The sequence below is a fragment of the Adiantum capillus-veneris genome, chromosome 5 (assembly GCF_014529385.1).
Source record: "Adiantum capillus-veneris isolate H3 chromosome 5, ASM1452938v2, whole genome shotgun sequence".
In the NCBI taxonomy this organism is placed as follows: Eukaryota; Viridiplantae; Streptophyta; class Polypodiopsida; order Polypodiales; family Pteridaceae; genus Adiantum; species Adiantum capillus-veneris.
Window position 1 is genome coordinate 3761016 of NC_140935.1, and position 72089 is coordinate 3833104.

General features: G+C 42.5%; 2 protein-coding genes and 1 pseudogene across 2 annotated transcripts; 2 read left to right on the forward strand and 1 right to left on the reverse strand.

Moving 5' to 3' along the window:
* Positions 1–17825: 17825 nt before the first annotated feature.
* On the reverse strand, positions 17826–18649 carry LOC147456796 (uncharacterized; annotated as a pseudogene).
* A 15229-nt stretch (positions 18650–33878) lies between these two features.
* LOC147456797 (uncharacterized) lies at positions 33879–34322 on the forward strand. Its single transcript, XM_086513456.1, has one exon. The coding sequence runs from the start codon at positions 33879–33881 to the stop codon at positions 34320–34322; it is 444 nt and encodes a 147-aa protein (XP_086369582.1).
* Positions 34323–48749: 14427 nt separating this feature from the next.
* On the forward strand, positions 48750–48998 carry LOC147456798 (uncharacterized). The gene has a single exon (XM_086513457.1). The coding sequence runs from the start codon at positions 48750–48752 to the stop codon at positions 48996–48998; it is 249 nt and encodes an 82-aa protein (XP_086369583.1).
* Positions 48999–72089: the final 23091 nt, after the last annotated feature.

The following is a 72089-nucleotide window of genomic DNA, read 5'->3' on the forward strand; positions in this document are numbered from 1 at the left end:
ACCAACCCTATCACAAATGGAGACTCCCTCAGTGAGCCCCATTGATTCTCCATATGTTGTTTCGCCAGGAGCCTCAGTACAATCTGAGCCCACAAGTGGCAGCTTTACCTTCCCAGATCTAGCTCATCTTTCTCTTAATGACACTACGGCTACCATGCATATCCCAGTGGTGAGCATGACAAGAAGTACACCATGGAGTTCATTTGTTAACACTACGCCGATGCCTAGTAGCACAGTGCCCCCAACTATACCTACATGTATGTAACAATCATGTGCACCTGTCGTACCTCATCCTCATGTAGCTCCTACACCTCCGATTATTCCAAGATCTTACAATCCACAATGGCATTATTCAAGCTCTTATACAAGTGGAGCCATGCCATTTAATAATAACATGCCATATCAGGCACCCCCTATGCCTAGGGCCACGCCTGTAAACTTTGGACCACCGTCTGGTACACCACCATACGAAATATGGGACCCAAGAGCCGCGCGTATGCCAAGGCCAAGGCCAACTCCCATCTCACATGTGGTTCCAGGAGCACATACACCCATTATACCTGCTCAAATAGGAGATTTGGCAGCATTTTCTCAAGCTATCGGTCGCTCTATTGCGAAAAACATGCGTAGTGCACCTGATAGAGAGCCTAGGAGCAAGGCAGTTCAAGTAGCTAAGCTCACACAGAAATTCAGTGGAGACGGAGATGCTAGAAAGAATATGGAAGTCTTTGAACATGTGTGCGATTCCTTGGAAGAGCACAATGAGCTACATAAGTGTAAGGCTTTGAGTTTGACCCTAAGCGGAAAGGCTGGAGATTGGTATAGAACCTTAAGAGTAGAAGAGAAAACGATCTACTCTACTCTTAGGAGATTGTTCTTGAAAGAGCACATATGAGAGGGAGTACTTTGGGGTGTAGCCTCTCAACTCCAGAAAGCCCAACGAGAAGAAGGTGAATCCGTGAGAGACTTCATTATTCGCCTAAAGAATTTGAATTCTCGATGCAATCCAAACGAGCGATTCAACAACAACCAATTGCTTGATAGATTCATTAGGGGACTACGACATGAAAGTATCTATAATGGCCTAGTCATTAGAGGTATCACTACTTGGGAAGCAGTCACCATGAATGCAATCCAATTGGAGGATAATTTAATGATTGCAGGAGAAAGAGTGTCTGCCGAGCCGAAGTCTAGTAGCTCGCAAGCGTCAGGGCATGAGCCAATGAAGATAAAGCCAATCGTGAAAGAGCAAACGATATCTGAGATGACTTTGGCAGATCTCACCAAGGCCATCCAAGAAAGCCTTAGGGGTAATCGTGATCCACAAAACACTCATATGTATCCAAGAAGGGAGCAACAATGGTGCTCAATTTTCTTGGGCCCACATACTACGAGTGAATGCCCTACTTTCAAAGTAAAGTTTAACGGTACTTGTAACGCATGTGGTAGGTATGGCCATCAAGCGAAGGATTGCCTAATGCTTAAACACATCATGGAAAATAAACCGCCTATAGCTTGGGCAGACTCACCTCGAGTTCCTGCATTGATGCCTACCCCACCCATGGAGCAACAGTTGCCATTATAGCACATGGTCCCTAGAACCCAAAATGTGGTCCAAACCACACCGTTGCCACCTCCTGTGCTAGGACCGCAACCCCCTCATCCAAGAGTTACACCTATGAACCAAATAGGTTGCGAGTCATCTAGTACTTATGTAGATTGCGAAGAGGACATAGACTCTGGTATCACCTATGGAGTCGACATGCTTGAGGAGTGTCCCATGTACTATATGGAAGACCATTAGGGACAAATCAAACCGGTATATCAAGCTACTGTGCTAGCAGCAAGAGGCCAAAACATTAATAGTTTTGCCAGGAGACCACCTCTTCAGTGCTACGAATGTGGTGGACCATATCGAGTAGCTGAGTGCCCCATTAGAATGCAAAAGAATGTTGCACTATTGCAAACAAGTCAAGGGAGTGCATTGGCAATGCCAATACTCACTTGTAATCGTTGTGGCATAGATCATTTGATCGCACAGTGTCCTAACAATCCAAACGCACCGAAAATCACACCATTGAACTTAATAGAGATTGTTGATGGGACACCACCAACTATAAACATAGTACCAGTAAACGCACTCACACGATCGATGCTCCAAAAACAAAATTATATTCTTGAGGAAACAGACACGGCATCAATTGCCCAATCTCAGAAAAAGAAGAAAACACGAAGAAAGAGATCGCAAAAAGCAGCGAAGTCAGACCCCAGCTCAAAGACCAACATAGGGACTGGTGATGACCCCGTATATATGAACGACGCTGAAGAAGATTCTGATTCAGGTGAAACCATGGAGACCAAAATGACCACTAACATAGAAACCAACAAGGAAGATCTTCATGAGCCACAATGGCCAGGATCCAAAAAGAAGATAGGAACTTACCCAAACCCTACAGAGGAGATTGAGCGAGTCAAGCATTTAAGGAGTTTGGTAGAAGATACCCAAAGGGATCTAGAACCAGCACCTAGGAAGATCCAGATTACAGACACCATGTTCCCTACACAACAACAACCTCACCAAGTCCATAGACCCTTGGACATACCTAGTGTCATCCAAGAAGAAAGTGACTTAAAGTCATGGGAAAGTGGGAGTACTCACTTCTTGATGGAAAGAATGTTTACAGAGGGACTACCTGATCCTATCGAAGAAACGGAGATCCCATCTTCCCCACGTCAAGGGACTCAAGGCCAAAAGGTGCCGTTAAACATTGCCAAATTGATGGATTTCATGTCTTCAGAAGTTAGAACCACCATCATGTCCAAACTATATAAAGACCCCGAGCTAGTCTCAGCTCTTCGAGCCTTCCTCAATGGAGAATTACAGGCCGGATTGCCACAGTTTGCACATATGAACAAACCTAACTCGGAAATGAATGATGAGGAACATTTAGCACCACCATCTGACCTAGCAGGACATGAATCTGTAATTGAAATACCCGTTAACAAGTTGCGGCAATACTTTGAAGGTGATGAATCTAATGCTACTCTACCAATCACTACTAAAGGATTAACTGTAAAGGGGGTCCTTGACGGTGGTGCGGGAGTCAGCATGGTGACAAAGAGTTGTTGGGAGTCTATGGGGAGACCTCACCTTGAAGCCACAAGCGTAGTGGTAAAAATGGCTAATGGATCTATTGTTACGCCTATTGGAATGCTAAAGGATCTCAGGATCAAGGTCTTGGGACATAAGGTAAGGCAGACTTTCATTGTTATGGATTTTTCCAAGCATCCTATGTCATTTGAGATGATCTTAGGGCGTCCATTCATGAGGGAAGCAAAAATGGTGCATGACTGGTCCAAAAACCACGTCTACTTACAGTTCCAAGACTCTATCATTCGAGTTGATCTTTTAAGTGGTCGAACGCATCCTCTAGGAAATAAATTCATCATTGATAATCGATCAGACACAACAATTCACTCAGCTCCATTACAGTATTGTTACATGTGTAACGAAGACACGGATATTGGGGAGAACTATCCTTATATGGATATCCTACCCGGAATGACTGAGTCGGACAATGTGGATTGGGTCCACCTAGCGGCAACTATAGATACATGGGGAGCTAGAGGAACAACCTGGGTAACACCAGATGGGGAAGAGATACCACACATTGCACTAGTAAACATGTTAGGTGTAGCGCATGTAACATCCGATGATAAGAAAGAGGCACACCTACCTGAGAGTGAAACCGATGATTCCTCAAAGGCTTCAGGCCAATACACATCAGAAACGGAATCTCAGGGAGAAATGGATTCAAAACCTGAGGAAACATCGAGTGAACCAAGTATAGAAACTAAACACTCAAGGCCTAGTACGACCATCTATGGTAATTTATATGAGAGTGAAGAAGATACAAGCGAAGACCTATCAGGCGAGTCGAGTTCAAACATTTACCAAAATCAAAACCTTAACAAGAAACAAAGGTCATATAAGAGACAACGATATCGAGAAAATGTGAGAGCTAGGATAAACAAGGAAAGATCTACTGAAGAATGGCTTAGCTATCTAGGGGCATGTGATGCTCATCGAAAGCTAGTAGACAATTGGGGTGAACATCTCCAGAGTGTCATGTGGTGCAGCCCGCGACCCATTGACCTCGCTCAATTGGAGGTTACAGAGCCGAAATTGAGTCGAACTATAAGAAAACGTCAAAACCGAGAGTTAGCACAACAACAAAAGGAGGCAGAACTAAAAGAAAGGTCTCTGTCAGGACAAGAGCCTGCTGACTTACATACGGCTCCTGAACATTTTAAATCTTATACCACGGGGGAGCGAAAGGTTGTGTATGCCAAAGCCCAACGAATACCTACCAATGGAAGCAGTGGAGTCTATGATGGTCCAGCGGTAGTTAAAGAGATAGAATTAGCAGAACCAGGTGAGGAGTCTAAACCAGTCTTTATTGCTCAAGACCTTACCGAAACTGAAGAGGTTGTACTTAAGGAGCTCCTCAAGGAATACAAGGATATCTTTGCTTGGACATATCATGACATGAAGGGTGTTCCACCTTCTGTGGTGCAACATACAATTCCCATGATCAACATTGCTAAACCCGTCCAGCAACGACCCTATCCAATGAATCCTAAGTACGCCAAAATTGTACAAGAGGAGATTGAAAAACTTATCCAATGTGGATTCATATACCCTATTGAGCACTCAGAATGGGTTTCTCCAATAGTCATTGTGCCAAAAAAGAATGGGAAACTAAGAGTGTGTGTGGACCTCAAGAAAGTTAATGCAGCTACTAGGAGAGATCATTATCCCTTGCCATATTCAGAACATGTGCTTGAAAGAGTTGCGGGCAAGGAAGCTTATAGATTTTTAGATGGGTACTCTGGTTACAATCAAATCACAATTGCATTAGAGGACCAAGCTAAAACTGCTTTTATCACAGAGTTTGGAGTGTTTGCATTTCGTGTTATGGCTTTTGGCTTAACAAATGCCCCTGCTACATTCCAATGATTAATAAACACTGCGTTTAAAGAATTTCTAAGGGAGTTTTGTGAAGCTTTCCTATACGACCTTTGTGTTTATTCTTCTTGGGAGAAGCATTTGTTATATCTACGAAAAATATTTGAAAGGTGCAGATTTTATCGCATCTCATTGAACCCTTTCAAATGCCAATTTTGGGTTAAGCATGGAGTCATTCTAGGGCATATAGTGTCCAAGAACGGGATATCCACAGATGAGAGTAAGATTAAAGCCATTGCCGATTTGCCACCACCTACGAACTATAAAGGAGTTCAAAGATTTATGGGCCATGTTGGTTATTATTGAAGGTTTATTTTAAACTTTGCCGAGATAGCGCGTCCATTGTACAAGCTTCTTATCGAGTTTCACTGGACGGAAGAATGTCATCAATCTTATGAGTTATTAAAGAAGGCCCTAACAAGTGCTCCAATCCTGCGAACACCTGATTGGAATGTACCTTTTCATATGCATATTGATGCATCAAACTTTGCTATTGGGTGTGTTCTAACTCAACCAGGAGAACATAAATTGGACTACCCTATTAGCTTTGCAAGTCGCCAATTAAATGATGCCGAGATGAACTACACTACTACAGAGCGTGAAGGTCTAGCTATGATTTACGTAGTAAAGAAATTTCGCTATTACCTTCTTGCTACCAAGTTTGTGTTTTATGTTGATCATCAAGCATTGCTATATTTGGTAAACAAGCCGTGTTCCACAGGTCGAATTACACAATGGTTGTTAATTCTTCTTGAGTTTGACTTCACCGTTGTTGTGAGGCCTGGGAGGAAACATGTCATGGCGGATCATTTATCTCGTATCCCTAATGGCGAAGCTCCTACGGGGGTTGATGATGAATTGCTTGATACTCCTTTGTTCATTGTTGAGACAATGCCTGAATGGAGTGAAAAGATTGTTAACTTCTTAGTTAATGGTTTTCCACCCAAAGAGCTGCGAAAAGATATAGCTCGAAAATTAATCAAGGAATGCGAACCCTATTGCTTACTGGCTGGAACTCTCTATAAGAGAGTAAAAGATGATGTTCTTAGACGTTGTGCCCGCGAGGATGAGTATTTATATATTATACAAGAGGCACACATGGGCGTAGCTGGTGGTCACTTTTCAGGAAAGTTGACTGCCCGAAAGATCTTACAGTCAGGCTATTGGTGGCCCACTCTGTTTAAGGATGCATCACTTTTTGCAAAGGGATGTGATGAATGCCAATGCTTCAAGAAGCCACAAAGAAGGGATAGGATGCCTCTACATCCCATCAAGGTAACCCAACCATTTGAAAAGTGGGGCTTAGACTTTGTAGGACCGATTAGTCCGGCTGCACATAACACGCAATCACGATATATCATTGTGGCTACCGACTATGTAACCAAATGGGCTGAAGCAAAAGAAACATGAAAGGCGGATGCAAAAACAACAGCTAAGTTCCTCTTTGAGAACATTATCACACGTTTTGGATGCCCCTTTGAACTTGTGAGTGACAATGGAACTCATTTGATAAATGAAGTAATAAAAGAACTCACATCAAACTTCATGATATCTCACCACAAGTCTACACCCTATTATCCCCAAGCAAATGGCCAAGCTGAGAGTACCAACAAAACTCTCATCTCCATTTTGACAAAGACAGTTGAGGCTCATCGCACTGATTGGGACCTAAAGCTTAAATCAGCTTTATGGGCTTATCGTACTGCGTATAAAGTTGTTATTAATTGCACACCGTTTAAGATGGTGTATGGCCAAGAAGCAGTTATGCCATGGGAGTTTGTCATTCCTAGTCTTCGAGTAGCTTCTCAAGAAGGTTGGGATGGTAACCCCTTAGTTGAGCGATTATATATCCTGGAAAGGCTAGATGAAGAGAGGCAATTAGCTGTGCGAAATGCTCTAGTGGAGAAGGATAGGAGAAAGAAGTGGTTTGATAGCCATTTAAAGGATAAAGACATCAAGGTTGGTGATAAAGTTCTTATGTACGGGGTATGTAATGAAAAGAAGAAATTGAAATACGCTGGTAAGGGACCATATCGAGTGTGTGAAATTACCCCGCAAGGTACCATTCGTGTGGAGACTCTAGATGGAGTTGAAACCATTGGATTCCTTAATGGGAGTAAATTCAAAAGATATTATGATCCTCTAAGCTAGGAAGAGTTGCAAGCCATCCATCAAAAGAAGGCTGCCAAGGAACAAGCAGAGCTTAGAAAAATCCAAGCAAGAGTTGAGGCTCGAGAACGACAACAACGTCTTAGACGCCAACGAGAGGCTAATCTGGGAATCACGCAAGCATTTTTCGAGGACACAGATGACGACTCATTAGAATCTGAGCCACCCCTACGATACCCAATTGAGCTAAATAGCCCCTATGGGAAAGTACTATACAATGCCTTATTAGATACGGGAGCTAAACACAATTTGTTATCCTATGGAGTTTGGTGTCAATTAGGGAAACCAACCCTATCCCCGAGTACGATGCAAGTCAAGGGCATTAATAAAAAGAAAACTGCTATTCTTGGAGTCCTTCAGACCCCTGCTGTCTATGACAATGGAAGCATAGCGCAGAGGTTTCTAGTCATGCCCGCAGGAGCTATGGAAGGCAACGTAAACCTGGGACGCACGTGGATGTTGGCAACCAAATGCACTATTGATCGGGATACTGGTAGTGTCATGATGCGACCACCGACTCTTACCCCTATCATTCAAGCAAAGTCACCTACGTTGCAAACTCTAGCAAAGTTGAAGGATAGCCAACATTCACAAGCCAAGGTGGTTAACTCGTCTTTGCCGGCTACCCATGAACCTAGGACTTCAACACTTGTAGTTGCAGCAAGCAGTAATATTGCAAGTACTCAACCTGCACGACCTAAGAGTACATATCAATGGGTTCCCAAGGCCTTACTTCCAACTACCTCAACCCTCCCATCCATTTCAAGAAAAAATTTCCCTGGAAAACCAAGAGCGTGCTCTAGGAGAGTCAAGACCAAATCACGATGGATTCCAAAACGACTATTAGAAGCCCAAGGCTACTATGATGGAAATGAGCAAATTTGGGTACCTAAACGTAAAATGTGTCCTTCCCTATCGACAACAAACCCATATGAGTCAAACAGTGTAACGCTAAAGCCAATGGCAGACCGTGGGAAGGGAAAGATCACAGAATGCTACACACCTAGTCCAGAGCTAGTTTGGGCTCCAAGGCAAAACCAATTTATTCCACCTAGCTCAGGAAGGGGGGAGTTCCATGAAGCTTCTAGCTCCTCATGTAATACATCCATAGAGGTAAAAGCTTCTACACAGCCTCCACCTATAATAGTGGACCTCCATGAAGCTACAAAGGACCTCCATGAAGGGGGGACCTCCATGAAGCTTCTACACAGCCTCCACCTATAATAGTGGACCTCCATGAAGCTAATGGCAAAAATCCTCACCTATTACCAACTGGAACAATTGGTTTCAAAGGGTGACGACATCATTTCAAACGATATGATCTACCCAAGGAAGGGGGGAGTGTTTGTGGACATCCATCATTCACTTGCTTCCCTCTCAACCTTTCTCCCTGACCTCTTAATCTCCAATCTTAGGGAATGTATATATAAAGCCTTATACTCACAAAAACAAGATAAAAAAGTAAAAGATCAAGAGCCATAACACAAAATCATAAAAACAAATTTTTCACAAGAACACGACCCTTGTAATATTTGCACTCTAACCATCATCTATTTGCGTGTACACATATGGCTAGTACGCTAGAGTCATCCACTCCTGCCTTGGGTGAGAGGTACCCTCATTACTTTTCACAAATATTTCACATGGTCTTTCCAGTGCTTGCATGTGAATGGGATTTGATAGGTACGCTAGCATGTGAGAGGAATTTTGAGGAGTTAGAATGGCTGATACGTCTCTTGACCACGTCTGATCCATACTTAGTAGAGAGCGTTTCTCCCATTGCACAAGCCTACCCTTTTGACCAAGATGACTATAGGCGTCTAGTGACCTTCTTAGTAAACATGGGCACCTATGATGAAGAAGAAAATTTACAGGACTACACGGATGGCACATATGGTCTCATGGATGATGACTTTGTTTATCTCAACGACGAGGATAGGGGATTAGCATTAGGGTTTCCCCCCAACCTCTACAATATCCTATTCCCTTTACTCTCTGGGGGGAGTGCAAATAATTAGGTTAGGGTTCCTTATGTTTTTTGTTGTGTTCAATAAGTGTTGGTACCTTTTCCCACTAATGTGCCTCCTAGAGGTATTCCTTTTGTTTCCTAGTGTGTACAGGAGCGTGTTGCTATTGATAGGATTTGGACCTTCATGGAACCTTTCTCTCGTTCACACTTCAAATCAAGCACGACCATCAACACAAACAGGTGTTTTTTGTCCATTAGCATTGCCCCTATCTATTTTGCATCCATGTTTGTCTGCTTTAATTGTGATTGGTAGCCTAATATTCACCGCATTTGCTTAGTATCAAACATTTAATTCAATGTAATTTTTTGTCATAATCACTTGTCTAGGTTTAAAAATCAAGCAGTCTGACTAAGCTAGTTTGACCAAGCTAGGTGTTAGAAATCTTCTCTTAATACCATGGGGAATGCCTTCCTAATAAGCAATGGTTACTTAGGTTCTTAATCCGATTTAGGCAGCATTGTGTGAAATGTACTAGGGATTTCTAGTGGACTTGACCCTATTGACCTTTAGCTTAAGTATTATAAAGGGAGTTTACTAGTGTGATGAGCCTGGGGAGGTGTATCAGAGTTATATGACCCCCCAAAGCTACAAAATTAAAATGATGAAAACAAACAACACAAAAAAATATCAAAGTGCCACAATGTAAAATTTTAAGCTGGAAGAATCCCTGCTTAAATTGGTACTCCACTCACATGTATTGCCTATGGTACTAGAGCCCTAGAGGTTCCCAGTGTGGGCGCTTTTCCTTGAAAAGCAAAAAACCCAAGGCATACAAAATAAGCACACACATTAAAATTGAATCACTGTGAAAAGACTTTGGGGGGTCAAAGCAAAGGTAATCAGTCAGGCGATGATTTCATGAGAAATTTCTTTTATCGTAGCTTAACTACAAGGTCCTCTAGGTATAGCCTCTAGTCAGCCCTCGAACATGAAATACTTGGCTCTCGCGATTAAACAACTTAATTAACCAGAGAAAATTAAGAAGCTTACCCATGGTATTAATAGTCGATCTCTAGTGCCTTTCGACCGTTAAATTAGCGACCCCATACTTGTTTAATTTTTTACCTTTACATCTGTTTATGCATTTGATTACATTGCAATTTAATGCTTATTGCTGACAAATTGTTTAAAATTCTGTTACCAATCAATTGTCTGCCTAAAATTGCATATGCTTTTTAATCGCTTATGAGAATGCAATTACTGTGCAATGTTGTTTGATTTTGCAGTGACTGAAGAAGGCTAAGGACATTCATCTCAAATGCTCTTCCACCTCGACCAACGAGCTTCAACTCAATAGCTTCCGAGGATGGAATCTACATCAGGAAGGGGGGCATGTTAACCCTCACGGCTCACGGACACCCTATCACCTACGAGACGGACGTTGTAACCTACGGTGGACATTGTATTATTTATTTGGTAGAGTCAGGTACCGGGCTTGTCGGTCCAATAGGAAAAGGGTAAGAGTGATCGCCGATGAGAGGCGCACTCTAACTGGGACATTCAAGGGATTAGTTGGCTAAGCATGGGCGCCCAAGTGTGAATGGGGTGAGCTCATATAAAAGCCAACTAAACCTAAAATTCACGCATTCTCTCATTTGTGCAATAGAAGAGTGCTCTTGCTCCATCTCCATCTCCATCTTCTTCTTCTTCACCTCCTTGTGTGTGTGTGTATGTGAGAGAGAGAGAGAGAGAGAGAGAGAGAGAGAGAGAGAGAGAGTGCAATCGAGCATTGCGGCGGCACGACGGCGGTGAAGCGGTTGAGCGCGACGTAGTGGCGTCTCCTTCTTCTTCGCGGCGAGGAATCCTCCACGGCAGGAGCATAGAGCGGTGAGTGACACACCATTGCCCTCTTTTGAGCTTACTAGTTAAGCTAGTTGTGTGCTTGGAGCCGTATGTGGCTTGCACACAGTGTTAGGCAAGTCCCTTGCTTCGACAGTGCGGCAAGGAGCGCACACCATGTCAACCTGCTCCTACAGTAATACCTGAGCTGCCCCTGTTTTGGACATTGCATGCATGTGATTATCTACCTGCAACTACTGTTTTGGAACAAATTGCTTAACCTATGCTAACATGTGTACAGCCATGTCAACATGCTCAATTTCAACCAATCCCTTAGCTTTCTCAACAGTGCCAGGGTCAAAATCCAGCTGCCTAATTGCCTTGAACACTTCATTGTCCACTTTCCTTTTCTTTGAGAAAGTAAACACCTTCCCCAATTTGGTTAATGTGTGCACTTTGATATCAGAGCTCATAATGGGCATATCCAAATCCTGCATAGAATGACCCAATTTCGAATTTTGCACAGCTTTTAAAGCTTCTTCCTCTGAATATCGAGCTTGCACCAAGAATCTAAAAGAAGACATCTGATGCTTATTCTCGTGCATATCTGTTGGCAGTTCCAACTTCAGACCTAAAGTCTGATTCACCTGCACCTCTGAACTTCTGCCCAATAAACCTATAAGGACCTGATCACATGCATCCTTATATGCACTAGGAGCTTTGTAAGGAAAACTAAACGATGCTGCCAAAAATGCAAAGAGCCTAGTACAATTCTGAGCTTTTCTTTTGTTCGACATGTATACCTCAGGAGAACTCTTATCATATAACCAGTTAGCCCAATTTACCTTACCCCCTTGTTTTGCAAAACACAGTGGCCCATAGTTCTCTTTGGACATGTAGTCGAACTTAATCAAGAAACACAATCTTTCTAGGTACCACTTTAACTGCTCCCTTCGGATATAATTCACATTTTTAAGCATGTAGCACTTCCTACCACCCTCAGTGGGACCAAATTCCTCCTTCAACAAAACTTCAGAACACTTGGGGATGGTGATAGTTCCTTTTGATGGCAATTGAAACACTTGGGCTACCAAGTCAAGAGTAAGAGACGGATTGCTTGAAATCATACCCTTTGTTTTTTTGAGGATGTCAAGTTGGGCCTTGGCATAATAGTTGTTCCACCAGTCCTCCCATGGCAACAAGGCATATTCCTGAAATCCGATGGTTTGCAACCATGCCACATTTTCTTCCATGGTTAAGTCCAAAGACACTCTGAAATCGGTGAAGGGCTCCATCAGGGATTGTTGAAGCTTTTTCGTGCTAAGGGGAGTTTCCACCTGTGTATCCTCATCATCGGAAGCTTCTTCCTCTTTTGGGCTGCTCACATCAACGCTTACCACTTGCCCTTTGCATCGCAAGTGTCGTGGCGGCTCATCGTGCTCCAACTTTGGCTGCATGGCACTACTTTGCTTCCTGCGTACCATGGCTGAAGGTGAGCTCAAAGGGGGTGTGTACTTGGAAAAGTCAGGCGACAACATAAGGCAAGTTTGAGGGAGACAGAGGTGATGGATGGTACCTTTGATTAGTACACCCTCCAATTAATAATACCCGTTGCACAAGGGATTCACATAATGGGAAATCATCCAGCATATCAAAATATTTTTTCAACTTACCTTCGTTAAAAATTTCGACCAGGAACATCCGACCTGAGATCCGATGCGAGGAAATCGGATCCGGGGCGATCCGACCTGGCAGACAGATCCAATTTGAGAAAATCTAATTGCAGATGCTCTACATAACCAACTTTTGAGCCTTGAACTCTGACCCTCGTGACCTGCTTTTGCACCAATCTATATTGCACAATGGGATTCAACATTCTATATAAACATATCCTTTGGAAAAGTTTGACAAGCCCCAAACCATCTTTCCATACTCACCCTGAAAACTGGTCAGGTTGAATCAACCCTGCTAAAGGCCATCCCAAATGAGGTGGTTTTTCTTGAAATTTTTTCAACCTAAACCCATTAACAGGTTTCTCAACTTTGGTACCAAAAACATCAACAACTATGAATGTTCCCTAGCCCATGTCTTGGACAATTTTATGAGGACCAATATATCTCAAAGTCGGCTTGTCTGGATGTGGCCCTAATCTAGAGCTATACAACATAACCCATCTCCAACCTGAAAATATTTACACTTAACATTCATGCTTACCCAAGCTTTCCTACTTCTTTGAATCACATCAGAGATATATGAGTTAATCAATCTATCTTCTTCTAACTACATCAAATACTTGCTCATGTACTTGACTGGAAACTTGAGACTCATTTTCTCATCTGACTCGAAGACTTGGAACCACAAATTCCATAGGGACCATAACTTCCAAACCATAAACCAATTTAAATGGAGTCATACCTATGGTCACCTTGAAAGTTATTCTAAAAGACCATAATGTTGAATCAAGCTTCTGATCCCAATCTTTCTTGTTGTCATAAACAATTTTCTTTAGTATCCTTACCAAGGTCTTGTTTTTACTTTCAGCTTGCCAATTAGCTTGAGGATGATACGATGTGGACTTCTTGTGCATGATCATATGAGTTTTGGTTAACTCATCAATCACCTCATGGAGAAAATGTCTGCCTCTATCACTACTCAGCTCCACAGGACATCCAAATCTAGTCATAATGTTGTGATAGAGAAACCGTGCAACACTCTGAGCTTTATTGTCTTTCAGAGCTACTGCTTCAACCCACTTGGTGCAATATTATGTAGCTACCAGGATGTACTTGCATCCTCTACTAGTGGTGGGCTTTACAGGTCCCAAAAAGTCCATTTCCCACTTCTGAAAAGGTTCCATAGGTAAAATAGGATGATCTGTCATTCTATCTCTAGAATCTGGCTGACCTAACTTCTCAAACATTACACAGCTTTTAGCATACTCATGAGCATCCTTTAACACAGTGGGCCACCACAATCCAGCTTGCAACACTTTTTTGCATGTAATGTCACCTGAAAAACATCCTCTTGCTGCTCCTGAATGAGCTTCCTGCAGAACAGCTCTCTGTTCAAAATCTGGAATGCACCTTTGGATTACCTGATCAATCCCTTTCATGTACAATGCTCCTGCTATTACCCAAAATGGTCGACTCTTTACAACAAACTTCCTTCTCTGATCTCCTAAAAATCCGATTGGCATTGTACCATCTGTCAAAAATATGAGCATGCGGTCATACCATGATTCAGAGACTAAATTTTGAACTTCAAACAAATCAGCATCGGGTAAATCATCTGAAACCCCAGTTGGTTCCTCTCCTGAATCAATTCTATTTAAATAATCAGCTATAGTATGCTCTTTGCCAGGAGTATGAACAATGACAAAGTCAAACTCCTTCAACAACAAGATTCATCTTGCTAATCTCCCAGTCAGCAATGGCTTCTTAATCAAGTAAAGCAATGCCTGATGGACCACATGAAAAATGACTCTGTTGCTCAACAAGTAAGCCTGTATTTAAAAAGCATATACCATGCCAAGAGCTTCTCTTTCTATCATAGAATAATTCCTCTTAGTTGATCTTAACACCCTACTAGCATAGTAAATAGGTTTGTACCATCCCCTAACTTTTTCCTGCATAAGGACAACACCAATAGCCATATTATCCAATGCATCAACAAATACATAAAAAGGTGATGGCCGATCTGGAGGTTGTAATATTGGTGCTACAAAAAGCATTTTCTTTAATATTTGAAGGAATTCTCTTGAGGTTCAGCCCACACAAAAGATACACTCTTCTTTGTTAAATGAGTTAGAGGCATACAAACATTTGCTAAATATCTGACATATCTAGCATTGCATTTCACCTGGCCAACAAACCTGCTGACTTCCTTTACATTCTCTGGAGCTTTTGCTGCTAAAATAACTTCAATGTGTGTGTGTGTGTGTGTGTGTGGGGGGGGGGGGGGGGGGGGGGGGGAGAAAGAGAGAGAGAGGGAGAGCGCGGGTTACCTCTTTTCTTGAGCGTCGAAAACTCAAATCAGATCTGAGTTTTTGGGCGCTCTCGGTTTATTTTTTACCCCTGTTGGTGTCGCTATATGCGTCACTATGTAACAAATAAAATAGCGACGCTCATAGCGATGCCGTGGATTTTCACTTTTGAGCGTCGCACTGCGAGCGTCGCTAATGTGAAGTACCTCTTGTAGTGGAAGCTTCCTTCAGCTGAGAAGTAGGCCTTCAATCATGGTGCAAATATGCAATTCCCTCCATGACACCCCAAAATCATTCATCGATGAAGCTCATGTCGGAGACTTTGGCCTCGCCAAACATGTAGATGCATTAAGGGCTACACAATCAGCTTCAATGGGTTTTGGAAGCTCATATGGCTACATTGCTCCTGGTAAGTGAATAACTCTCACAAATGTGCCTTAATTTATGTATTTTAGTCTCGTTTTTTCATAATTTGCACTTGATGAAAGTCTAATTTGCACTTCTTTGTGCACACAGAGGCAGATGGTAATCACAGAGCACTCACATAATGGCAAAGAGCACTCACAAGCATGGTTCGCCGATGCACTCAGAAGAGGAAGATGGTGCAAAAGTGACATCCATGACATGCCTTTGCAATACTCTTGTTATGAGTTTGGGCACCCTCCAATTGCAGCTGCCCACTACAACAGGAGGGTATGACCTGTTGACTTGCAAGAAGTGGAAAAGTTGAGCTTTGAAACGGAAATTTCCCTTGGAACCGAATGGGCAGCCGATCAAGTTGGGAGTTTATGCCATTCGGCCGGTCAAGTTGGGAGGTTACGGGTTGAAGGGGGTGAATTAAGTCTTAAGTAAGAGGGTTTTTAAGTTTGCAATGGGCGGTTGACTGCATGGTAAAGTAAAGCCTTGCTTTTCTTAATAAAGTGTGTGAATGCATGTGATTAACATTACCGACTAGCCAGCAGGTATGGAGAATGACGTGAGCGAGAGGGAGAGACGTGCACAACGCCTTGTGTGGGCAGTTTCGGCCACTACTGTAGAAGGAATTTTTTTTCACAGCCTCGGGTGACCTCATCCCAAGATAGTTTTGGTGTAGTGCAACACTTTCCTTCCTGTGCACATGAGGTCATTCCCGCAGTAATTTTCCGACATACTCTTCTTGACTTCCTTGATTGGCCACAACAAACCACTTCTCCCAAAATCCGCTCCCAAAACTTATCAAGGTCTTCTTGGCCTCTTTGACCCCTACTCTTTTTCCTCTAGCAAGCCATAATCCGCTTTCTCGAGCCAAGTTACGACTGTCGATCGAGAAAATTATTGAGTAATTTTGCTGATTAATTCTCCGATTAAGCTTTACTTTGTCGTCAAGGATTTTTGATCCAAATTCATAATTACTAATTCTTCAATTCTTGCTATTCCTTTTCCACAATCCACAATAGTTAGCCAATAGATTGAATTTTTAAGCTTGTCATACCAAATTTTGATCGTCAATAAGTGAAAATAATTAGCCAATTTGCCAATTAGCTGTCAGGTTAGCCTTGATATTGCAACTTGGTGCTGCAATTTTGTAATTGGCTCGAACCAGAATCTCTGATACCACAGTTGGGGGAAGAGGGGGAGACCGATTGCTTAAAACTATCCAACCTTGCTCACAGACATCACCATCAACTCAATTAGAAAAATAAATAGATAGCACATAATTAACCATTATGCTAGCTATCCCAATTGCAACTAACCACTACAACAAGAGGGTGCCCATACTCATAACAACTCTTTCTAGGTGAGTCTTTGCATTATAGCAGCCTCACTCAGTACTAGTACATGCTTATAGTACATTATACAATACAACAATATGGCAACTAAAGCTACATGGATTGAACAGAGCTACATGACTTGGACATTATGTAAATTATTTTTTAATTCATCATAAAAAAGAATAAAATAAGAGAGGAAATAAGATGCTATAAACTTTCTTAATTTCATGGTTAGTATATGTGGATAAATTAACCTCCTAAAAGATTACTCAAAATGGAGCTTCTTACATGAGGGGTTGTGTCGTATACGATTCAATTTGTTAATGGGATAAAACAAGAAGTAATTCTTGCATACATGTGGGGCTGAAGGAAGACAAAACATTGAGCCTGTAATGTCATATTTGTTGATGAGCTTGCCAAAATCCTCTCCGCTACTCCATCCAGTTTGCTTTGCTAAAGGAGATAAGACAAAAAGGGTTTCTTGCATACACCATTGAATCAAGACAAAAATTCAGGCTTTACTGACTTCTTTGTTGATGAGCTTGTCAAAATATTCTCAGCTTCTCCATATGGTGCTTGCAGGAAAAAGCATGATATGGCATATCTATGTGTAGTGGTCTTGCAAACCCTCGAGGGAACCTTGCTCCCATAGAATGGAATGCATTCTACCTTGAAATAAGGTATGTTGTGCTTCCCATTCTTTCCTTGCATGCTTGGCTTGTTGAGCATCCACCCTTCGTTGTCGTGCTACTTCCTTCTCAGCAAGTGAGTTCAGTTTTTTCTTCTCCTTTTCCAATCTCGTCTCCTCTTTTACTTTGGAAACTTCTTCTTTCTTAGCATTCTTTGCTCTCATACTTTCAATGTCCTGAGAGGAGGTAAGATTAAGGCTATTGGTGTAGTCTACAAATGCTTCTTGATTTGCTTGCCTGACACACACGTCTCTCATTGGTACATGTAGTATATCAATAATCCTGTTGTGTTCTTCGAATTCCTTTTGTTGTATGGTTAATGATGGAGGTTGATTCTCATCCCCAAACTCTTTCCAAGGTTGCGCTTTTGATGTTGGAGGCATATTTTTTGGTCTATTAGTTGCACTTTTGGTCTTGCTCTGGCTGATAGCGGAGCATCTCCAATGTGTTGGGTGAAAATGTACCCCCATGAGCTTAGATTGCGGCATATTCTCACCTCCACTTTGATGCGATTATGGTCTTGCTTTGGCTGATAGCTGAGCACCTCCAATGTGTTGGTGAAAGTGTCCCCCCATGAGCTCATATTGCTGCATATTCTCACCTCCACTTCGATGCGCTTCTGGTCTTGCTCTTGCTGATAGTTGAGCACCTCCAATGTGTTGGTGAAAGTGTCCCCCCATGAGCTCAGATTGAGGCATATTATCACCTCCACTTTGATGCACTTTTGATCTTTCTCTAGCTGATAGCTGATCACCTCCAATGTGTTGGTGAAAGTGTCCACCCGTGAGCTCAGATTGCGGCATATTCTTGCCTCTGCTTCGATGCGCTTTTGGTCTTTCTCTACCTGATAGCTCAACACCTCCAATATGTTGGTGAAATTGTCCACCCATGAGCTCAGATGGCTTTATTGCTATGGTGACATTTGTTGGAATGTCACCAGCTTGTAGTAATTGAGTGAAGCTTAGGGAATTGTCTAGCTCCTCTTCCAAAGGTATGGTTGCTTCATCTTCTTCTAGGATTTCATTTTCCATGGAGTTTAGGGCAAGAATAGCGTTTTCTTCAATGGTTCCTTGCATGGGTCTGCTAGGAACTTGAGATAAGTCATCATCCATTTCTATTGTTCCCTCTTGCGTAATATTGATGTGATTACATGGCATTCCATCAAACTTTATAGCTAATGCATTAAGTGACCATATACCTGTTGCACAGAACCCAGCCATGATGTTGGCCAGGGTTAAGGATGAGTTTAGAGCTTTTGAGACAATCGAGGCCAACTCTGCCTTGCTAGCATGAGATGAGGCTGTCCTATGCTACCAAATAGCTCTCTCCTTGTGGAAGTGAACCTTCAATGATTTGAAAATAGAAACATCTAGGGGCTGCAACTTATGTGAGGTATGTGTTGGTAACGCTATGATGTCTATGCCTGCTTCGTGTACTTTGGCCACAACCTCCAAGGAGACATGACTCCCATGTCCATCAAGAATGAGTAGATGTCTACTTTGTTTACCCATTTGTTGAGAAATGACATCGTCAAAATGTTGAAGCCAAGCTTGGAAGAGTTCTCATGTCATCCATGTCTTCCTTTGAGCGGCCATTGCTGCCCCATCTTCACAGTGTTGAATGTAATTAATTTGGCTACCCTTAAATGTGTAATATCCTGGAATAGCACTCCCAGCTGCATTGACACAACATAAAATTGTCATCCACTCACGAGAATCGCAAGTGATGCCATAAACAGATTTGGTCCCTCTTCTTGCAAGTATCTTCATTCCTTTGTCTCTAGAACCTTGAAAACCGGTCTCATCTGCATTCCAAATATGTGAGGGAGGTTATATAGTGATTTTGATTATACAACTCGTGAAGGTTTTCATGCAATGTTTTGACTATCTCCGGCCAAAATCTGGTTGCTCTTAAACTGATCCAAGCTTTTAGAGACTCAAAAGACCAGCTTTGGATGTCTTCTTTTGAAACCTTCCCACCACCTTCTTCCACGAATGCCCTTTGTAAATAGTGTTTCACTGGTTTGGCAAATCTTCGCTACTTTTAGCTTCACATCCATGATTGAGACTCCATGCCCAGAATCACACTTCAAAAAGATCCATTGTAGTAATGCTTCCTCCTCTTCCATGGAGAGTACCGTTGATGGTCCTTTCTTCTTTTTCTACGTCCTGCCCTCTTCCCAAAATTGGATATGGTAGCTCTGCTTATGCCAAATTGCATTGAGCATTTGTGTAAGGAGAGCCCATTTTCACGTGCTTGAAGAGCGTTCGCCATATCGTGCAATGTCCATGTTAGGTTTGGACGATTCTTTGGCTTCTTGGGTGTCCTTGGGGTGTCTTCACTTGCTTCCTGGGCTTGTAGGGTGGGGATGGAAATGTTTGGAGTGGTGGATTTTGGAAAAGCCGCTTTGTCTTGGCATGCAAGAGGAGGACTTCTTTTTGCTGCTTTACTGGGTCTTTTTCGTCTGTTTTTATCAATCTACCTAGTCGGTCAAAAACATTGGTGCGTTGATTTGTTGAAGTGTTTTGCCTACTAGCCCTTGTTCTTCTTCCATTGCTTTTTGCCATAGCTAACCTACACATAAAGTAAATGGTTTGAACTTTGAAGAAAGATGTTGGCAGGCATTAACAAGATCTAAACAAGAAAGAGTACTTACCTTGTCCAAGAAAATCACTAATCTTTTTTGTCTTGAAGAAGATATGAATATTGCTTCATGGAGAACTTCCTCTTTGGGTCAGGTGGACCGATTGCTTCTAGACTTGGACTCCTCTTTTGGGGTTGTGAGGTAGAATCAACAAGCTTCGGACTAATGAAAGGATGCTTCTTCCTTTAAATCTTTCATGTAAAGGCAGGCATTCCTATGTAGAAGAAGTGATGTACATAGTAAATGGGGATGCATTTCTATCAAGCAAGCCTTACATTTGCAAGGAGCTACATCATCCATAGGAAATGGCTTGCATATCTTTGGTCAAATTGATGTAAAGAAAGAGGCTTCTGACTCTTTTGCTTCAAGTAGAGGTAGTTGAATACCTTTTTTCTCTAGATTCATGTTGATTCACCTTAGTTTTTGTGGATTCATGTTGATTCACAGTAAGTGTAGACATATGAGAAGTTGCAAAAGGTTGTGCAAGTCTTAGAAAGCATTAAAAATGTGACAAGTATCCTGCTAGTTATGCTTGGAGTGGCCTATGATGGTGCAACTGTAAGTTCACATGAGCTATTGATTTGGCATGAGAAATCTGGACATTGGATTGAACCCTCTGCTTGGTTTTTGTTGGTTGAATGTTGTATTGAATCGCATGTTTGGTAATGACCGGTTGAACTTGTGTTCTGTGTTTTATGAAAAGTTGGAAGCCTTGAAAGAAATGGGGTGCCACATTTGATCATGAGAATTTACTTAATGAGCTGATCGTGTTTGCTTTCATAAATGTTATGAACTGAGAGGAGAGATACGTGTGTATGAGTACTGAGAATCTCTCTCTCTTTTTGTGTGCAGGTGGAGAGCCGATTATGAGACGTGCGAGTGGAAAGACTCAGTGATTTGCCGCGTTGATTTTTTGGCATGCCCAAAGGGCTAAGGCCATAATGATGTGTTCCCTTTTTCCTAATGAAAAAGGAGAGGTTGTTTTAAAAAAATGTATATTTTTTTGATTGGTTGGAAGAGACAGAGAAAACCCTACTATCACTCACCTGAGAAACAAGCTTGTAAAATGAATAGGATATTGAAATTTGTTCAAAAAAGCATAAATTTTTATTGGTTGGGAGAGATGGAAAATATTCATAACAAAGACACAAGCAGTATAGAATACTATAGATTCATATCAGCTCTAAATCATGAAAAGGAATAGGTGCGCCCAATTTTGAAACGGTTACTTTTACGAGAAATGGGAAGGAAGGAAATGAAAGTCCTCTGTGTGTGTGTGTGTGTGTGTGTGTGTGTGTGTGTGTGTGTGTGTGTGTGTGTGTGTGTGTGTGTGTGTGTGTGTGTGTGTGGACAGGTGTAAGCAGGGGAGGCCTCGGTAGTAGGCGAACATTCTGTGTGTGTGTGTGTGTGTGTGTGTGTGTGTGTGTGTGTGTGTGTGTAAGCAGGGGAGGCCTCGATAGTAGGCGACCATTGTGTGTGTGTGTGTGTGTGTGTGTGTGTGTGTGTGTGTTTAGTTTGTGTGCAGAATTGCGAGAGAGTCTAGAGCAAGGGCTCAGCTATCATTTATGCACCTGCTTGTGAGCTTTAGAAAGGACTCCCAACCCACAAAGGGAGAAGTGAGAGACCTCTTTTGTGGTGGGTATATCTGTTGTCTGTGTTTATGGGTAGCTTTGCAATTAGACCCTCTTCGTTCATTTTAAGGCAGGAACAGGTGTTGGCTCCTAAGCGCGCGCGTGCATGCGCACACACACACACACAGTCTCTCTCTTCTCCCTGTGTTTATGTGTTAGTGTGAGTCGCTTGCTGTGCAAGTCGCTCATATGACCATCCTTGCATTCTTGATTTGAAGGCAAGAAGAGGCCTTTAAGCATCATCCTCTACGTGCTGGCTCTTCACTTACCCATTTCTGCAAGAAAGCATGTTTATTCACCTCTCAACAAGAAAAGGCTGATGTATGTGGTTTTGTGGCTAGTTAAGGAACAAGAAGCCACAAAGAGCAATGCATGATATTTTCCATTCAAGGGCACGACATTCTCTCCCCTTTGCACCTTATCTTATGTTTCTTTCTTCTATTGGTCTCCTCATTCAACGGCACCACATCCTTTCCCCTGTGTACCTTATCTTATGTTTCTTTCTTCTATTACTCTCCTTCTACCAGCAATTCATTGGAGTTCTGCTACTTGCAAGGCCGTTTGACATCCTCCATCATGCCCATTTAGTCTTGGTGCACAAGATGGGAAGGCTCGTCTCTTGACGCTCACATGTGTTAAATTTCACAAGTTGCAATGGCTAGGGAAGTCTTGTACAGGGGATCCTTTCATTTGGACAACGATTCAAAGGGAATATATGGAGAACTTATTTGAGCTGAATCAATATTCTGTTACACGAAAAGGAAGCATCATTTTCCCACGTGGACTAAGCACTACACTCTTTAGTGTACTCAATGTATTTCTCATTGAAGCTATTGATGTTGAGGTAAATGTAGCATTACGATGATCTTACAGCGTGATCTCTCACTTTTGAAATTACTATCACTAGGCATTTATGAAAATGGAGATTTTGTGATTTTTGTTGAGTGCAGGTCTTGTGATTTTATCACTTGTTTAACTACTATTTGAACATACTCATATTATCTTAAGGGTATTGATGTCTCTAAAAAATGTCTCTCTTTTGGGGCCCGGCCACCTTCTTGCTCCTCTGCCCTAAAAGAAGGTGTCAATGCTCTAGAGTTGGGAAACCTTGAAAAAGTTCACCTTTTACCATGCAAAGTAGAGAATCCCAAGGCTCCAAAACCATTCTTACTATAGTGGGGGGAGCCAATTGCACCTCCTCTTTGAGGTGGAGTTGCTCTACCCCCCCCCTCCCCCTTCTTGTGAACATCACAAGTTACAACATGTAGTTATTTTTGGCCTGCCCAAAGGGCAAAGGCTATAGAGATGCCTTCTCTTTTTGCTGACTAAAATAGAAAAAATGTTGAGTTGTATTTTCAAGCTTTTTTTGATAGGTCAAATATGCTGATTGGCTGAAATGAGATAGTGGGTACTCATTTAAATGAAAAGTGTGTAAATCTAATGATGAATCTGTCTTTAGTTTTACAATATGAAATGAATGCTCATTTACCAAGGAAAAGATTTTTGGCTGCCTTTGAAAGCATGGAACGTTGAACTTAGAGGTTAAATGATAAAGGCTCGGCATGGGTGGCTCCACAAATCCCAAGAGGCACATTTTCATTTTGAGACTATAGATTTTTGGCATATGGAAGGCCATATGTTGCAACACCTAGGCTCGTCGATTCTTTGGCCGGATGAGTGTCACGTTTCAAGGGTTTGCTAAAGCATTCTTTCCAAAGTTTTGTGAGTCCTTTTTACCCTACTCTCGATAGAGGAGATGGCGCACTGCAGTTTTTGTTGTTTGCTCCTGGCAGAGGAAGTGACGCATGTAGTTGAGGTTGGTGTGGCTGTAGCCCTGCGGAGGCGTGTGCTTTGCAAACTTCAGCGTGTTGCTTTTGGAAGAGGAGGCGATGCAATCCTGCGCTTGTAACTCTTATGGCGGCATGTACTTTGCAAACTTCAACGTGCTGCTTCTGGCAGAGGAAGAAATGCATGGAGGGCATCTTATTGTGGCTGTAGTCCTACGGTGGCCTTTTGAGGCGTACGGTGCATCACGTCATGCTGGGAGCGGCGAGCTGTTGTTTGTCCAATCATGCTAGTGGCCGACAACAAGGTCTTTGGAAAGCAGTCGAAATATACTGCACTATCTTGTTTGGAGGCTTCTCTGCAAGCTCCGACACAAATGTCTCCACATGGTTCTTGTATCTTATCTAGAAGGCACAAATGAGGTATATTGTAATGTGTAAAATGCATTGTCTAGCTTCAAGCTCTCCTTGAAAAGATATCCGCCCTTGTCTCAGCTGGTTGTGATCTTTCTAAGGATGTTGAATGAAACATTTTGTTCTTCTTCTGTAAATGTGCCAGCAAGTCATCTTTCTTTTAGCAAATTATGAGCTTGAGGTGTTGTTGTGTGGTGAAAGATTGTCTCTGTGGTCTAGAATTTCTCTTGAGAATGCAGGTCAGATTTGAAGTGCCTCTTGGCATCATAAAGTTGAACGTTGCTGAAACATCCACCGTGGCTTGTGCGGGCTTGAAGCCTTGTAAGAAGCTATTGTAGTTTCATCTCAGAGCTTGGCAGTTGTTTGGAGCTCCTCTACCATCATGGTGTCTTGTGGTGGCAATGCTACTGTCAAGAGTAGTGCAAGTAATGGCTCACCCACTGATGGTGAGAGTATTGACTTCTCCAGAGGTTCACTTTGTTGGCCTTTTGCCAGATTCTTGTCATGCTCGACTGTGTGCTGAAATCAATTTTGCTATTTGTCTGATCGGGGGGTCTCGTCTGCGGTGTCGGCCTGGTGCATGCCAAAGTTGCATTTTTGTGTTGCTGTTGGTGGTTTCTTTCCCCCATGTATGTGATGTGTCTGGGAATGCTACCCTGGTCACTTACTTGATGTTTGCGTAGGTTGTCGTTGACACGTGTTTTTTGTTCACTTGTGATACTTGAGAGTGTACACTGGCTAAACTGGTTGTTTCTCCATTGGGGACCAGCATTGGCATAATTTGACAGGGTTTGTGAGCTGTATTATGCTTTTGTGAATGCTCATTGTAGTCTTGCAATGTTGTTTTTGTACCAAAAAAGTTCCCTTTTTTTTTTGAACTGAGGCGTATAGGTTGCGTTCTTGGTTTGGTGGGTGCAATGATCGCGTGTTGTTCGTGTCGAAAAAGTGACGTGTTCACCAGTTGTGTTATGGCTATGTGCCTTTGAGTGGGCATGCTTTGCTTGTAGTTGTGGGCAGTGTCTTTTGCTAAACTGATCGTGTTTTCGCCATCCAATGCTGCCTGCCAACTCATTGAGCTAAGTGCAGCATCCAATATTGTGTGCCCAAGTTCACGAGGTTGCATGATTGATGCAAACTGGTTCTTCTAGTCGATCGTCATCTGCCTTGCAGATTCCAGTTGCCGCCTGGGCGTGAAGTGCATGTGATTTGTCGTGGGGATCACTCATTCTTGTCGATGCTTGTTGTTGATGTGTTTTGGTTGTGCTTCCATTTCCTTGCTTCCACAACAGGCAGGTAGCCAGTCCCCTCGGGTTTTGTTCATTGGGAATCTCATCCTGGCCTCCCAAAGCGACGCCAGAAGCCATGTCCCATGCTTTCGAGCGTTTTGCTTGCATGGCCCGATTTTCTTCGGTGTTGGTGAGTGTGATGGTCATTTCTATGTTGTCTTTGGCTTGCTCGGTTGGTGAATGTTTTGCTTGAGTTGTGGCTTCATCTTCTTGTTCTCTTGTAGAGCTGCGCAAACTCGTTGAGCCTCCTCCTTGCCCTGCAAACAAGCGTGCAAGGCACCCGGTGTCAGAGAGTTTGTTGAGTCGTCCCTAAGCCCGCACTCCAGACAAGGTGTAGTCAGGAAGAGGTTTAGGCGCTCCTTGTTTGAGGAAAGCCCTGCTAGCCATTCTACTGCTAGCACGTGTATGCTGGCCACGCATGTATGGCCATCATACACGTGTTCTTTGTCGGGCATACTTGACGAGTCTTATGTTGTGGTCTGTTGCAGTGCGCTCTTCAATATGCAACCACAAAGATCGATTGGTGATACCGAGAAAAAGAACTTCAATTCCCTTGTAAGAGATTACCGCCACAAAGATACCTTAGAGGTGCAATTTCCATTTTTGTATCTATACTTTTTTAGTCAGAAAATTGCAGCCAATATTTATCCCATTTCGAATGTTTGGATATCACAATCTATTATCTGACATGTCTTGGCATTATCCAATTCGCTAAAGTATGGTGATTGATCACACTTGAGAGAGAGAGAGAGAGAGAGAGAGAGAGAGAGAGAGAGAGAGAGAGAGAGAGAGAGAGAGAGAGAGAGAGAGAGAGAGAGAGAGAGAGAGAGAGAGATTGGCTTTACATTGGGGGGCACAAGAAGGGAGAGGAGGAATTGAAGCATCATGGAGCCCCTGTGCTTGCAGGAGAGCATGTAGCTAGGCACGCAACTAGCTGTGGAGAGAACAGAGTAGCTCACTCTGCAAGGGGCCAGGCCAATGTTGCTGTTGCTCATCATGAAGGCCCTCTGGAGAAGGTGAAGAACAAGATCAAAGGGTAGAAATATATGCATGAAGGGGGGCGTCATAGTGACGATGAAGGCAGAAATAGCTTCAGCAGTGAGAGCGACGGCGAGGGCGGTTGTAGGAAGAAAAAACATGGACAGTGACGGACTCTTCTAAGTTCTAGGTAAACAAAGCCGGCCTCCTGCACAATCGATAACCACATCAGAAGAGCTTTTACTTAGGCTTGATTACATGCAAAGTTATCTAGTTTTGATGTAACATAGGCAGAGCCTAGAGGTTCATTTTTTCTGAATGCTCCCAATGATTGATAATCAACATTTGCAATTGTGTGTGTGTGTGTGTGTGTGTGTGTATGTGAGAGTGTGTGTGTGTGTGTGTGTGTGTGTAAGAGAGAGAGAGAGAGAGAGAGAGAGAGAGAGCCCGGCATAGGATGCTTCTCCCACACTTTTTGCATCCCTCGACATAGGAAAAGATGTGTACCTTCCTTTGTCTTCACCTCACACCCACTACAAGAGGCTATTCATATTAGCGACGCTCAAAAAAAAAATTCCCTGCGTCGCTATGAGCGTCGCAAATTTACAAGTAAATTTGCGACGCTCATAGCGACGACGGCTGGGCTAAAAAAATAACAGAGAGCGCTAAAAAACTCAGATCTCAGATCTGAGTTTTTCGGCGCCCTCAAGCAAGGAGTAGGTAACGCTCTCCCTCTCTCTCTCTCTCTCTCTCTCTCTCTCTCTTTCTTCTCCACACACACACACACACAAGGAGAGGAAGGAGAGCCAGGTATGCTCCTTCCCTCTCCTCACTCTCATGTTCCCTTCCCCTCTTTCTCTCTCCCTCTCTCTCTCTCTCTCTCACACACACACACACACATAGTGTTTTTGAGAGAGAGAGAGAGAGAGAGAGAGAGAGAGAGAGAGAGAAAGAGTACAAACATAAACAAAAACGCACACACACATACATAAACAAAGAATGCACACACACATTGAGAGAGGAAAAGAGAGAGAGAGCATGCATAAACAAAAAACGCACACATTGAGAGAGGAAGAGAGAGAGAGAGAGAGAGAGAGAGAGAGAGAGAGAACATGCATAATAAAAAAACGCACACATTGAGAGAGGAAAAGAGAGAGAAAACATGCATAAACAAAAAAACGCACACACATTGAGAGAGAAAGAGAGAGAAACTAATTTAACGTCGTAGGAAACTAATTAAAATTAAAAGACCTAAAGATCTAGCCGACGAGGAGTTGAACTCAAGACCTATTATTCAAGAGGGAAATGGCATAACCAATCTATCATACTTGGCATGGGTGATAGAAAGGTTATACCATTTATCTCTTTTTATTGGCACACACATCCACACACGTGCACACACACAAGAAGAAGAAGAGAGTTATAACGTCGTAGGAAACTATCCTAAAAGACGTTAAAGATTAGGTTAGATGTAGACTTACGTTAAATTAGATTTAGGTTTATTTAAGTTAAATTAAATTAGATTTAGGTTTATTTTTAGTTAGATTTACGTTTATTTATGCTAGATTTAGATTTACGTTATATTATATTAGATTTAAGTCTCCATAGACTGCGATGCCTGCATGAAGCGGGTGAAGAAAGCCCTCAATGGAATATAGGGTATTGCTGCCTTCACTCATGGTGGGCTCCTTCGATCCTAAAGTACTGGTAAATGTCTTCAGAAGATAGGGAAGAAGGTGGATCTTCAGGGCGGCAAGAGTCACTACATCCCCAACAATGACCATCTAGACAACCTCTAGTCATTCAACAACAACTTCAAAGTTAGTAACAAGAGCAAGAACGGTCCAAAGGGCCAATTGCTGTCGTCAGATGTGGATGGAGATGAGGTAGCGTCACCGTCGGAAGTTAACTCTCACATCTTTAGTGATGAGAATGCCAACTCTTGCCGAGTTATGTGAAAAATTATGTGTTAAATCAGTTTTAAGGTTCTTATAATCCATGTTAGTTTAGTTCTTTGTTTTTAATATAACATAATTTACGTTAGATTTAGATTTATGTTATATTAGATTAGAATTAGGTTTATTTAGGTTTACCCACACACACACACACACACACACACACAAGAAGAAGAGAGTTTTAACGTCGTAGGAAACTATCCCAAAAGACGTTAAAGATTAGGTTAGATGTAGACTTACGTTAAATTAGATTTAGGTTTATTTTTAGTTAGATTTACGTTTATTTAGATTTACGCTTATTTACGTTAGATCGAGTCCATGCAAGAATTACTTACGGTTTAGGGTTTAGAGTTAGACGAACAGTGAAAAGATCTACTGTGAAAAGATATTAAGATACTGTGAAGTGCTACAGCTAGAGAAGAGGCAAAGGGGTTTTGTCCACTACATGCAGTATCATGTAGACGTGGGTCTGTAGATTTCTTGTACCCACGGTTCTGGAGAGCCTACCAACATTCATGAGCTTAAGATGGTTGCACAACCAATTGAAAAGCGCACAACAATGCGGTGACGAAGTGACTAAGGAAGAGTGGGAGTACTCTCGGGGTTGCGCGACCAAGGTAAGTTTGCAATGTACGACTAGCTAGTGACTTTATTTCTAAACGTTTGAACGGCCACTCATAATCTATGTTCGTTGTAGTATAAGTCATACACAGCAGCATGGTGTAAAGGTCGACATTTTAGGGTGGAACGGATCGACAAAAAGCTTTTTACTCAAGATTGTGGAATCATGGCAAAATTTCGTTTTACTCAAGATTGTGGAATCATGGAACAGTCAGCCATGCAAAACCTGGCGTAGATGGCGATGCTGTGGCTGGTGTGGGGGCGGGCAAAGAAGGGGAGGGTAAAGAGCCTCGTCGAACACAAGGCGGTGTGGAGGCATCGGCGACGGAATCGCCAAAACAACCGCCACCGCCACCACTAGAGCGCCGGTGTCTAGACGAGTGTGAAGCTCGTCTCGTCAACGCCGAAGCTTCGGAGCGCGCCGAATGCTCCGAAAGAGAGGGAGATGCGGATGGAGTAGGAACGCGCGATGATGCGCCAGAGCGATGACGCTCCACGTACCACTGTCTCTGCTGCGGTGACAAAGAAGAAAGAAACTCCTCATCATCCATACCTGCATTAAACACACGAATATTTAAACTTAATATTGAATGAATAGAGTAGACAATGACGCAAAGACCATTAAATACAATGACGTAATGACGCATATAAATACAATGACGCAATGAATTGAGTGATAGAAGAGGCAAGTCGAAAACTCAGAATTTTCAATCAAAAGATGTGAGCGCGAGTAGAAAAGAGCGTTATACACCATGGAAGGTACTTAGAGAGCCAGAGCTTTTACAACACGGAGCAAAATTGTTCAAATACAATATTTGTGGATTTAAGAGATCTCTCTCTCATCCTCACATAACTCAGCATAACTTCCTATATCTATATAGAGCTCTCCGTTTAAACACATATCCTCTGTTTCATTTTGTAGCTCCTCTGCATGCGCCCCATATAGAGTAGTAGCATCTTGATGCTCGTCTGGCACCACCGTAGCGGCTTCTGATTGAGCATCTTCTCTGATCTCCTCCATTGATGCCGTTGTGATTGGCACATGGTAGCCTTCATACGTCCTTGCACTACGAGGGGCTACCTCTATGACGTACCACTAGTTTGATGTAGACTTTGTAGGATGAAATATTACCTGCCAGAGCCACATAACTTACATGAGAGCTTTCAAGCACATAACTTGTAAAAGGAGGATGTTAACTATTTACATACTTACTTGTTCACAATGCTCGGGTAGTACGAAAGTGTCTCTTAGGTCAGTCCATTTCTTAGTAGAATCCACCTCAAGAAAACCAGACTCTCCTCTACGCACAGTAGCGTTGCGACCCTCCATGATTATCTTGAACCATTGCACGTCAAACAAGTCGACAAAAAATCCTCTGTAATCGATCCTCAAAATCTCTTGTAGCGTGCCGAAGTAAGTGAGTTCCGCCACCACAGGATCTGCATCAGAGGAACGTCGTCGACTAGACTACACACCTCTACCTACTCCGCCAGGAGCCACCCCACTCGACACTCCTCGCTTCGGGGCCCAGACGCCGGTGGAGACACCTGACGTCCGTACCCCCATCGACACGCCGCTAGAGACCCCTGCCGAGACACCCAGGTTCACGCGTCACCGGCCAGAGGGCTTGCCTTACTCCGTCGACTTCAGCGGCGGCATCATCATGGATGATGACGGCAAGAAGGTGATCTCGCGCATGCGTGGTCTTTGCTCTCAGCTGTTTAGACACTACATACTAAACAAATGGAGTGAAGTACCAAGTGATTTAAAAAACAGAGTCATCAGCATACTTCATGATGAGTTTCCCGTTCCAACACGGGATCAGCGCTTCAATGAAGACCTGATGAAGATTCGAATGCGCGAATACTGCAAACACAAGCGTTCCGAAGTGCAAAAGGCAATCAAGCATGGGTGGAACAGGCCAGATTGGCTGGCCAAAGAAGATTGGAAGAATGCGAAGAAAGAAGCGCGCGAGAATCCTGACAAGTGGAAGCAACAAAAGGATGCAGCCAGAGCGCGAGTAGAGGCAGGGAGCTCGCACCACTTGGGGAGCGGTGGATGGGCATCATTTGAGGCCGATTTTGTAAGTGTTTTCGCATTTCTCTTTATGTTCGATAGTTTAGGGTTTATGAGTTTTTTTAATTCTAACATAATGAAATCTTTGTATGTTTTGACGTGATCCCACACCGTACGAGCGCGAGTACGCAAGCAGGAAGGGCTTATACGTCTTGATGGACATTCTCAGTTCTCGCGGCGGCATGGTTAGTATTAGGGTTTACTCTTTTCTATTTTTTGTATTGTTTTATAAATGTCGTTATATGTTTATACTTACTGAAAGCTGTCTTATTGTCTTTTTTTGCAGAATCCGACAGATACGCCGCTTGGACGCAATGAGACGTCTGACTAGACGACGTCAGTTTAGCCGTAGCTAGATAGCATTAGTTTAGGGTTTCTCATAGCTTATGTATCATGAGACGGATTTTATACGTCTTTTTGAACCATGTATATTATTACATTTGTCACCGCAGTTCATTTTGCCAATCAATTCTTTATGCCTATGATGTTGTACAATTGTCATTATTACATTTGTCAATCAATTCATTTTGCCTATGATGTGTACAATTGTCAATTTTACGCTTGTCAATTTTGCAAACAATGCGTCTTGTGGGTGACTATTTTGGGTCTATTATCTACCCTTGCACTTTTTTTAAAAAGTGAATCAAGTACAATATGGTTGATGGGTGGCAGGGCATTCAATGCCCTGTCACCAAAAAAAAATTCTCTCGGGCGTCGCTATAACCATCGCTATTTATGGCTCTGGAGCGTCGCTATAGACTTCTGTGTAAACGTCGCTATAATCGTCGCTATGAGCGTCTCTATATAGCGACGCTTATAGCGACGCTCTCGTAGCGACGGTTTTAGCGACACCGGGGGTTATAAAAACCCAGTGTATTTCCGTCGCTAACAGCGTCACAAGAGCACACAACCTCTTGTAGTGACCTTCCTCAATCTTCTCTTGTGCTTCATGTGCCAAGCATCACACACACAAGATATCGGCACTTAACTTCATCCGTAGACACTTTCAATACAAGTTTTGATGTCTCCTACTTAAATGAACTGGACCACAGCAAAACGGCATAAGCTCCGCATTGCGAGGCTGCTTCCATTCGTAGCTCACCCATCATGCTTTGTTAAGCATTCATGGACAATCTCTCATTCTCACTACACCTTCACCTAATGTGTGAAACAAAAAAAGAAAAATATAGGGAAAATTACCAAAATACCCCTTTAATTTGTGGAAATTCCCAAGTACTTCTCAAATTTCAAAATTTCCCGAAATGCTCTTGTATCTTTTTTGGTTAGATTGTTCAAGATTTTCTAATCTTTTTCCTTTTTGACAAATGAGATTTGTTTTTGAGTGCTTGCCAATGCTAGGGATGTAATTTGCCACAAATTACCTCCAAAAAAGGGCAATTTATAACAAAAAATAATGAAGCAATTCATCTCCAAAGCCTACATAGCCAACTCAAACTCTAGATATGCATCTTGATTTGATAGACAATCATTGTTCTTATGAAAAGCTACAAAAAGATTTATATTTGGAGAAATTTGATCTCACAACTAGGTGTATCTTGGAAATTCCGGAAAATTTTAAGAGCATTTCCGGAATTAATGGCAAAATATCAAGGGTACTTTGGGTATTTTTAAAATTTGCGGGGTGTTTAGGGAATTTTAACAAATTTAGGGGTATTTTGGTAATTTTTCCAAATCTCTCTCTCACACACACACACATATGAGAACACACCTCATCTCACTTTCCCTCTCGTTTGTTTTCTATTTTGTCAAACATTAGTCTATACGAAGATATAAAGAGATTATGATAATGGTACTCTCTCTCTCTCTCTCTCTCTCTCTCTCTCACATATATGAGAACACACCTCATCTCACTTTCCCTCTCGTTTGTTTTCTATTTTGTCAAACATTAGTCTATACGAAGATATAAAGAGATTATGATAATGGTACTCTTTTATTTTCTAAGTTCAGCCGCATCGTCAAACACAAAAAATTTGTACTTGATTTTATGTAGATATATTTTACCAATGGCAGGCCTTGTGATTTTATCACTTGTGGTAGCGAAAGGGGTGAGTTTGGTATCATTGACGAGGCTCAATTTTGACGTGTGACGACACAAGGGCACAGTGATGCGGGCCAAATAACTGAAAGCCAAATCATTGAAAACTACCGCGTGTGAATATTGCCTTAATTTGCCCGTGTGATGTAGTGATGAGGGAAGTAAACCAGTGCGTCATAATTACTTGGTGGTGCTTCTCGGGAGCAGGATGTAGCAGTTACGTCGGGCTCGCCGTCGAGCTCTCTGCAGTGAGGCGGGCTGGCGTGATCCTCTCGTGAATTGTGGTAACGGGTTCAAGAAATTGTGTATCATATTGCGGATCCCAAGATTCTCTTTGTAATAATCCATATGGTATATGAAGGTACGCTCGTATAGAATCTGCATTTGCTATTGAGGGTTCATACGTTTCCTCATCAGCGCGCCATGCCAAAGCCGACGTTAGACCAACGTTTGGAATGGTTGCATACATCAATTGAGAGCCACTTTTAGCATCTAAAACGTTCGGACGTACGTGGTTGGCGAGCGCAAGGACGGCTCCTGTTAGGCAAAATGGAGGGAGTTGCCCGCGAGTTGGAGTCCATCGAAGCGAATGTGAGCATGATTAGAGTTGCAGGTGGGTAAATTATAAGTGGAATATGATCAGCGCCTCAAATTAGTGATCATATATTTAAGCACAAACAGAGTCGATGTTGCTTATAAAGTGAATGTATGGTGCATGTGGAAGTGCTGCTGCTGCAGGAGGTGCCACGCTGGCGTTACTGGGGCTTCTACTACGCAATTTCACATTCGGGATACTGATCAGCGTCCCACTGCTGGAGGGCGGAGTGCTGTTGAGTGCTGCTGGTGGCTTCACCATCACAGGTGGAGAGCTAGTGAAGAAGTTTGTGTGCAAGGCGCACGCAATAGCTTGCACAGCCATTTCCGTGTCTTCAAAGAGAGCTCACATGATGTGCAGTTCACGTTGGATGATCTCTTAGCACTCTTGCAGCGCCTGGTATGGGTCATGAAGCTGAGGCCGGAAGTTGGAGTGGTGCGAAACTCGCACCTTGACTTGATTAACAGATTGAAGGGGCAGTTTGAGGATGGATTTAAATTAAGGGATGAAGACTGTGAGCTGGTCAGTTTCTTGGTAGCAGCTGCTGCTCGAATGCCCATCATCCTCCGCATGATGCTCAGCAGCACTCTTTTCATGGTGAGTGATAGCCTTACAAGCGAAGCGTTTGGCAGCTTCAACTTAGGCAGCTTGTTCATGGTACACCGTGGCGTCCTGCTTCTTAGCATGGGTTGCGGCGTGTGGGACATTGTGCACGGTTTGAAGAAGATGCAGCAGGGCTGCTGGCATGCTGCCAACGTTCGAGGAACTATCCGACGCATGCAGGCTTCTATCGCCCTCCTCGAAGAATCTCTGCTGTCACCAGTCAGCCTCAGCGTAGGACATGAGTACTGATCCAGGGCCCCACAAGGAATTTTTAACATGTTACCATATAGAAATTTTGATCTTGTTCATGCTATTTCCTAGATGGAAGTAGCAAATCATAGCTTTTATGCTGGATGGAATTGGCAATTGCCTAAGCTTGTAGTGGAATTGCTAGATAGAACTAGCAAAACAATAGTTTTTGTGGATTTTCTATATAGTAAGTTCATAACGACTAGATAGAACTAGCAATTATACAATGCCTATGCATTTCTTATCTAGTAACTAAGAGGAGTTGCTAATTGAAAGTAGCAAATGCTAACTCCAATGCAATAATCATATAGCAATTTTGACTTTCAACGCTTGCTATATAGTACCTAATATCTTACGGCATGGGGAGCTCTTCAAAAAGTCCATTCATTCTTTATAGTCACCCTTGAAGAAATTGGCTTTGATCTATTTTCCCTACAGTAACCATATGAGAAAATCCTCAAAAGCTCCATAGATTCTATAACTCACCATATAAGAAATGGGCTTTGACGTATTTTTCTTACAGAAATCATGTATTCTTTAAAATTTGTTTAAATCCTAAGTTTCATTTGAGGATTTCATGGTTTCTCCTTATGTGAAATCGTAGCACAACTCTCTTTCATCATCTTAAACAAAATTTACTTTATTATTATTGTTGAACTTGCAATATCAAGTACTACAATGTTTTCTTGTAACAAAGGAAACTCATAATAATTTAATAATCTTTATGTCTGGAGTTGAATGCTATAATTTATAATTATTTCTCACTTTGACTATATAGGTTTTTGAAAGGAACGTAAAAATGGTGTAAACCGACCAAACAGATCACCAAGTAGGTAGAGGATGATTGGCCTTAAAACCCGCACCCCTTGCAATCTATTTATATTTTTTCATAACTCACACTAAGTGCATCAAGTGCAAGAGCTCCTTAGAACAAAGCCCATTTAACCCTAAGTGTCACTCATTCTTTTCCACTAACCTTGTGTCTCTCCATAAAGCTAGGGCCTAACTTAAGCATCAACTTGAAAATTCAACTAGTTTTTTGAATGCAAGGTCTTTCTTTTTATCCATCTCGTGCGCGCGCACACACACATATATAACAAATGCTTTTGGTGCTTTTTAAAATTTCTTTTGGTGATATCATCATTGATGCCATCATCCAATGACCTAGTCCCTCTTTTGAAAAATCAAAGTATCCTTGACTGGCATAAAATCAATCAACCAAACCTTCTAGCAATGGTTCTAGGAACTATCACAATGCAATAAGAAAGAGAAAAAGGATGAAAAAAACCAATCTAAATGCATCTCCTTTGCACTTTGAATAGGAATTTTTTTTCTTGTCTAATATACACTTAAGGCACTCTATAAAATAGGCGTACATTACAGATCCTTATTATGTCTCATGCTCATATGGGAAGAAAATCAACATTTACTCCACACATACAAAATCAAGGACACTCTTAGATCCTAACCCTATTTCAATTGTATATTAAGTACTGTCTCATCTACAAAGAATGGAATTGTTTGTGTAGTCACATACTTAATGTTAAGAATAAACATTCTAGTCCCTATTGGGTCTACACCCATCTTATTAGTAGGAATCTTTCCAGATTCCTACTAATTCCCAGAGCTCGTTACACGCATCGCCCCCAAACGTCTTTCCTGGCTGTCAGCTACGTGTGTTCCCTCTCTCTCCACAGACGCCATGTCTTTTTGGCACACCTACTCCCTCTCCTGCTCCAACAGCAACGACGGCCCCCGCCCCTCAACATCATCAGCGCGTCAAAACAATCTCTCTCTCTCTCTCTCTCTCTCTCTCTCTCTCTCTCTCTCTCTCTCTCTCTCTCTCTCTCCCTCCATATTCGCCTTGGGGTTCAACCCTCGTCATCGACACGTTATCATGTCCCATATCTTCCCTCGCTCCATGGCCATGCCTATAACGTTGGCTTTGCCATGCCTTGCTACTGCAAACTTCAAGGGAGCACTCAATGCTGTCACAACAACAACAACAACAATCAATCAATCCAAGGAGAAGGGAGTTTACAAAGTTAAAAAGAAACTCTCTCTTGAAGAGCTAGAAGCTTTTTGTAAGGACCATTCTTTAAGTGTGGGGAGCAAGGACATGGCTATCGTTCTTGCCCCAAAATAAATGCCCGCAATGAGACTCCTAGAGCTTCCATGATCAAAGCTCCAAAAGAGGATGCTCATTACAAAGGATCACCTCTCTCCTATGCTTGGGGAAAGGTAAGGGAGCATGATGCCTTTATCCCATTTGACCCTGGCTCTACTCACAATTTCATATCCCGAAGTTGGCCACCAAATTAGGCATTCAAGCTCATGAGATGGGAGTTGTTGTTGTAGCCGATGGAGCCTTCAAGGGGCAAGAAGCTGCAATTATTCCCTTGATATTGAGGCTTCATGTCCAAGGATATGTTGACAATTTTTTACCAAATAAGCACTTTTGAATTAAGTAGGAAGCAATTGATTACATCGACTTACCCAAGGAAGGGGTAAAAGCAATAATTACAAGGACTGTAATATTCATAAGCACTTGCAAGTGCAAACCATAGAAAGATATTACGAATTATCAATCTTTGCTTGAAGGCGAGCCACAAAGGCCCTGGATTCTTCAAACTTCCTTGCAAACTCATGGATCTCTTCTAACTTGCCCTTTCGGGATGATTTTGAATCCCTTTTTCTTCATCCATTCAGGAATGGGAGATACATAGTCTCTAACACCTGTTTTGGAGTGGATAATCTTGGAACCTGAAGCTGAGCAAAAAATGCTCAGAGCCTTCGAGAAGTTTCTGAGTGAGCAGTCTTCATTCTTCAGCAACCCATTTGTGTTGTCTGTAAACTGGGAGAGGCATTGTTGCTTGTTGGAATTAGGAAGAGAAATTCCTTGGATAAGTTTCTGTTCCATCCAACCCTTTATCAAACAGTTCAGCCCATCCCCAGCTATTGCAAACAAAAGAGGGGCGAGAGGGCATCCTTGCCTGACTAACCTATTCAATTCAAAAGCTTCAGAGAGGATGCCAATGATTGCAACTTTGGCATGGGCATTCCCCAAGAGGGTTTGGACTGCTTAACTACTTCTTCCCACAAACTTGTAATAGACAGGGAGTTAGAAAATCCTTAAAGCATTGAAAAATTCTGTAGGTAATCCATCCAAACCAAGGGTTTGATTGGGTTTAAGAGCCTCAATGGCTGAGAAGAGATCTGCTTCACTAATGGGGGAGTCAATTAGAAGAGTGTCTTCCTCTAGGATGACCTTCTTCCTGTAAGCCCAAACGATGGCCCTATTGGCTGTAACTTCCTCAATGATGATCTCTTTGGGGCTGAAGAGTTTTTGAAAGTGTTCCTTGACAAATTGGAGGTTATCTTCTTCAGAGCAGGTTGTTCCTGATTCTGTGAACAGTCTCGAAACTCGCTCTCTGGACTTATTTACTGCCAGATTCCAACCTTTAGCTGGTGTGTTACCTTGGGAGAAGGCCTCTGACCAGATTGAGGTGATTCCTTCTTGAACTTTAGGTCTTGAGAATAGAGCTGGATCTGTATGGAACCAATTATTTCTCAATTTGTTGGCTTTGTCATCAAGAGTGATCACTAGGGGATAGTGATCCGAAGTGCATGAGGTAAATTTAGGTTTGGCTTTGATTCTGTTGAACATCTTGGCCACTTGCATGGATAAGTAGCATCTATCCAATCTAGCCTTCCTAGCTAGATGATCTCTACTGTAGTTTTGCCATGTGAATTCACCTTTTGTCCCTATGTCCCAAAGGTCATGAGCTTCCTTGCAGTCGTTCCAACATTATTTCTCTTGACCTTGCACAACTTGACCAAGTTTGATGAACCTGTCTTCCACAAAATCCACCATGTTAAAATCACCTACAAGGATTACTGTTCCTTAGACTGAGGCAATTGCTTCCCAAATCTGAGCTCTATTGGTAGAGCTTCCTCCTGCATAGACTGAGATCAAAACGTAGTTGAGGGGCCGGATGAGGAAGGAGTATGGAACACCAGTATTGCGACCTACACACCGTGCTAAGTTGGGTGGCGAGTTTTTTCTTGAGACCGATGGATGAGCCGCCTGAACGTCTAGCATGGGAAGAGGTAATATAGACAAACTCAGGGTTAACTTCCTTCAGTCTCCTGGCCAGGTCATCGCCATCAACTTTGATTTCTTGCAAATCAGGCTATGTTGACAATTGATATCATTTATGTTGGTTCTATCTTTATTGGATTATATGCTAAGTCAACTATCCTTTTGCTAGTTGAATTTTTTATATCTAATGATTTTGCTTATAGTAATAGATTGCATTATTGTTGAGCCTGCCTTGCATCTCTCCGGAGTAATGGTAGAAACTTTACTTCCCAAAATATCCCTCAAACTTCAAAATTCCCAAAATATTTTTGGGTGGATTCTTTACGATTTTTTAATCTTTATTCTTGTTTGACAATTGAGATCCGTTTTTGAGTGCTTAGCATGCATGTAATTTGTCACAAATTACCTCGCAAAAAAGGCAATTATGTTTAAAAATTATGAAGCAATTCATTTCCAAAGCCTACATAACCAAGTCAAATTCTAGGGTTAACATCATGTATGATAGGCAATCAATCTTCTTATGAAAAGCTACAAAAAAATTTATTTTTGAAGAATTTTACTCTCACAAGCAGGGGTATTTTGGGAATTTTGGAAGATTTGAAGGGCACAATGGGAATTTATGACAAAACATTGGGGGTATTTCGAGGAATTTTTGAAATCCGAGGGGTAATTTGGGGATTTCTACAAATTAGAGGGTATTTTGGTAATTTTCCCCTCGTTCCACTGCGCACTTGGCCGGTGGACAAATGGAAAACCTGGTTTTTTCGAACGCAGGCTTTTTCCTCACAAACCCTGAGCGACCACTCTACAGAGAATCGACTGTCCGACGAACCTGCCCTGCTTGCGCTCGGCATCTCTCCAGCGGTCCTGTACACGCGGTGTGTAGCGATTGGATGGAGTCTGGCGCTTGCCCCCGACTGGGATCTCTCCCTCTCTCTTCGAGCCTGCCATAAGCACCAGCCTCTGATAGGCTGCGAGGCTTATCTTGTTAGGTATGTTATTTTTCCTATGTTTGCACGGTTTTTTAATTTCCTTTTTGTTGTTTGTGTTTTGTTTCTTGTCTGAGATCCACAGTAAAAGCGAGTGGGCTTACGGGCGCATAATTGTGAGGATGATGACGGCCACAATGCAAAAATTCCCGACTCAAAGGAGGGTCAGATCATTCCGCTCGCCTGTTTGGTATGCGCTCATACTCCCAGCTCCATCCGACATTGCAACTACTAGTAATTTGTGTAGGCGATGGCGCCAATCTAACTGGTTGTCATATGAGCTCCCAGTAAGGGATTGACAGGTTGTATTCATCAATGCAAGATGTTGATGATTGTCAAAGTTGAAGGATGTGACCATGCGGTAGAACTGGTGCTCAATAGGTCAAGCCTTGGGGCATCATCGGCTTAAGTACATGGTAGCTTTACCAGGGTAATATTGTGCTCAAAACCATTGTTTTGAAGCTTCCTAAAATCACTCAATGTTTGCTGGTTGTGCTTGGAGTTTTTAAACCATCTCGACCTTTTAGAGCTATGCTTGGACTTCCTTCCTTGTGATCATGGATGCAAATTACAAGGCTGAAAATTCAGACTATCTAACAACTATTATGAAAATCTTGGATGTACAGTGAGGGGTTTGTCTCGTTTGCATATTGCTTCTCCATGGCTACAAGATAGGTCTTTTCAGGCCTGGCCTTTCAAGGTTACGGTTGGAAAGTCTTTCCATCATGGATTCTTACTAGCAATTGGTTATCTATCTTAAACATTGCGCAAATTTTTGTTAGTTGCAGGCCAATACGGATGTTATCCATGACATTTGGAATGGGCATAACAGACCAGTCCGTTGTTGCAATTGTATCAATTCACCGGACATAGTAGCTCCTGTGCAGCATAAGTGACCAGGTTGGTTGTTGTTTTCAAATTTCGTTTTCTGTGTGTGGAACTGTGTTTTAGGTGCTTATGACTGGGATGAGAGTGTATTTTTGCATTTATTCTGTGATCCATTGTCTCTTTGAGTTCATTCTATTAATAAATAGATTTCTTGTGAAGGTTTGTGCGTGTGTACGGTTGTATGTATGTGGATGGGCAGTCGATTTGTGCTTGGACACACTTGTGAGCATATTCTTGTCATGTGTAGGTATTGATGACACTGTTTGCTACTAGAAAGTCATTAAATTAGGTCGAAGACCCTTGCTAAGCAGAGGTGAGTGGCCTTGTAAGTGACATTGTTTTGGAGGCTAAAGGGTTACTAATAGTGATGCGGGCTTCACTTGCTATCCTTGCAATGTCTAATAGTGATGCGGGCTTCACTTGCTCGCCAAGCTCGTCTAGGTGCTGTCGAAGTCTGAGTACAAGCAAGGTAAACAACTACAAAAGCTTTGGATTGTGATGGCGCAGTTGTATTCAGAGATGTTGTAGCTCTTCTTGATCAATGAAGCACTCTTGTTATCTTAATTCTGAGTTATCAATTCCTTCTATCTCTTACCTTCAGTATGATGTTAGTACTTTTGTGTATTATTTCCAAGTTATGAGATGTTGAAAGAATTGTGATGCACTATGCATTTCCTGTGTTGATGAACCACAACACATTTGGCGATCCCGCTGGTTCAGTTCTCGTGGCTGAGAACGTATGCAGTTATCAGGTATTATTCTTCGGTTCATGAATCTCATTCTGGTGATAATGCATGTCCGAACGAGGTAGAAGACACTCTCGTATATATTACACACGGGCTCAAGCCAGAGCAGGCAATATAGATCCATTCCACTATGAGGATGTGATTGTAGATGAAGAAACTGATCTACCACCTCAAGAACGGCTAGTGAATTCTGGGGAGGAGGGTTCTGGAGCAGCAGAGGACAGGGCAGTGAGGCAACTTGTGGGGGCACTACTCTTGACAGGAGGACCTGCACGAAGTAGAAGGCGACTCCAATTTGACCCATTGAGAGGATTTAGCAGGCAAAGACCTGTAAGAATCCCAAATCCCATCCCCATGGCTCAACCACATCCTAATCCGCAGATCAAATCCTCCAAATTCAAAGGGAAGCCCAAAGAGGATGCAGATTGTCATGTAGCACAATTTGAAACCCGTTGGCAAGCAAGTGGATACCAGGTGATGTTTCCAGATCCTATAAAATTACAGCAATTTGCAGCTACCTTGGAAGGCAAGGCCATGAGCTGGTTCATCCAATATGGTATGGCTCACTTTCCTACTTATGCTGCACTTAGTTTGGCTTTTCTACAAAGATTCCGGAAGGAGAAAACTCCTACAGATATTTTAAGCAAGTTACGACGCATCAAACAGGGGACAATGTTGGTAGAAGATTTTGCTCAGAGATTTAGAATATTTGTTGAGAGATTGCAAGGAAATGAAAGGCCAACTAATGAAATGTTGGCTAGCTACTTTCTCAAAGGATTGAGGAGTGGTATTAAAAATGCAGTGGCCAGCATTGACATTGGAGGAAGTTTTGATAATTTGGTACATGCTGCTTCTAGAGTTGAGAAGAGGTTTGGAATGACAAAGTCTAGTAAGAGAGGAGACAAGGAATCTGAAACAGGTTCCGAGTCAGAGACATCTTCTTCTGAAGAATCGGATACTGGTAGTTCATCTGATGAGGAGGAAACGAAGAAAAAGAAGAGTCCTAAGAAGAAGAAGAAGAAGAAGGACAAAACAGGGGGTGAAGTTGATACAGTTCAGCAATTAAAGAATATTGGTTATTCAGTCATAGCACCTAAAGAGAAAAGGTACTGTGAGATTTGTGAAAGAGATGGACACACCACTGCTCAATGCTGGTACAACCCTAAGCAAAGGGGTAAAACAGGTACAGGTGTTGGGCGGGGTACTGCTTCAGCAGAGGCAAATCAAGTGGCTCCATTCAGAGGAAGACCTCCTCGACAGGGATTTCAGAGGGGACCTGGAAGAAACCAGGATAATAACCAAAGAAGGCCCCAAGGGGTTATGCCTTGTGTATATTGTGGTGACCCTACACATTGGGTTGGGCCTTCGTTGTGCCTTATGGGTAAAACATCGTGAGGAGAGAGGTGTTCCTGTTGTTCCATTCAATCAGGAGAACCAGCAAGCAGGTCCTCCACAACCACCTCCAAATCAACCACAGGCACAAGCAAATGTGATTGTTATCGACATTCCGATTTATCAGGATACCCCTAATGAAATAGCAACAGTGCTTCTGACTGAAGAGTATGACAATGTGGAGAATGATTGTCAATATCCAGATAATATGGAAGATGAAATTGATGTGCTGGCTGTGACAAGATCCAAGGCTAAAGGTCCTATTGATTGAGAACAACAAAAAGGGGTTAGAGATCAGGTGCAGAAACAGGTTCAGAAGGAGCAGCAAGGTCAACACTTGGAGGATCATGCAGAATCTTCTGATGCACCAGTACAACATAAAAATCAGGTTGAAGTACCTGAACCAGATTGGTTTGAGGTATTAATTAACTCTCCTTTACACTTGTCTTTAGACCAAATTCTTTCTATAGTTCCAGCATTTAAAGAGAGATTGCTACATAAGTTACTAGGAAAGCACTATGAAAGTTCCATGCAGCAGAAAGAGGAGCCTGGGGTGAATAGCATTCTTCCTTCTGATGTGGATTTCATGGTTCCAGTTATCAAGGTGACTTTACAGGACAGGATATTTGAGGAAGTATTGCTGGATGGAGGATCTGGTGTCAATATCTTACCTGAGTCAGTTTATCTCACAATGGGCTTAGGGAGATTGGAACCAGCACCTTTCCAAGTTAAAATGGCTGATCAAAAGAGGGTTCAGCCAATTGGAATTTTAAGGAACTCTTCTATTTAGATTGCAGGGATGCAATTTCAAGTTAATTTTTTTGTTCTCAGAATGAAGGAAGGTGATGCTTCCTATGAGATGTTGTTGGGAAGACCTTGGTTTCGGTTAGCCAAGGTGAAACAGGATTGGGGTGAGAATCAGGTGGTGCTTACCAAAGGGAAACAGATAATTAGCATACCTATATTGGGAAGAAAGCACATTCCTGGAAAAGAAAGACCCTTGTTTGCTCAATCAATCAGTCCTTCTGAGGAAGTAGAGGATGATGAGGAGGAAGCCTTTTTGCAGGCTAATCCGATTGTCATACCTATTTTTGAAGTTGATATTGAGGGAATTTTGAAGAAGGATTAGGAAACAGAGGAACTTTTTGATGAACCTGTCATGGGACAAGAAATTCAGGGTTCCGACATACTAAAACTGATGGATCAGATTCTATCAACTAGTGTCAAAGAGGAAGTTCAGCAGGAGGAGAGGGATGCCAAAGATATGGTGGAAAAAATTTACAACAAACGCTTTGGAGGATCTGAAAGGGTTCAGCAGGATGAACTAAAAGAATTGAATTTAGGGACTGAAGAAGAACCAAGGATGGTTAAGGTTAGCATTTATGTGGATGGGGAATTCCTACAAGAGTTATGGCAGTTATTGTTGGAATATAAAGATGTTTTTGCATGGGATTATGCAGATGTAAAAGGTATTGATCCATTACTGCATCAACATCACATTAATCTGAGAGAAGATGCCATTCCGATTGTCTAGAAGAGATATAGGATGAATCCCAACTTTGCACAGCAGGTTAAGCAGGAAATTGATAAATTACTGGCAGTTGGATTCATCAAGCCTATTCATGAAGTCACTTGGTTATCTCCAATCATTGTGGTACCAAAGAAGAATGGGAAGATTAGGGTTTGTATGGATTACAGGAAGTTAAATGCTGCAACTCTTACAGATCCTTTCCCAATGCCCTTTTGTGATGCTATCTTAGATGCAGTAGCAGGGAAAGAGATGTATAGTTTCCTTGATGGTTTCTCAGGGTATAATCAGATTCAGGTTGAAGAGGAGGACCAACATAAAACAACCTTTATTACAGATTGGGGAGCCTTTGCATGTACTGTCATGAACTTTGGCCTTAAAAATGGACCACCATCCTTTAATTTTACAGCTTATAAGACATTTGAACCTTATTTGCAGGATTTCATGAGAGTGTTTGTAGATGATTTTTCAGTTTTTGGTCAAAGGGATTTACACCTTGAGAATCTGAAATTATGTTTTGAAAGATATAGGATGTTTAGATTGTCCCTTAATCCCTACAAAAGTGTGATGGCTGTCAGGAGTGGTGTGCTATTGGGTCATGTGGTCTCTCAGGAAGGGATGTCAATAGATGTGAAGAAGATTGAGGTAATACAATCAGCACAAGCACCTGGCAATATCAAGGAATTGAGCAGGTTTGTGGGACAAGTTAAGTGGCACAGCAGGTACATCAGATATCTGGCTAATGTATGTATGCCTCTTACCCATTTAACCAAGAAGCATGTAGAGTTTGTTTGGTCTGAGCCACAGGAAAAATCATTTCAGATTCTCAAGAAAATGCTCCCAGTTGCTCCCATATTACAACCTCCATATTGGGTATTGCCATTTCATGTGTTTGTTGATGCCTCGGATATAGCTATTGGAACTTTTTTAATGCAGGAGAAGACCCAAGGGTGGTTTAGACCTGTGTACTATGCTTGTAGGGTACTTACATATGCTGAGAAAAACTATGCAGTGACTGAGAGGGAGGCATTAGGGATGGTTTATGCTTTAAACAAATTCAGACATTACCTCTTGTGCAATAGGGTCATATTCCATGTGGATCATCAAGCATTTCTTTATCTTATTAAAAAGCCTTTACTTACAAGTAGATTGGCAAGGTGGATGCTATTGTTACAGGAATTTGACTTCCTTATTGTTCACACACCTGGCAAGGAACATGCAATAGCTGATTACCTAAGTCGGATTGAGACAAGGGAACAACCGACGGGGATTTTGGATCAGTTGCCAGATGCAGATTTATTTGAAGTGCAGAGTTCCATTTCTAATTCACGGTATGACCAAATGCTGGTGTTCCTGACTGATGGTGTTATGCCAACAGGGTTTACAATAGACCAAAGGCTTTTTAGTGATTGCTGGAGCATTATACAGAAAAGGGATTGACCAGGTCATTAGAAGGTGTGTACCCGATTTTGAACAATCAGCTGTGTTGTAAGAAGCCCATTATGGAGAAGCAGGAGGACATTTCTCAGGGGACATTACAGGAAAAAAGATACTCCAAGCTGGTTTGTGGTGGCCAACTGTGTTGAAGGATGCTCATTCCTATGCAAAAAGCTGTGTGGTTTGTCAATAGTTTGGTCAACCTGATTCTAGAGATAGAATGACAGATCATCCTATACTGCCATTAGAGCCATTTCAAAAATGGGGTATGGATTTTGTAGGACCAGTCAAGCCTACAACAAGTAAGGGATGCAAGTACATTCTAGTAGCTACTGACTACTGTACAAAGTGGGTGGAAGTTGTGGCATTGAAAGATAACAAAGCTGAGAGTGTGGCAAAGTACTTGTATCACAACATTATGACCAGGTTTGGATGTCCAGTAGAGTTAGTCAGTGATAGAGGAACACATTTTTTGAATGAGGTGATTTCTGAGTTAACAAAAACCCACATGATAATGCATCAGAAATCTACAGCTTACCATCCCCAAGCTAATGGACAGGCTGAGAGTACCAATAAGACTCTTATAAAGATTCTGAAAAATATTGTACAGGAGAATAAGAGGATTGGGATGTAAAGTTGGATTCTGCTATGTGGTCATTCAGAACAGCTTTCAAAGTGACAACAGGTATGACCCCATTCCAATTGGTGTATGGCTTGGAAGCTGTAGTACCAATGGAGTTTGTGGTACCTAGTCTGAGGATTACTACTGAGAAGATGACTCCAAAGCTCTCAGTTCAGCATAGAAGCAAGTATTTAATGCAGCTGGAAGAAGATAGGTTGATCAGCTCCTATATATCAAAAATCATTCAGAGAAGAAGGAAAGCTTGGGTCAGTATGAATGTCAAGTTTAAGGTTTTCCAGGTAGGTGACTGGGTAATGCTTTACAACTCAAGGTTAGGTCCACATAGTGGGAAGCTCAATTTAAGGCACAAGGGGCCATATCAGATTATAATAGACCTAGGTCAAGGAACTTTTATTGTAGCAGATGTTTTTGGCACAAGGGTAGAGAAACCTGTTAATGGTTTCAGGTTTAAAAAAAATCAGGGCATGCCACCCCATTTGGATTGGCTCAAACCTATTATACTAGAGGTTGCATTTTGTGGAATGGTGGAGTTCTCTTCAGGAATGATGAACCAAGTCACTGATGATTTATCATCAGAGTGCATAGGCTTTGCATTCAGGTCAGGGATCGGATTGTATTTCATCGGAGTTTGTTGGCTCGGAGTTTACTGGGTCGGAGTTCACCTGATCCGATTACTTAAACAATATTTAAATTTCAAATTTTGCATCGAAAAGGGTGCAAAGTTCCTTCCACTTAACTCCATCATACGAGTAAGGGACGACATCATTTACTCACACACTTTTAGAGGCCTTAGCGCTTGTGCGATTCACGTAAGTAGCGCGCGCATGCATACTCCACAACTTGCTAAGCTTTCTCCTACTTCTGCTTCAGCTATGCCTAAGCCTAAACCTCTTTCTGTCATGAGACCATCGCCAGAAGATGAGCAAGGAGAATTTGGTAAGCTGCGCCCTCGTAGAAAAGTAGTGCTCAGAGTTGATGTATCTGACCCAGAAGACGAGGTCGACGTGCTACCTGAGGAAGAATCAGCACCAATGTCATCAAGCAAGATGTTGCAAAGCTTAATGGAGCCTTTCACTGATTTCAGGGTGGAAATTGACTGTTAGGCAGAACGGAATGAGAAGTGGTTGAAGGCAACAGGTTTATATGAATTTGCTACTCTACCCTGGGGCCAATGGAAAGGGAACATTTATGCAAAAACGCAAATGGAGCTATTACGAAAATCCAAAGGTGCCATTTCTGAGAAGGTACATATTAGTCCAGGTGTGGTAGCTCAGGTATTTCAGCTTCCCTTTACCTCTGTTACTGCAGTACCAAAATGTTCAGATGAAGATCTGAAAAAAGAATTTGGACCAAGAGAAGGAGGTAGGCAGTACTTTATGTTGAAGAATGTAGAGTATTGGAGGAGAGAACAACTGAAATGGTTTTTGGAAAGAGTTTGTTTTCTAGCTAAATATGACTACATGTCTAAGGAAAATTGGGCACCACTGTATTTTGCTGAAAATGGGGGGAAGGTCAGTTGGGCACATTGGGTGTATGATAGGATTCATGCAGAAGTCTTTACCTCGGATAGAAGAAAGACCCAGTTGAGTAGCAGGTTAGCAGCATTTCTGTCTGATTTGTTTGCTTTTGCTCAGAAAGTTGATGTAGGGGAGGTCACAGTTTCTGTCATTACTCCTATAAATGTGGTCAGTCCTGGGCCGGAACAGGGGAGAATATCTGACAAAGCAGAGTTTAGTAAAAGCGTGGATGAAAAGCTGAGGACCATACAGGATTTTATTGAAGCAGGATACACTGAGGATGAGGCCAAGATGGCATTGGCTAGTCATGAGCAAAAACTGCTTATGGGAAATTTGCTCAAGAGTTTGGATGTTGAGACACAAACTCCTAGTAGGGTTATAGGCAAAACTTTTAACATGCCCAAAAAGAGGAAGCTGGATAGTGCTTTGCATGAGGTGGCCAAATCATTAGATTTCTCTCCAGCTGGACCTAGTACTTCTGCTAAATCTGATTTGCTTATTACTGATGTACCAACAGCTCTGAAGATGTTGCAGGAATTACAGGGATTTGTAAGGTATCAGCAGCACAATATGGAGGAACAGTTACAAAATATAGCTAAATCTGGTCTATCTAAAGCAATGCTACACCAACAGTCAGAGTTGGTGGAATCCTTGAAGCAGGAATTGGTAGAGCAGAAGGAGAAACATCAACAAGAGATGCAGGATTAGCTGCAACTACATCAACAAGAGATAGCAAAGTTTAAGCTCTCCTTGCAAATGTTTCAAGAATGGACTAAGGAATTGGAAGGCAAAGTCAATTCTGAGTAGGATCAGGTGTCTAGCAGAAATACAGAGTTACAGGTGGAGAATGAAATGTTACAACAAAGGTTGAAACCTTTGGAAGATCTTGAAAAGCAAGTATTAGCTCAAGAAGATATCAATGTTTCTGGAGTGCTCATGGATGAAGGGGATCTCAATCTGGTAAAGCAATAGTTGGTTGAGGGGATGCAGGATGTTTGGAAAACAATGAGAGAAAGGCTGACATTAGTTATCAAGTATCCCTATGAGACTATGAGATCAGGCTTCATCAGTTCTCATGAAGCTGCCTTATTAGAGACAGTTGAATCTCTGAAGAAAGAAAAAGATGTTTATCAGGACCAGCTTCAGGAGTTCAAGGATAAACAGTTGCAGGTGGATGAAGAATTCATGGTACAAGGTGGTTCTGCACTTAAAAAACTAGTGCATGTTTCTGTTCAAACACTGCAAGCTGCTGAGGAAATTCAGAAGTCAAGTGGAGAAGCTTTGCCAATGGAGGTTGAATATCAGAAGGAGATTACAGATGCTGCAAATATTGAAGTTCCAGCAATCAGTGCAGCAAAGAATGAGGAGATTGTGGTAACTACAATACAAGAAGCTGATACTGAAACAGTTCTCAAAGATATGTTTGAAGTTTAGGATGGTCAGGAATTCTTTTGTCTATCTCTTGCTGATCAAGGGATATGTGGATTCGAGTCAGATTTCAGAGAAATCCACCACCGGGCTGTGCCATGTGTTGACAGGCATATCAGAGTACCAATTTAGTAGTTAGTCAGAAGTGCTTCATCGGATATAGTTAGTCGGATCATAGTTAGTCAGATGTTGTTTAAATCGGATATTTAACAGTTATGATATATCAAGACTGAGGTTGTTATTACCAGTCTGTTTTGTATGATGGTTATAAGTCGGTTCTGGGAGTTGTGATGGCGCAGTTGTATTCAGAGATGTTGTAGCTCTTCTTGATCAATGAAGCACTCTTGTTATCTTAATTCTGAGTTATCAATTTATTCTATCTCTTACCTTCAGTATGATGTTAGTACTTTTGTGTATTATTTCCAAGTTATGAGATGTTGAAAGAATTGTGATGCACTATGCATTTCCTGTGTTGATGAACCACAACAATAAACCAAAAATGTGCACACACACATGTATAATCAAAGAAAGCACACACACATTGAGAGAGGAAAAGAGAGAGAGAGCATGCAGAAACCAAAAAAGCGCACACACACATGCATAATCAAAGAATGCACACACATTGAGAGAGGAAAAGAGAGAGAGAGAGAGAGAGAGAGATAAAACACACACACACACAGAGAGAGAGAGAGAGAGAGAGAGAGAGAAAAGAACAAGAAGAAGAGAGTTTTAACATCGTAGGAAAGTATTTCAAGAGACCTTAAAGATCTAGTCGACAGGAGTTGAACTCAAGACATGTTATTCATAAGGGAAATGGCATAACCAATCTATCACACTTCGGTGATAGAAACATTATACCATTTTTCTCCTTTTTTTATTGGTGTGCACACACCCGAGAAAAAGAGAGTTTAATTTAACGTCGTAGGAAACTAATTAAAGAGACCTAAAAATCTAGCCGACGAGGAGTTGAAACCAAGACTTTTTATTCAAGAGGAAAATGGCATAACCAATCTACCACACTTGGGTGATAGAAAGGTTATACCATTTTTCTCTTTTTATTGGCACACACACACCCACCCACACACACAAGAAGAAGAGAGTTTTAACGTCATAGGAAACTATCCCAAAAGACGTTAAAGATTAGGTTAGATGTAAACTTACGTTAAATTAGATTTAGGTTTATTAAGTTAAATTAGATTAGATTTAGGTTTATTTTTAGTTAGTTTTACGTTTGATTAGATTTAGGTTTATTTACGTTAGATTTAGATTTACGTTATATTAGATTAGATTTAGGTTTATATATGTTATATTAAATTAGATTTAGGTTATTTAATTAAGGTTAGAAGAAATGGCGAGGAAATCGTTTAAGATAAGCTTAGAAGAAATGGCGAGAAAATTTCCTGCGCTCACAGCCTCGACAGTCCATGCGGACCAGCAATTCCACCTGCATGTTCGACTGCTACTACCATACAATAAGCCGTCATGTTCAGCTAATGGAAGAGCAAATTGAGCATACACAGAAATTAGTGATGCAAGATGACCATTTCAAGGGCACACACACACACACACACACACTCACACACACACACCACATCCCGTCAAATCTAGAATAAGAATTAAGTGCCTTGAGTAGACATCAGCTACATTGCAAGAATGACGTACCTGCATGCTACAAACAAATATCTACTATGAAAAGATGTTAAGATGCTGTGAAATGCTACAGCTAGAGAAGAGGCAAAGGGGTTTTTTCCACTACAGCTAGAGAAGAGGCAAAAGGGGTTTTGTCCACTACATGCAATATCATGTAGACGTGGGTGTGTAGATTTCTTGTACCCATAAATATAGGTATTGACCAACAAAGACCATATTATAACCTGGTGGTTCTGATCTCCGTGCACCTCTAGACCGAGGTGTGCAAGGATTGGACATGACTAGAGAATGTGAGGTAGTTTACAGTGTGAACAAAGAGAGAGAGAGAGAGAGAGAGAGAGAGAGAGAGAGAGAGAGAGAGAGAGAGAGAGATAAAAGACGAAGAATGTCAATAGAAGATTAAATTTGTTGTCCAAGTTATAAGATTTTTGCCCTCATTATGAGTAGTGACGAGGATGTGGGGCCGTCCAACCGAAACACCTATCTCTCAACGAGGATCTTATGTCCTTGTAACCATTGCAAGCATGCTGTGCGACGGACAAGACGCGTTTCTTTGCAGCACGTTCGCGAATTTGGCGAGTTCGATCCATCTATTATAGATCGAGTTGTTGCCAATTATAACTCGTAAGACTCTGACGCTGGCCAACAGGCAGCAATCTTCCACCCCAATAGATGTGTTCGCAGGCGCTTTGGTCAAGCAGCATATGTGATGCCACAAGATGTAGCCTCTGACAGCTCGGGGGATGATCATGCAGACCACATTCCCAACGAGGCAATGTTTGAGCCCGAAATTGATGAAATGATCGAGACGATCATGGATTCAGAAAGGCTTGTCTATGATGATATGAAAAGTGAAGCCGATACGCCATTGTATAATGGAGCACGTGTGTCTAGATTGAAAGCGCTCCTGGTTCTTCTCAACATGCAGACAAAGTTTGGATGGAGTGACACTAGCGTCGCAGCTCTTTTCAGGTGATCTATTACAATTAGTTTACTTTAATAAAACTCTAAATGTATAATGATTTGATAGATTTTTACACAATTGTACCGTATTTTTATGTTCTGTAGATTGCTCAAAGAGCACATACTACTAGTTGATAATGTGATTATCCCGAACTAACAGAATGCTCAGTTGATCTATTTACACTCCTCACTCAGACACTGTAAATCTTGCTTTTTCTCAAGTTGATTTATTATCATGTGTATACATGCAGGGCTTCAAACAAGCGGATACAGAGCATGTGTCACATGTGGACCTAGACTGAATGCACGTAGGGCGCCCTCACTGAAGAAGCAAATCTATTGAAGGAGTACGAGCGGAAGTGCGACGCACGAGAGAGTGCGAGAAGAAGAGCACGACGATATGGTGAACTCGCTCTACTGTAATGTGTAAAGCATAGTGAGTTCTTATTAGGTTTTTACAAAAGAATATGTGTACATACCTGGCGGCCCGCCCACTTACCTGGGCGACCACATTGGGCTTTATACCCCAACAACCTCCCACTTAAAGTCCAATGTGGTGCTTTAAGTGTGAGAGAAGCTACTATACAAGCTAATATAGAAGAGATGTAGAGAAGTGATGTACTACCCTACACCTAACTGCTTGCGAAAATGCGCAAAGCTCTCTGAGGGAAGTCCTTTTGTAAGTAGATCAGCAGGATTTTCTGTGGTGTGAACTTTGACAAGTTGAAGTTTCTTATCCTCGAGCATTTCCCTGATGAAATGATACTTCACATCCACATGCTTTGTCTTGGAGTGATAAATTGGATTGCGAGCCAATTGTATAGCACTTTGACTATCACAATATAACACAGGCATCTCTTCTTTGATTCCCAAATCTGCTACTAGTCGATTAAGCCAAATTGATTCTTTGCATGCCTCTAATGCTGCAACATATTCAGCCTCTGTAGTAGACTGAGTAACACAATCTTGTAATCTAGAACGCCATGATACTGCTCCACCAGCCAATGTAAAGACATACCCTGACGTAGACCTTCGGTTGTCTAAGTCACCTGCATAATCTGAGTCTGTAAAACCCTTTACACTTAGCTCCTGACTCCCATAGCATATACGCATACTCTTTGTAGCTTTCAGGTATCTCAATATTCCTTTCACTGCCTCCCAATGTTTCTTGCCTGGGTTTGACATGTATCGACTTACTACTCCCACCGCAAACGCAATGTCTGGGCGAGTAGCAATCATTGCATACATCAAACTACCCACTGCAGACGCATATGGAATCTTATCCATTTCATTTTGTTTCCTCAGACACAGGACAATATTGTTTGCTAAGTTTCACATATGGTGGCAATGAAACACTCAATGCCTTTCCCTTCTCCATATTGAAACGTTGCAAAACCTTGTCAATATACTCTGTTTGAGATAACCAAATCAACTTCTTTGATCTGTCTCTCTCAATGCGCATACCAAGTATATGACTTGCCTCACCCATGTCTTTCATGTCAAACGATTTTGCCATCTTTGACTTCAAAGCTGAAATTTCTTCCAAGTGCTTGCCAGCAATCAACATGTCATCCACATACAAAATAAGGATCAGCCAACTACCATCCTTAGCCTTCTTTGTATATAGACAGTGATCGAACTCACTACGTTTGTAGCCTTGAGAAAGCATAAACTTGTGGAACTTATGGTACCATGTCCTCGGTCATTGTTTTAAGCCATAAAGACTCTTTAACAACTGGCATACCAAATCTTCCTTTCCTTTCTCAACAAACCCTTCTGGCTGCTGCATGTAAATTTCCACATCTAAATCACCATGCAAGAACGTTGTCTTGACATCCATTTGGTGCAACACCAAATCTAATATGGCAACCAATGCAAGAAAGCATCTCAATGTAGTCATCTTGACCACCAGAGAGAAGACTCATCAAAGTCAATGCCTCGTTCTTGCTTAAAGCCCTTGGCAACAAGCCTTGCTATGTACTTTGGCTGACTATCATGAGCGGTGATCTTATACCTGTAAACCCATTTACAAGGTAGAGCCTTTTTGCCCTGTGGTAATTTAACTAGATTCAATGTCTGGTTATTATGCAGAGCTATCATCTCTGACTGCATGGCCAATTGCCAATTCCCGCAGTCCTTCATTTGCACTGCTTCCTTGTAACATGAAGGCTCATTGCAATCAGTCAACATGACATAGTTCATAGATGGAACAAACCTATCAGGAGGTTGCGTGATACGTCCAGATCTATGCACAATAGGTGGCTCAGGCTCAGCCTCAACCTGTGGTTCCACTCTATCCTGTCCTTGCTCCTCTTGAGCCCTGACATTTTGTCTTGCACGTGCAGGTCCATCTTCTTGGAAGACAACTCTTCTAATCTCCTCAACCCTCTCTAGTTTGGAATGATATTTGGCTTCATTAAAGTGAACATCATTGCTACGGATAACCTTTCTGGATTCGGGATCCCAAAGTCTGTACCCCATCTCACCAGAATTACCATAGCCTAGAAAGATGCACTTTCTACTCTTTGGCTCAAGTTTGTTCCTAAATTCCTTTGCAACGTGAGTATATGCCTCACAGCCAAAGAGTCTGAGATGCTTGTATGAGGGCACCTTGCCTCACCATACCATCTCTGCCACTAAATCCTTCTGCAAAACCTTGCTAGGAGATCTATTTATAAGAGGAACAGCTGTTGATACAGCTTCAGCCCAAAACCCATTTGGCAGTTGTGTATTAGACAACATACTTCTGACCTTCTCTTGTATGGTCCTATTCATCCTCTCAGTAAAACCATTTTGAGGAGGATTGTAAGGAGCAGTAAGTTCATGTTTTATACCTTTTGACTCACAAAAGTCCTGAAAGGCCTGTGAAACATACTCTCCACCATTGTCAGTGCGTAAGCATTTAAGCTTCTTTCCACTCTGATTCTCCACAAGTGTCACAAACGTTTTGAAAACACTAAACGCTTCATCCTTGTGCTTGAGAAAGTAAACCCATACTTTCCTCGAGTAATCATCTATAAATGTCATAAAGTAAGAAGCTCCCCCTAGAGATAGGTTAGGCATAGGTCCACACAAATCACTATGAACAAGTGCCAACTGTGTATCTCTTCTACTGCTTCTATGCTTATGTGGCTGCTGTGTTTGCTTACCATACAGACAATGTTCACAGAATTCAAAATCATTAAATGAAAATCCAGGAAAATAACCAGAACGAGACAATATTTCGATTCCCTTCTTGGACATATGTCCTAACCGGCTATGCCACAAAGAAACATTCGGCTGCTCGGTTACATTGATTACATTTTTAGAGACATTTGATACATAAATCATGTAAAGTCCTCCAGACTTTACTCCATGTGCTACTGTCATAGAACCCTTGGATATCTTCCACATGTTCTGTCCAAAAGTGGTGACGTAGCCAGCATCATCAAGTAAACCTGTGCCGATCAAGCTCTTTGTAATAGCGAGAACATGTCTCACATTTTTCAGCGTGAAAGAAGAGCCATTCTGAAACTTCAATTGAACATCTCCAACACCTAAGATCTCACATGTCTGCCCATTGCCTAGCCGAACATGATCTTTAGTGGTCACATAAGAGGTAATACACTCCTTGTTTGGAGACACATGAAGTGATGCCCCTGAGTCTATAATCAAGTCACTCAGTGTATTTCCATCAGATGTTGTAAGAAGAGCTGAGTCCATTGTATTCTTCAAGAAGTAGATGTCTCCTGACACTAGACTGTCATCCTCTGCAACAGTGTTTGTCACATTTATTTCTTGAATCTTCACTGAGGACTTGTTCTTCTCACCATGGTCTTCAGCTTTCTCTTTGCCTTTTTCTGCTTTCCATTCTCTACAGTCTCTTTTAATGTGACCCTTCTTGCCACAATGGTAGCATTCTATGTCACTCTTGCCTTTAGCACTGCGAGACTTGCTACGAGACTGATTCCTCTTTCCACCTTTGTACTTTTCTTTGGTCCTTCCCCTGACAACTAAGGCTGTTCCTTTGCCTTTGTCCATTGTCTTTATGTTGGTTTCTTCAATAAGCAGACTGCCTTCTACACCTGCTATGGTCAAACCATCTGGAGGTGCAGAATTACTCAAAGCTGTGCGAAAAGTGTCCCAACTTTCCGGCAATGTGATCAACATGAACATAGCTCTAACAGGTTCATCAAACTTGACACCTTGAGCTGACAACTGACTGTAGATGGTGTTTAATATATTCAGATGATTGGACATAGGTGTCCCTTCTTTCATCTTCAAGTCAACAAGATTCTTAAGCCAGTATACCTGTGAAGCTGCACTCTTCTTCTCATAAAGATCACTCAGCTTTGTCCATGCTTCATAAGCCGACATCTCGTCTGCTACATTGAAGTAAACGCTTTCTGCCAAAGTCAGCATAATGGTAGAAAGTGCCAATTCATCCATTTCGCTCCATTCATCTTCGTCCATATCTTGTGGTTTTATCCCCTTGAGCTTTATAGGTTTTATCTGCTTCTTTTGTACCAACACGTGCCAAATCTGCTTCTTCCACAATGGGAAATTGGTTCCATCCAGCTTCTTGACATTGTAAAGAGCAGTGTCCTGTGATCCAGCCATAGCTACGCTTCACAGTAGTTTACTTTCCTGGGAAAAATTCAGCAGAGTTTCCCCTGTAAACTGACCTCTGAACCAATATCAACCTGATGAACTAGTGGATGTCGCCTACAGTCTGTGTGTAGATGCGCCCGTGTCGTATGTGACACTCCTCCAAGAACTGTGAGCCGTTCTTCGATGTGTAGACAGCCACAAATCAGCACTCTGGGAGTGCCGATATCCTCAGCACCTGCAGTCGTAAGCCAAAACCCCAAATTTGTAGAGTCGGATCTGCACCCGCCAAGACCACGTAGTCAAAAATGGCCTGCGCAGAACTTTGTCGAAGCCGAACGGTGGCCGAGATGACCTCAGAATGAAATTCTGAGAACACCAAGCCCTTCGGGCCGTCCCACAAGCTTTGGAGCCGTGTCTTCGCCTGTCGAATCTCACTCCAATCTGAGCAAGTGACTCTGGCTACCTGCAAATGCTGCCCCGAGCCTCGATCTGAGCTCTGATACCAGTTGAAGGAGTACGAGCGGAAGTGCGACGAGCGAGAGAGTGCGAGAAGAAGAGCACGACGATATGGTGAACTCGCTCTACTGTAATGTGTAGAGCATAGTAAGTTCTTATTAGGTTTTTACAAAAGAATATGTGTACATACCTGGTGGCCCGCCCACTTACCTAGGCGACCACATTGGGCTTTATACCCCAACATCTACGAAGGTCATCAAGCATATCTTCCAGAGAATCATGTGTTACGCGACGGCTTTTTGGGAAGAGAGCCACCGAGGATGTCTATCAAGCATGGTTAGAACAGAAGGAGATGTGTGATGACGGATTGCCCCCAAGGATGAACAGACTATCTCTATGGTACGAGTTACCATATTGGCCCTGACTCATGCTCAATCACTTGCTCGATCCAATGCACATATTCAAGAATGTGGGTAATCTACTACGGGACCATCTGACCGGCAAGAAAGATACTTTGGGAGCCAGAGTTGACCTTAGAAATGTGGATCGTATGGAGCAATATTGGCCGCAAACAGCGTCCACTCAGGTACGTATGCTCTAGGTATGTTCTCATTAGCAGAGACGACGAGCACCTCCTTCTCTCTCTCTCTCTCTCTCTCTCTCTCTCTCTCTCTCTCTCTCTCTCTCTCTCTCTCTCTCTCTCTCTCTCTCTCTCTCTCTCTCTCTCTCTCTCTCTCTCTCTCTCTCTCTCTCTCTCTCTCTCTCTCTGTGTGTCAAACCCTAGCATCTCTTCGAAGCCGTTTCCCTCCCTAGCCCCCCAAGCTCCCCCGTGGGCGAGGGGCTGCCCTTGGGGGGGGCGTTAGCCATAGCCCCGCCCCTCCTCTTTTCAACCAGCACCGCTCGAAGCTCTCTGTCAACTCAGCTCTGACGACTCTGCACGAACCGACCTCAAAGCCCACGACTCTGTACCAGCCGACCTCAAAGCCGACTCTGTACAAAGCCGACCTCAAGTCGACATCCATTTCGGACTCAAGCCGATCTCTGTTTTGGCCTCAAGCTGTGTCGGCCTACTGCGACCTCAAGCCGACTCTGTTTCGGCCTATCAACCTCAAGCCGATTCTGCTGTCGACCTCAAGCTCTGACATCAAGCCAACTCGCTCTGTTTCATAGTAACCTCAAGCCGAAGCTCTGCCTACTTAATCACAGTAACCTCGAGCCCACTCTAAGCTCTGCCGATTTAAATCACAGTAAACTCAAGTTTTTTACCCCTCGAGTAAAACCATGGCCACACGCGCCTCAACCCGAAACAAACTCACCTTTGCTGGGGTTGTGGCAACACCCCCCAAAACGGACAACGTCAGTCATCTTCAAAGCGAAGTTGAAAGACTCCGCAAGGAGAACGACGAGCTGAAACAAAAGCTCATCGCCATCGAGACCCGGCTAACTGCAGTGGAGAACCACTAGATGGAGGAATCGGAACAGATGCAAACCAAGTTCACCAAAACAAAAGAAGAAGTGGAGACTACCCTTACACAAGCAGTCAAAAATCAAGTGCAAGAAGCCATCATTCATAAGGTGGATGACCGTGTGGTGTCCACGCTACACGAGCGACAACGGCAAGAGGAGATCGCCCTCAATGTTCACATTGGTGGGCTGCCAAGTGACTGGAAAGGGGAGGGAGAGCTCAAGTTCCATGAAGCGACTGCCCGCATCCAGACAACAACCCACATGATAGAGTGGAATACACCAACAATCGACTCCATCACACACGAGCATCGCACCAATCATGCGATCCTCACTTTCAAGACCAAAGAGAACCGAATTAAACTCCTTGAACAATCAAGGCTTCTCAAGGGCACTAAAATCTGGTTCGCAAAAGATCTTACCCCCGGCCAACTCAAGCAGAAGAAGACAGAACTACAAAAGGTGCGAGCAACACGTACGGCAGGGAAATGGGCAGTCTATCGAGGAGGTAAATCCATTATTCAGGAGTTTCGAACTCCTAAAATGGCTCCCCTCTCACCTATCCCCCCTTAGATTTTAAGTTTTGTTCATCCCATCCCATTTTCTCTTTTGTTCACCCATCACTGGACCCTCAGTCCTTAACTGATATCTGCCCTTCATTTAGAAGGAATCTTTGTATGCGCTGTTTTTTGGTCCCATAGGTCATATCTGACCTCCGTGGACGATAATTCAATCTATCTATCTATCTCTCTCTCTCTTTATCTACTTGATGCTTCGACACCGCCTCGTGTTCGACGAGGCTCTTTACCCTCCCCTTCTTTGCCCGTCCCGACACTAGCCACGGCATCACCCTCGACAACAGGTTTTGCACGGCTGAGTGCCGTTCCCCATAGCTACACACCACTAGCTACTCGTCCAGCAGTCACTCCACTGGACACTCCTCGCTTCGGGGCTCAGACTCCAGTGGAGACACCTGGCGTCCGTACCCCCGTTGACACGCCACTAGAGACCCCTGTCGAGACACCCAGGTTCACGCATCAGCGGCAAGAGGGCTTGCCTTACTCCGTCGACTTCAGCGGCGGCATCATCTTGGATGATGACGACAAGAAGGTGATTTCGCGCATGCGCGGTCTTTGCTCTCAGGTGTTTAGACACTACTAAACACCTAGAGTGAAGTACCGAATGAATTAAAAGACAGAGTCATCAGCATGCTTCATGACGAGTTTCCCGTTCCAACACGGGATGACCGCTTCAATGAAGATGTGATGAAGGTTCGAATGCGCGAATACTGCAAGCATAAGCGTTCCGAAGTGCAAAAAGAAATCAAGCATGGATGGAACAGACCAGATTGGCTGGCCAAAGAAGATTGGAAGCATGCAAAGAAAGAAGCGCACGAGAATCCCGACAAGTGGAAGCAACAAAAGGAGGCAGCCAGAGCGCGAGTAGAGGCAGGGAGCTCGCACCACTTGGGGAGCGGCGCGTGGGCATCATTTGAGGCCGATTTTGTAAGTGTTTTCGCATCTATGTTCGATAGTTTAGGGTTTATGGGATTTGAAATTCTAACATAATGGATTCTTTGTATGTTTTGACAGTGGTCGTTTACAGGACGTGATCCCACTCCGTACGAGCGTGAGTACGCAGGCAGGAAGGGCTTAAACGCCCTTATAGACATCCTGACTTCTCGCGGCGGCATAATTAGTATTAGGGTTTATTCTTTTCTATTTATTGTATTGTTTTATAAACGTCGCTCGCTATATGTTTATACTTACAAAAAGCTATCTTATTGTTTTTTTTGCAGAATTCGACAGATACGTCGCTTGGACGCGATGAGACGTCTGATTAGACGACGTCAATTTTTAGCCATAGCTAGATAGCATTAGTTTCTTTTTGTCCTAGCTTATGTATCATGAGACCATGTAACTATGTATTTTTGAAAACCATGTATATTTTTTAAATAATGACAATGGTTTGTAACTATTACATTTGCAATGATTAACAATCAAGTGATTTTGCTACTGTGTACAATTGTCATTTATTTACTTCCATCAATTCACGCTTGTCATTTTTGTATCTTTATTTTGCAAACAATACGTACTATGGATGATGGAGTTAATGATTATATTGTCTTGTGGGTGACTATTTTGGGTCTATATTTACCTTTGCACTTTTTTTCAAAGGTAAATAGACCAATGAAACATTCAATATGGTTGATGGGTTGAATGCCCTGCCACCAAAAAATTTTAATCTCGGGCGTCGCTATGGGCGTCGCTACATGAGGCTCTGCAGCGTCGCTATAAGTGTCGCTATCTATGGCTCTGCAGCGTCGCTATATGCGTCGCTATATAGCGACGCTTATAGCGACACTAATAGCGACTACGATAGTAACTACTATAGAGACGTTTCCGTATCGACGCTAATAACGACGCCGGGGGTTTTAAAAACCCAATGTATTTCCGTAGCTATAAGCGTCACAAGAGCACACAACCTCTTGTAGTGGCATGATCGGGAAGTTGGTCTCTGAACTTTATAAAACAATTCTTATACATTGAATGTATAAGAATTTGTAGATGGCTTAGAAATGCCCTGCCCTGTGCTGTGTTGAAATCAACCTCCCCGCCATGTTTAACCCTGTAGTAGCGCCCATGCATGTCTAGCACGGGTGCGTCAGTATCCTCGTCCTCCGTGTCAGGGACAGCACGCTCTAAAAGTGGGGACTCCGTTCCCCCGCCACTACCAAAACATGCGAAACCACAAGATCCTCCGCCGCTTCGTCTCTCACGGTGCTCGCGGCCCTAAGACAAGCCTCGACACACGCTACCAGAGGAAGTCCGTCGACGATGTTCTGGTGAATCCGGAGTGGAATGGAGTGGCATAGGACCCTGTGATGCCATGGGAGTAGGACCCTGCGATGCATGGGGAGTAGGACCCTGTGATGGAATAGGAGTAGGACAATAGGAAGGGAGAGTGTAGGTAAGGAGTCCCTCCCTGACCTCCCCATGGTGTAGTCTACGGAGAAATGCCGTAGATCGCAAGCTGTTATGGAGTGTAGCGGCCAAATCCTCCGTCGAATGGAGGTACTGCTCTCGTAAAGAGATAGCCCGCTATAAGTCAAGATCTATGATTGGTGCAGGAATCTGAGAAGGGTAGGTGTAGGATGGTCATACCTACAAATAACCAAAGAAAAACCTATGACACTCATGGTTTATGGTTAACTACGTAGAAACATTATTTATTTCTTTGCTTGTTCTCACCGACTCAAGACTCGGGTCCACTGGAGGCGATGTCCACCTCGGGTGGGAGCCCACCTAAGATGTGAACCAACCAAAAGAAGAGCCAGTTGGTTGCTCCTCATCAGTTGGTCTGTCGTCTGACATCTACATTACAAAGAGCAATATAAGATTAAGCTTTCTACCCTACTCACTCATCTAAATATACGTACACAAGTATATTACCACACAAACACGTAGATACATATACATACTAGTAGACATAAGTAGAGGATAGTAGTGCCAAAGGTCAACTGCACCTCTTTAGATATAATCATCGCAGTTTCAACCGTGGTAAAACCAAAGGTACGTTGCGGTAATCCATGCATGAGTGGATCAATGACCGCAACACCACGATTAAAAAAGGACTATACCCAAGAGGAAGCATCTAACCTTCGGATGCTATGCTCCCGTACTTAGTGCCTACATACATGCATAAACAGATATATATGTTCACACATATATATGTTAAGGTTGTAAATGTAACCATCGTTTTGTGTTGGTTGCACCTAAATTCAATGTCTAAGTGATCAATTGGTCGTAACATTACAATTCTCTCCCAGAGGATATATATATATTAGCACACAAGCACGCAGATACATACACATACTAGTAGATCTAAGTAGAGGCTAATAGTGCCAAAGGTCAACTGCACCTCTTTAGATATCATCGTAGTCTCAACCGTGGTAAAACCAAAGGAACATTGCGGTAATCCATGCATGAGTGGATCAATGACCGCAACGCCAAGATTAAAAAAGGACTATACCCAAGAGGAAGCGTCTAACCTTCGGATGCTATGCTCCCGTACTTAGTGCCTACATACATGCATAAACAGATATATATGTACACACATATATATGTTAAGGTTGTAAATGTAGCCATCGTTTTGTGTTGGCTGCACCTAAATTCAACATCTAAGTGATCAATTGATCATAACATTACAATTCTAATATAATGCAACAAGTAATTCTATTTCTCTCACTCTATCTCTCTCTCTCCATCCCAGAGTCATGTCTGCGCCTCCATGTAAAGCAAGCACTCTCAGAGATAAGAAGCGAAACATGGACGACATCTTCTGTCGAGGCATGGAGGTCTCGCCTAAGATCATGGTGGATTTGGACTTGGGTACCACTTTTTCAGGCTTCGGGTACGTCCACAAGAGCGACCCCAAGGACATCCACCATGTCCTAGAATGGCCTCACAAAGTGAGGTAGCCGCTTCATCCCGTTATTGCAAAACATAGATCAACCTATTTTACAAGTGGAACCCATTGTCTCCTACCTACACCCTCCAAGCTTGGGGATGGGCTGCCCTTCATTTTCTCTCTCTTTCTTTCTCTACCTCTCTCTTTCTCTCCCTCTTTCCCTCTCTTTTTCTCTCTCTCTTTCTTTCTCTCCCTCTCTATCTACTCTCTCTCTTTCCCTATCCCTATTTCCCTCTATCTCTCTCTCTTTCTTTCTGTACCTCTCTTTCTCCCTCTCTATCTCTCTTTCTTTCTCTATCTCTCTGTTTCTCTCTCTCTCTCTCTCTCTCTCTCTCTCTCTCTCTCCCCCTATCCCTATTTCCCTCTATCTCTCTCTTTCTCTACCTCTTTTCCTCTTTCCATCTCTTTCTTTCTCTCCCTCTCTATCTACTCTCTCTCTTTCCCTATCCCTATTTCCCTCTATCTCTCTCCCTCTTTCCCTCTCTCACTATATCTCTCCCTCTATCTCTCTCTCTCTCTTTCTTTCTCTACCTCTCTTTCTCCCTCTCTATCTCTCTCTTTCCCTATCCCTATTTCCCTCTATCTCTCTCTTTCTCTCCCTCTTTCTCTCTCTTTTTCTCTCCCTCTTTCCCTCTGGCGAGGAGTGTCATCGACTTTGCACCTTATGCCCTCGTCAAGTGCGAGAGAGTGAGTACCACACACTACTTGAGTGCTCAGCTTTTGACCACATTAGGTCCTCTTTTCCCCATATATTCAGCCATGAGCTCTCCCTACATACCTTCCTCTCCCAACCACGATGTGGACTCTCTATTGCGACGCTCATTTCAGCCATTTTTGAGCATCGAGAGTCACTTATGAACTCCACTCACACCACGTGACATGTTCATTTGGTCCCATAGGTCATATTTGACCTCCCAGGACGATAATAGAACTAACTATCTATCTATCTATCTTTCTCTCTCTCTCTCTCTCTCTCTCTCTCTCTCTCTCTCTCTCTCTCTCTCTCTCTCTTTCTTTCTCTCCCTCTCTATCTACTCTCTCTCTTTCCCTATCCCTATTTCTCTCTTTCTCTCCCTCTCCCTCTCTCACTCTATCTTTCCCTCTCTCTTTCTTTCTCTACCTCTCTTTCTCCCTCTCTTTCTCCCTCTCTATCTCTCTCTTTCTCTCCTTCTTTCTATCTCTTCCTCTCTTTCTTTCTCTCTATCTCTTCCTCTCTTTCTCTATCTCTCTTTCTTTCTCTCTATCTCTATTCCTCTCTTTCTCTCTCTCTCTTTACCTATGTCTTCCTCTCTTTCTCTATCTCTCTTTCTTTCTCTCTTTCTCTCCCTCTCTATCTACTCTCTCTCTTTTCCTATCTCTCTCCCTCTTTCCCTAACATGGACTCCCTCTATCCCTATCCCTATCTCTTTCCCTCTCTCCCTCTATCTACTCCCTCTCTCTTTCCTCTTTCTCTATTTTGCTATCTCTCTCTCTCTCTCTCTCTCTCTCTCTCTCTCTCTCTCTCTCTCTCTCTCTCTCTCATTAATTCTCTCTCTCTATTTATCTACCTCTATCCCTCTTTCTCTCTCACTCTCTTTATCTATTTCTCTCTCTATCTAACATTTCTCTCTCTCTATTTAACATTTCTCTCCCTCTCTTTAAATCTCTCTCTCTCTCTCTCTCTCTCTCTCTCTCTCTCTCTCACATTAATTCTCTCTCTCTATTTATCTACCTCTATCTCTCTTTCTCGCTCACTCTCTTTATCTATTTCTCTCTCTCTATCCAACATTTCTCTCCCTCTTTATCTATTTCTCTCTATTTAACATTTACCTCTCTTTATCTAACATTTCTCTCCCTCTCTCACTCTCTTTATCTATTTCTCTGCCTCTCTTTAAATCTCTCTCTCTCTCTCTCTCTCTCTCTCTCTCTCTCTCTCTCTCTCTCTCTCTCTCTCCATTTATCTCTTTCTCTCTCTTTATTTCATCTAACACTATCCAAACAATCATTTCCAAAATGCGCGTGACAAATCAATCATTTCCAAACGTGCGTAACAAAGCAACCATTTTCAAACGTGTTTAGCAAAACAACCATTTCAAACAAGCCGTGCGAAACAACCGTTTCCTAATGAGCGAGGTATATTATAATCTATTCTCTATTTTCTCTTTTTTTTTTTATGTGTGTGTGTATGTGTGTGTGTGTGTGTGTAGTAGAAAACAAAAGGGGAAGAGGGAGGATGTGCTTTTGTGTTTACCTCTTCTTTATAGCGCAGTTGAGCTTCGAATAGGTTGAGCGTCCAAAGAAGATGGCGGAATACCCCCTTGCCGAAACATGGATGAAACCCTCTTCGACGAAACTTGTTGAAGGAGAGAGAGATGGGGAGTGGGGGAGGGGAGAGGAGGGGAAGCTTGGGAGCGATGGCGGAGAGCAAGAAACGCAGGGAAGGCAGGGTATGCTGCAAAAACGTGGCATACTTTGTCTTCTTTCGTTTTTTAGGCACCAGTTATTACCGTGGCTATTACTACGACTATTACCATGCTTATTACCGCTCGTATTACCGCGACCAATCATTTCAAACGGATACATGCGAATCCGAGGTTGGGGGGGGGGGGGGGGGTACAAACCAGTCCCCCTACCCTTAGCTATACGTTATTTCATTTTTTAGCCTTTTCATTTTTGTGATGAAGATTTTTAATTTTTTATGGATACTTTATTTTGTAGTACTCTTAAATGTTTATTAATTGAATTTTTAAAATCTCTTTTAGTTAAAAAATAATTTTAACACTCATTGTCATTTATTCCCTTTGACTTTAACTATATGTAATTTTTCTAATGGAATTAAGTGCTTTTTAATCATTTATTTTTTACGACACATGACTAAATAAACAACCTTTCGCATGTGCAGGACACCGGCTGGGATGATCGTGGTCCTCTTGGAGGCCCAGAGCAAGATCGTTGGCTCAAGGAAAACTACCTTGTCCTTGCGCCAAGTGCAAAAGGGCAATTCCTTGCTTGAGGCGCATTGCTTTGGAACACGTGGAGAACGAAGGGCTTTGGCATCCTTGGAAAAGCACTCGAAGAGATAATAGCATGACTCACCCGTCGCTTGAGGAGGTGCCCCATTGGTCCGTGTTCGATGGTGGTGCACCAGCGCGCAAGGCCGAACGGCAGAGGCAAGAGCGATGGGGCAATTTGGATGCACCGCATGGTGATCCTGCCGTTGGCTCTACGTCGGCAGCTCCTACAGAGTCTTCTTCACACTTTGAGGTAGAGGATGAGTACATGTTCAACATGTGTGATGAGTTACTAGCTTATGAGCGTGATGTGTGCGAAGAGGGTTGTCAACCCTGCACTAAACGGGCTGTCGAAATAGAGGAGATTGATGACGAGTGCCCGAACACCTCTTTACAACGGTGCACAATACTCGGTGCTCCGAGCATCTTTGGAAGTACTCAACTTGCAAGCAAAATTCGGTTGGAGTAATGCAAGTGTCGATGCACTACTTCTATAAGTATGGAATGTGGCTTTTATATACTCTCTCCCTCTCTCTTTATGGTGTTGTCTTCTAGGAATTATACTAATATGCATGTTTGTTGTAGTTTGATGGAAAAAATATTGCCAGCTGATCACCACATGCCTCCAGATCGTCGACGAGCTAGATCGTATGTCACTGCACTTGGAATGGAGTATGAGCGCATCCATGCATGCGTCAATGATTGCATGCTATACCGCAATGAGCATGCACATGCTACCTCATGTCCCATGTGCGGGGAGGCACGATACAAGACAGGTGTGAGCAGGGCACACCTACCCCCCAAGGTATTAAGACAATTTCCATTAATTCCTCGTATCCAACACATGTTTAAAAGTAGATCTACCGTGGAGCTTCTTGCGTGGCACGCAAACCATCGCTCAAATGATGGAATGATGCGTGTCCCTGCTGATTCACATGCATGGAGGCACATTGAAACTCAATGGCTAGAGTTTGGGTTGGAGCCTCGACACTTGAAGCTTGGGTTAGCAAGTGATGGTGTCAACCCCTTCGGCACTAAGTCTACTTCATGGAGCACTTGGCCTGTGGTGATCGTCAACTACAATATTCCACCATGGGAGACAACCAAGAAGGGCAATATACTTCTTTTCTTGCTTGTGCAAGGGAAGTACAAAGTGTCAAATATTGACATTTACCTCGAGCCCCTCATTGAGGAGTTGGAGGAGTTATGGAGAGGCATTCCTGTTGTCGATGTCTCACTTGCAAAGGGGGGGAGAGAGGCTCAGGTGAGGGGAATCCTTATGTGGACTATGCACGACTATCCTGGGCTTGGAGAGAATTCTGGTAACCCACTGTCCTCTATCTCTCTTTCCCTCATTCCCTCTCTCCCTTTAGCTCACTTTAGTTCACTCATCTCTCTAACCATATGATATGTATGCAGGGTTTTCCACAACGCATGTCCTACTTGCGGGCCATCGTTGGTGACGGAGAGGCCAGATTCCTTGCGCAAGGTAATCTATTCAAACAACCATCGTTTCTTACCCCAAGGGCATATCAAGCACAAGGCTCCAACAAATGGTAAGGCTCCTCTAAAGCTCACAATTGCAGATTGGGCAACAATTTGGGAGGAACACCACAATAACAATCCGGCTCCGTGTCCTCCACCAAAAGGTATGTCAAGGTATTCCATATTTTTAAGGCTTCCATATTGGAAGGACTTAAAAATACAACACCTCTTGGATCCCATGCACATATTCAAGAATGTAGCCCAAACACGATGGGACCACATATTGGCAAGAAGAACTCTTTGGGTGTGAGGGAGGATTTGAGGCTTTTAAAACGTCTCCCCACCTCTGCCACTCCACGGCGTGCCCCAAATGGAAAGATTGTGCTTCGTAAAGCACCATGGATGCTAGAAAAAGAAGAATTAGACAAGGTGAAGGGTACCATTGCCTCTATTCACACACCAACAGGATACATAAGGTTGCTAAAGGGAGCTTTCACAAAAGCGAAGAAGGGTGGAAGCGTTCAATTGTATAGGTTGAAGTTCCACGATTGGCACAAGATGCTTCAAGTAATCTTCATACTCCCTATCCTATCTATAGTTTGTGTGTATGACTATCACTCACTTTCCCTTTTCTTGATTTAGATTGTAGTTCATTCTGCCGGTGAGTATGTGTATATGTCGAGACAAGAAAGTCACGGACGCTATTTTCAAATTAGGAGAGCTAGTAAGGTACACCACAAGACTCCACTTGACTACACCTTTTTTATGTACACAATAATTTCAACTAGCACTTAGTGTATCCTTGTGTTTTCTTGCAGATTTGTGAGCTCCAAGGAAATTGAAATAGATGTTATCCCTGCTACTCAAACACTTGCAACAAAAATTGTGTGTGCCATTAAAGATGCATTTCCTCGATCGGTTCTTCTTAGTCAAATTCACCTCTTGGTTCCCATGGTGGAGGAGATAGCTATATGTGGAGTAGTGCACGCACGATGGATGTTCTTCTTAGAGAGGTGTTTAAAGACTCTCAAAGATTTTGTGCGGCTACGGTCTCAACCAGAGGCATGTGTGGCCGAAGGGTGGATTGTTCAAGAGGCATTTGTTTACATATCACAGTATTTGGCACAAGTTGATCCTTCAATGCCTTGCATGTGGTCATACAAGGAAGATTCAAGGATGACTTCACACTTGACAAGTGGAAAGGGGAAACTACTTAACACGGATATGAATCTATCACGAGTAGTCAATAAATTTTGCATTCTCAATGCAAAGATTATGACCAAGTGGGTGGACTTGTAGATAGTGGCAAAGTCGAGGCGTTTGCAAGAGAGTGAAGCATGGAAACAAGCACATGGAGGAAGGAGGGCACCCCCAGTGCCTACACACCTTGCATGTTTCCCAGATCTCATTAGTGCAAAGTGGATTCATGAGAGAATGACCGAGGCAAAATCGCACGGAGAAGACATCACCAACAAAGAATGGGAGGATGCACGAGGCTGTGTACCCAAGGTAGAGTACTCATATACCTAAACCATATTGTCTTGCTATTTGTTAAAATTATCTTTAATATGTATTTGATAAATTAATATATTTTTCTATTTTGTAGTGCCTTTCCTTTAACCCTATGTGGTCAAAGGGTCGTCACTTTCGTACGCGCCACATTGACGAGCGTAGAACCACCATGGATTGTGCCATCATGGGCAACTTTGACACGGATGGTGATGAAGCCAGGTACTGCGGAACGATTGAAAGGATACTAAAGGTTAATTTTAGAACCTTTCATAGCTTCATCTTTGAGTGCAAGTGGTTTGCAAATGTGTCTAGATGACATGAGAATGGCCTCTACATGGTACACTCTAGTGTGCATCACACAAGGAGGTATGACGATTTAGTTTATCGCGCAATTCTGAGCAGGTGAGTGACATGTACCTTTTTTATTCTTATTTACTTGTTGTAGCGTTAGTTATACCAATGTTACTCACTTTGAGCTTCTATTTTATAGGTCGTCTATATCCCAGCAATCCACCAACCAAAACTTTGGTTCGTAATTCCCGTAACACCTCGGGGGAGAACCATTTTTCCCACTAATGAAGTGGAGACTATCTTCAACCCTCTTCCACCTTTGGATGAGGTGGAAACAGAGGAGAGGGAGGTCGATGAATCAAGTGCGGCAGCAGCAAGTCTTAGCGAGGATGATTGTCATGATGATGAAGATGATGAGATGGAGGATGACAAACTCGAAGATGATGAAGCTGGCAATGCATCCACAAATGACAATTCCGTTTCTCTCTTTATTGATTTAAGATCCATGGGCTTAGAATTGGATGATGCTTCATGTAGAGATCTTTTGGAAGATGATTCATAAACATTTTGTAGTTATGAAGTTTTTTGATCGTGTAACCCATTCACCTCTCTCTCCCTCCTCTTCCTCTCTTTAGCTTTGAGAATATGCTAAATTATGTTAATCAATTGACAATGATATTTTAGTTGTAAACAAGGGTAATCTTAGGCTGGGTTCATACGAGGCTGGAGGAAGAAAGGCTTTCTGCAGGTCTACCGCCACCTCTTCTAAACGGTGTTGGAGGAAGAAGAGCGCAAAATAGAGAGAGGTGGAGAGAAGCGAGCAACTCTTCCGAGGGGGGGGGGGGGGGGGGATGCCGGAAGAAAATTGGTGGGCCCGAAGTAAGGTGATATCTACTGTAGTAAATAGACTTTTTTCACGCAACTTAGATGCCCCTGTGGGAAGCATTTCCGTCGTAGCATCTGTACCGGGCCTTATATCCCCCACCTCCTTCTCCCCCCTCTTTCTCTTTCTCTCTCTCTCTTTCTTTCTCTTCTTTTTTATATTTGAAAATTATATACAATACTCTTTAATTTTTATTGAGAGGAGGGAAACACCAAAATTTGAAAGGGGGGGGGGGGGGGGAAGGGGGAGTTAATCCAGAATTTGAAAGTTTAGGTGCTAAATTTGGGCAGTGGATATAACGACGGTAATGAACATGGTAATAACAACGGTAATAACAGTGGATACAGTCGTGGTAATACTTTAAACACACAAAAAAACCCCGCCCTCCTCTCTCTTGTTTCTCTCATTGAATTTATACCTTCTCTCTACAAAACGCGATAAAACAGCGCAGTAAACACTTGGAGATTTTCATAGTGAGAAAGACTCTTACTCGTCACAATGAGGATCCTAATTTCCACCCAGTTCTGGATATTCCACTTGTCAATGTCCACATTTGTACAATGCATGCTCTTTGCAAAATTGTAGAGAAATTGGTGTATGTGTACATTGTGTTTTCTTGGAAAGTCAAGAACTCAAAGGAACAAAAGGTCACGGTAACGACGTTTGAACTGATTTTATGAGTGATGGGTGTCCATGGGGCCAATGTGAAAATCCAATTGGACAATAAAAGGTCAATCAATGAAAAAGATATACCTTGCAAACCATCTATTGGTGGGATCAAGATACGTCGTTTTTTATCTAAACCAATAGGCATGAAAGATAAGAAGTTAACCAAGCGTGGAAGGATGTCAGCAAAATTGAGTTTCAGCAATGGAAAAATTTGCATATGGCAGTGAAAGATCAGGAATCCACAAATTGCAATGCCAAGGGTGAAGTATGGCGTTCCATCGATGTGCTATTTCAGTTGTGTGACAAAGTTGACAAAATGATCCAAACAAGTTTAAGGAGAACCTTCAACTACTAAAGAAATCATTTAAGACAACATGGACTAAAACTCAGATTACTCATTACATGGTATTGATAAAACACCTTATTAAATGAAAAGGACTAAATGATCCAAAAAAGTTTAAGGAGAACCTCCAACTACTAAAGAAATCATTTAAGACAACATGGACTAAAACTCAGAATGAGATTGATAAAACACCTTATTAAATGAAAAGGACTAAAGGATGTTTAAAATTCCTGACAAGTTGTTCTATTTGCAGCACATCATTTTCAATCACTTACTATACTTTATTCAAACGTATGAAACATCCAAGGCTTGGAAAAGTCTCATTAGATAGCCAGGAATTCATCTTTCAGACACACACACAGCATGGTGGCTCTTGAGATCAGGCAAACAATTTGAAAGAGTTGTTTAAGTGATTTTATCGCAAAATTCTTCACCAGCTACAACAAAACCATATGTTGACTATTCGACAACAGCACAAGCAATTAGGCATTTGCAACAAAAGAGAAGGAAACAAGTAGAAAAATTTATCAACTCCAGTGCTTGTGAAGGCCAGAGAAAGTGAAGAGAGACAATGCAATATGTTAACCATACGTGGATCAAGAGAATTTGATTTTTTGTCACAACATTTACAAGATGCCTAATGATTTAATAGATCCTATAAAAGTCACAAGTCTCTCAACTTGATGAAAAATAGTGGATACCTTTTGGCACATTACCCTTGTATCGTTACCCTTGTATCGGATCATTAGATGTTTTCCATAATCCAAGAGTTTATTTGGGTTTTTTTTCCCTAAAGTGAGTGCCATTGCTATGTATGTGTAATAATAATTTGCATGACCACCAATGCACCTCGAACAGTATCCAAAACATTCTATCGCAAAAACTTTGTCCACGAGGATAAATTTTTCTACAGTTTGTGGTAGCATTGGTCCACCTAGGAAGCATGGAGCATCTTGAGGGCGAACGTTGCAGTATAACCCTCTTTGGACATTCCATTGTGAAAGACTAGTATGGGCGCCTCTGTTGAGCCAGCAGAGGATCACACCCACATTTTTGCTCACACTCATCATTTTTGTAACCATTGATTGTAATAAATGTCTTTCCGACATTGATTTTGAATTGAGCCATTCATTAAGTAACGGGACTCAATTGAGTTTCCAGCTTGTAATTCCGAAGTAATTTCACTTGCTGATGTACTTAGTTAGAGATGTTCTCACCTCCAAGGCTGAGGTATATAAGCCAAAGTTTTTGTAACCTAAGGGGATTCAGATTATTAATCAAAGTGAGTTTTTGAGCGCCGTGACTGTGTCTGAGAGAGAGTGAGAGAGAGA

Excerpts from the sequence above, each read along its gene's own strand:
- LOC147456798 (XM_086513457.1), top strand. The coding sequence starts at position 48,750 with ATGGTACAAGGTGGTTCTGCACTTAAAAAACTAGTGCATGTTTCTGTT.
- LOC147456797 (XM_086513456.1), top strand. The coding sequence starts at position 33,879 with ATGAAGCTGAGGCCGGAAGTTGGAGTGGTGCGAAACTCGCACCTTGAC.